Below are 66137 nucleotides of genomic sequence, written 5' to 3'. Positions count from 1 at the left end.
TCCCAGCCATCGTCCATGGTGGTTATTACTGACAAACGTTTTATTCGACCGTATCGGATTAACATGTGATTTCGATAATGAGTTTTGATTGGTCACGCAGTTCCTTGTTAGAGTACAGTTATATAATTAAGGATGATGCAATAATTTCTGAACGCAATGATACAAAACATTTAGAGTAACCTTGATCGAAACTCAACGAGTGCATCTTCCGATATCAGTCTCGGGGGCTGGTATCGGAAGATACACTTGTTCAAGGATACTCTAAATATTACTTAAAGTTGACATGAATTAATAAATATAGTATAATTCTATATGTCCGTCATATTTCTCTGCTAATCCGCCATATTAGTTGGAATTTCTATTGTTATATGTATAGGGGTTCGCATGGTATATAAGGGGACGAGCTTTGCTACGCTTCACTTCACATCAGTGTCTTCGATTTACCTGTGCGGGTAGCTTCGACAGGTAACACGTACATCTCCGATACTAATTTATAGGACATCAAGAAGAAATGAAATCACGTTTTGGAACACCACGCAGTGCTCAAAATTATAATAAACATATCGTACAGTAGTAAATCATTCTAAATATATATATTTGGATAAATATACATAGAATGCCTTTTCTTTACGTGAACGTGCGTACATTTGCAGTACGTAAATATATCAAAACTATACAAAAATGCGGAGAAATATTTCATCTTTTATCTATTGATAAAATGGAATAAGCAAAGAGTATACAATCTGTACCATTCACAATTACTTCAAGTAAAAGGCAAAGACATAAATACTACTGTACTTATAAAAATGGCATGTATGCTCGCCATGAAAACGCATCGAATGCGGACGACTATTTACCTGGGCCTACTCGTAATATCTGTAAAGGACCACAGATGTACGTGTACACTTGTCGAAAATACTCTAAGTAGTAGTAAAACTCCCTTTATTTGCATAATCCATGAAACAAAACGATAAACTCCATTTGCATTCCAACAGTAAACAACATTGTCCATTATACAGACTGCGACACACTTAGCCCGTGCCGATCAGCTATCTTCAATCAGGGGAAGTATCAGAATATAATATTTACCCTGTATTGTGCATGAATCCTTATACCATATGATTTGCTGGTCAGAGTATTGCAGATTTATAAATCAGGAAATCATTTAGGTACATAAATTTGCATATACAACACTGTACGAGTGTATGGGATGAGAGAGAGAGGGGGGGGTAACGAGAGAGATAACAAGAGAGAGAGAGAGAGAGAGAGAGAGAGAGAGAGAGAGAGCCGATGGTCTTGTAATAATCGTGCTCTTATTAAGACAAATGATATCGTTAATTCAATAAAAAGAGAACAGTACTAGTAACTCAATATTGCTCTCATTAATTGATAATACAGATTTATTTGATTCATTTAAAGCACGCATTAATTAAAAATTAAACATATTTTTAGATAATGTTATTTTCAATTACTTCATTTTATGCTAATTTGGCGCTCAATAGATATTATATATCTATGCCATTTTGCGTTATTACATTCTGCGTCGAACTCGACGCAAATTGTACTAATGCAAAATGTAATAATAGAGTTTATCATATTATGCGTCGTTATCAAACGTCAAGGGGAGAGGACAAGAGTGTCTGTCACCCACCTTTAATAAAAATATCCATTTTTTGTTAGTTTGTAATGCAAATAAAAGATACATTGAGTGACAACCCCTCCCCCACTTACCCCAGCTTGAAAGTTCTGATATAATAGTAGAAGACACACACCACCACCAATTAAGAAAATGAAGATATGAGGCACTCATAGTAGAGGACTCTAACCACCCCATCCGACCCCCAACGATTGAAGAAAATGAAGCGTAGGGGGAAATTATTGAGGTAGTCAAAGTAAACGACTCTTTAACTCTTCACCCCACATTAGGACTTTGAACATCGGACAAAACATCTTGGTTTGTTTGGGTGTTTTGTTTTATTTTATTACTGTTTTCGTTCATCTTTTTTAATTATTATTTTGAATGGCAAGAAATTTTGAAGAATTCAATTTTCCATTTTTTCCCCTGTTGTACACCCCCCCTCCCATGAAAAATGACGATACATGTCTGGTTATTACATGTACATTTTGTTTTGCAACACATGCATGTATACTAATTGTATGGTGCATGTAGAATTGCACCCTTTACCAAGTTTTCCTTCATTTACACAGTGTAAGGAATGGTAAACCAAAATCACAAAACAAAATGCATAAAGACCAAGATATTTTCAAGCGTAGGAACTTCATTCATGAATACATAAATACATGAATACATAAATACGTGTTTGCCCAACTATATATTTTGTATTGCTTGTAGGAGTTATGAGATTGATCACTGTTCGTTATCTTCACCTTGTATTCAGAAAAATCGCATGCATGCATTGCAGGACTATAGCATTTGTGTGTTTTAACGTTTCTGTAACATGCCATAATGATTACTTTGAGGCTTGAGTGTAATTTTCATTTCGTAGATCTGGCGCAATGGCCATACCGCTGTACGTAGAAATTTCAAATTCAAATGTATTCGGTAAGATGTTAGTATGCATAAATCAGTAAAATTCGTGTTGAGCTTTTATTTGATATGATACAATGTCAATATACTGTAATGCATTAGTAGGATATGCAGAAGACAACAGTATAAACATTTTCTTTTTTCATTATTAGTATCGATATCTATATGATCACGAAAAAACATTATATAATTTATATCCGGATTCATATACCGATTTAGATATCAATAGAAACAAAGCTGCATAGTTTGGGAGAGGCGTTTCTAATGAGTCTGGTGAAATTAAAAGAAGGAACCCAACATTTGCATTCAAACTAGATATACTTCAACATGAATTCATTTCTGCTCTGACTGAAAGCATGATTCTAAATTCGGGAACGAATCTTGCATACAAAATAATTAATAGGGGAACACATAAATTCGAGCTCCTTTGGAATTTAATGAAATGTAGATATGCACCTTTCTTTCAACACGAATTGATATGTTGTTTCAGGCACGAAAACAGGGGGTTGGGGTGGGCAGGAAGGCTGGTCTGCTTTCCCCACTTTTTTTGACAATTTTTTTTTTTCCCGTTATTCTAACATACAAAGTCAGTATTTTCTACATGCACAGTTCAAACTAATATATATATTTTTTAAATTTGTAATGAATTCAATTATAAGCATCAACTCCTGTAAGTTTCCAATATATTGTCAATCACAAATTTTTAAATAGCTGGAAATTTTTAATGCTTGAAAGCTTACATTTATATAAGTGATCAATTTTCTTTCCTTCTGTGAAATGGTATATTATAAAGCGAAGTAGGACGGTCTCTCTCTCTCTCTCTCTCTCTCTCTCTCTCTCTCTCTCTCTCTCTCAATAAATATGGACATACAGAGACCGTAAATAATTATGTGGTTCCAAAAGAGACAACAAAACTATATTTTCGTTTATAAATTTCCTTTCATATGTGTCTTTGTGTAATGGACTGTTTATTGTGGATTGCAAATATAATACACGCATTTGCACACAGATGTATATTTTCGATCATTATTCCCTTATTTGTATATCCAAGTTTGTATATGATCATCGACAAATTTTGAATTGTGCACGCAATATATCCAACCAGATATTAGATTCCCTATTTCTATAAACTGCAAAACCTCGACCAGACAAGCATTCAATACAGGAAACATTTTCGACTCTGACATCTCCCCTGATTGAAGACACACTGTTTGGCACGGGTGAAGTGTGTCGCAGTCTGTATAATGGAATGAGAACGTGTTGTAAAGTTCTAACGAGATACAAATGGAGTTTATCATTTTGTTTCGTGGATTTATCAGAATAAAGAGAATCTAATATTTTCGGTAAGTGCACATCTCCGATACTTGTTGAATAGACGCCCGTATTTGATACTTTTTTTGGCGATTATACCTTGTGCATAGCATATTATGCATATGGCATGCACCTTTATTTTGCAAGAATTGATATAAATAATATATTTTATGCTCTTTGCCTATTCCATTCTATCAGTATGTAATTGGCAAATGATTTATCCGCATTTATTTTATTAGAAAATGCAAATACTTGCATGCACTTACAAGTATGCAAGAAAAGCTTTTTTTTTTTTTTTTTTGCATTTTTGTCTAACTTATCTAAACTTCCAGAATGTTGCATTAGTATACAATCAATATTTTGTAATTTTGAGGAAAGCATAATGTTTTAAAATGTTATTTTATTTGTTTCTCATTCCCAATATATTACTATCGGAGATGTGCACTGGTCGAGTCCACCTAGAAAAATCACTCAGGTGTGACAATCACATTTGGAGTATATACGGGAAGAGTAAATTAGGCTACCTGAAAGAAATATGGCGGATAAGATGAGAAAGGGGTACCTATTTATTAATTCATGTCAGCTTTAATATCGTTTTTAATCCTTAAAAAAAGTATTTTTATGAGGAGTCTATGAAACAAAGTTGATAATTATGGAGAGAAAACGTATTGTTAAAAATCGTCTCCTATGACCTTTAAGAATTCAGAATGTCAGCTTTAAGTTTCCTTCTATCCTCTTTTCGTTATTTCGGGGCGAAAAGTCGCTATAATTATCGTTATTATCGTCTTTTCGCCTCAAAGTAACAGAAAGACGATAGGTTTTACTTTAATTTATGACACAAATCAGCCACCATATAGAGGCGAAAAGCGGTCACAAATTATGCATGAGAGAGGGGTCTAAATTCTTAGAGTTAAAACTAACAAATTATCAAATAAGATATATAGGTCATCACACTTTTTAAGGTGTGAGACATACATATTCAAAATCATATATCAGAAAATTAAACAGTGTTATCAAAATTTCAAAACAACTTGTTATGACGATATAATAGCATTCATAACAATTTCATGAAACTGTTTCTTCACAAAAATATACAAAATGTCAGTAAGAAATAAAGGAAATATATTGCGTAATAGACTTCATAAAGAAATCAATACAGAGTTATTGCCCTTGGGTTCATTATTTTGAAACGTATCGTTGATTATTCATCTATAACTAAGACTTTTAAAGTAGTTTATTTTTAACAAGATTTTTTACAATGACTATCGGAAAAGTCTCCAACAAAATTTATGTTCCTATCATGCACAAATCTAAATAAATTATTGATTTTGCAAAATCTGATGACATCACAGGAGGGTGGAATTACTTTAAAGGGATAACCACGGAAAAGAAACCGAGGTAAATTGAATTTCCACTCCTTCAGCACAATTTCTGGCTTAAAAGGGTGTTTCTTACGACCCTTACCCTCCACATTCAAATAGTGACCAAAATATAGTTCATGAAAAACCGTTTACGGAACGAGTTAACAATTTCTGTTTTGTCACGGACCAATAATTTTGCACCAATTATTCACGCCGGGGTGCGTTGCTAGTACAAGCGAATGGGTACGATCAATCAATCGTAACAAATCAAGACATGTTGTCCAGTTATAAATCAGAGAAGAGGAGAAGTTAAATTTTGTTCCGAGTAAAACTGGTACGTAAAGTGTATAGCAAATTATCGTCTTCCATTGAAGCATTGAATTGCAACGTCACTTCTGTAAATTTACCTGAATGTAAACAACACTATTTTTTAAAATAGGCACACACGTATATTCGTCATAGCCAAGTATTTCAAATTACTGTTTCGTAATATTTTCGCCTCAAACGAAGGATGATTCGGATGTCGTTTGAGCAAACATATAGTTAAATACAATATTCTCAAACGGAATGAACACGGGGAAACTATTTTTGGAAGGTACGTACAGTAGATCTGGTACTTACTAGTTACTTATTGTATGAACGAAAAGAAATCGGTACAATAATGAAACTTAGCTTTTGATTTAAGGGTGTCATAGGTGCAGCAAATGTGCATGAAATTTTTTAGTATTTAAAAAGTAATAAAATTAAAAATTCAACAATTATAGACATGAACATGATGAAAAAAAAAATATTTTATCCAAATCTAAATCCTCTTTAATATTATGAATTTATAGTTGCTAAATACTTGCGTTTAAGATTGAATCTAATAGTTTTAAGAAACATCATAAGAATTAACAAGATACTTCAAATAAGAATTATCTCAAAGCACGTTAAGTGTTGTATCTGTATAACCATTCACCTAGACATAAGATAATGGTCATCAATTTCACTTATCTAGCTCACTCATGACCACAGTCTGTCACCCAATCACAAATTTGATAGAAAGGGTATCATACCTTTAACACCATGATATATGCTACTGTTTTATACATGTTTATACATATACACTGATTGCCCATTCTATGTTGAAGAGAGAAATATATTTTTTAATGGTATATACAAGCTCAACAAATTTTTTATCTATCTAACAAATAAGGACAAATTTACTTGGTTGATGATTAATGAAGACAAACCAGTAATTGTCAAATTGAGTGAATATTTAGTGCAAACTTTCAGAAAAAAGAAGTAATGCTTTAAAACTGCAAAAATCATTATAGTTTATTATTCATATATTGGTATAATACTGATACTGTCCATCTACTTGTATATATACATGATTAGCAATTCATATATGTATGTACTTGTTTCCCCAACATGCTGCATCCACACGCAGTTTGCAGTCTCTGTAACCTGTAGTTAATGTTGTAAACTTTCTTTCTTTTTTGAATTTCCTTCTTTATAAAATGTCTTACTGTTATGCCCTCTGGGCCCAAAATTGGAATAAACTTATCTTATCTTATCTACATGTCATAAAAAACACCTACTAATTATCATGTTTGAATATATTTTAAAGTTTTGAATAGATAGTAAGGTTAGACCAAAAAATATTTTTGTTTCCTGTTTCCCGACCTACCTGGACTCAAAGATGCCGACCTTAATTTTTTCTAACCAATATCCAGAAAAATAAATATATTTCCAGATTGGAATTTGTTTTTAATTCTGATCCGTGTTAGCTTATAAAGTAAACAAAATGACAGCTCCCAATGGCATGGGAGCTAGCTCTGTGTCTACATATTTCAGAGAATGTAGCCATCACAGTGAGAACTCAGTGATTACATCACTTAGTAACTTAAGGTTGATTGATCCTCATGTGATGTCATAGGTTTTTGCAAAAATCTTAATAAATTAAATTTGTGCATGATAGAAATATATCTTTCTGAGGAATTTTATTCACTGGATATAATAAAAAATCTGGTAAACTATTAATACTGAAAAAGTTTATATTTTCCATAGATGATCAATTATTCATGATTTAAAAAATGTTGTCAAGGGCAATAACTCCTATGCTGGAACTTCCTCAAATGGATGTCTATTATACATTGGTTTTCCTAATATCCACGATTAATCTATACATATTTATAAATTAGCATTTTTTAAAACACTGTTGATACTTAGATTTTGTCATTGCATTAAGTTTTTATATATATTTTTTATTCTGTTTAACGAAAATGTGGATTTTCTGATGTTGATGTATACTTCTGTTTTTGTATGTCTGACATCTTTAAAAAGGTGGCAACATATACATTTTCTTTGGTTATTAATTAAATTAAACTATATTGAGTGGAAATTGATAAAGTTTTTACACTTTTAACCATTAATCACAAGTCACATGAGGATGGAACTACCTTAAGTACTTTCTTAGATATTTATGGTCAACGGGATGAAGCTGTTCTAAGATAATCTGAAAGTCTATAGTGATTCCGACTTCTAAATGCCAAGCATTTGGAGAAGGAGCAATGACTACTTATATATTTGTCTTAGGTTTGATGCGGCCATGGCTTGAGCAGGCCTCCTGCATGGTTACAAAGCAAACACTCTACCACTGCAAGGATACTACACTTGTAGTGTAGGGATTGATTTCTTTACTTTTAGGTTTGACACGATGACATATACTTTATGTGTGATCAACTCTTTTGTTTACATGGGTCCATTTATTGAGGTTGTGTTACAAATCAACACCCTTAAAAGGTAACTCTTAAAAAAGAAAAAAATCTGCCTACCTGCCTGGATTTTTTTGCCTTGGTAACAAGAAACAATTTTTTTTTTTTGGCCTTACTGAGAATTATAGGGTTTGTACACTATATATAACCCTTGTTTTTGTTCATTTGGATCAAGTAGCATAAAAATCTTGTGCTAAATGTTTGAACTAAATTCCCACCAATTTTAAGGTAGCTCACTACTCTAAAGTTATATACTCTGTATGACACCACATCACAAGATGGGGATTTAAATGTTTTGTGAAATTATTTGTATTGGTCGATTTGTTTGTATATCACCGTAGCTCAGTGGTTAAAGCATTGGGCTGGTGAACTGCAGATCTTGAGTTCAAATCCCCCAGTGTCTTTTGTTCATATGTGTTGAAATACTTTTTTTGAAAATCATGTTTTTATCAAAATTTGTATATTTTTTGCCTTTTTGGCATATATACTTATTGTATATCATCATATCTTTTATAATTAAATCAATTCGTACTGATTTGAGAAACTATTTCTGGGTGTCAAGCCACCTCAAAAGAACAAATATGGTTTTTGACATGAGATATATGAATTTATCTTTCTTGGACAAGAAGAATCTCCAACAATAATTTTTAGGTTTTTTGTTTTAAGCTGATTTTTTTTTTACTAGTATTGAGATTGTCATCAGTTGTAGGTAAAGTGCCCTATATTTAGACCTATATACACATGGTATTCTGGACCATTCACATTTAGGGTGTTCTTTAATGTGCCATTAATGCCCATCATGACATTGGGCCCATGTTTTTAAGGTTTCATCTCGAAGACCCATGACTCTCACTTCTAAATTTGGCAAAAGAGTATTTTACCTCCTAGTTTTACATCAAAGGTTTGGTGTGGCCAAGACACATGCAGGGTTCAAACCAACAACCTCCCAGTCACAGACTGCATGTTCAGCAAAGGCTGTAACCATTAAGCCACTGTTACTTGCCATCATTATCCTTGTTGATTCAACAGACATTCTACTTTAACTTTTAGAAAACAGTTTTCTGACAAATGAGGTTTGCTGCAACTTTAGATAATGAAAGTATGATAAGTAAACAGATTTTATTCTGTTTTATTGAGAACAATTTAAGTTTTTAGATCATGTAGAGTAAATAAAAAACCCACTTGTTTGGATGGATTATATTTTTAATGGCTATGATTCAGTTACTGTAGCACTGTTTATTTTCATGGGGTAAAATTTTTGTGGTTTTTAATAAGTATCTTTCTGGGAACTTGGATTTGTTTTCAAAGAATTGTTATTCTTAGTTTGCATGGTCTCTTAATTATTTATGAGGAGTATGTTCATATTGATTATGAAAATAACAAAATTTCATCCAGTCGACATCTCACCTTTGAAAATTATATATGGTTTTTCATTACCGTGCCATGAAATAGTGTGTAGGAGAAACATTTCATGAAATGTGTTAAAAATTCAAAATATATGGAGTACATATGTTATAGGATAACAGCAGAAGCTTGATGTTCACAAGGCTGAAATAGCAATCAAATTGACATCACAGTTTCACACTAGATAATAACCTGTCAATCTAACCAATTACATTGAAGAAAGTACTATGGTTGTTCCATAATTGGCTGTTACAATACATTTATCGACGGACAAGCATGTTCAAGTCTCTAGGAAAAGGAATATAGTACAATGATTGTGGTAAATCCAACTTATTGTAAGCATTGTAAGAAATAATGTTTATTTTGACACCTATTGTGTTGATAATTCACAACAACTCTTTCGAATACACTGATGCACATTATTCAATCGATCTGCACATCATTTAGCACAATTATTATAGATGTAGCTAAAAAAAATATATATATACATACATAGCATTTTGTACTTATTGAAAAATCTTTCTCAATTAAAGTAAGACAAATACTACTAGTACATTACTCTCTACAAATATTATTTTGATGTTGAACAATTCAAAATGTTTATATTGATTAGTTCAAGATGTAGTTCTGTTGTAATTTACAACTTCATACTTGTATAGTTCTATATAATAAGTAGAACTCATGACATCACATATTATATGACAATTACCCCCTTGTTTCTGATTCAGGAGGTGAAAATGATGCAGATTGATATAGTCGGTGTAACACACTCTGTCTCTGCTTCACCATGGAATACATTGAGTGAAATGCGGAACTCAGATTAATCTGTATCAATTGTAAAATTGTTTTTAATTGAAATAAATTCTTATTCAAGAATTAATACGCAAACTGAAAGTTAAAAATATTCATAGTTGGGAATAATTGTAGATTTGCTTTTTGTTGAAAATTTTAATTTATTTTATTGGATTTTTTTGAGTATAGATATTAAAATTTAAAGCTGTATGATCTGATGTTCATGTATTATTTTTGTACAGAATTACTTTAAAACAGATTAATTAGTTTTTAAAGTAATTAATTTTCCCTTAATTACATGCTTGAAAACATGCATGTAAAAGAAAACAGTGAAAAGATTATTTAAAAAGTAAATAGTAGCGGGTATGCATAATTTTGCATCTATAAATAGCCCCATGCGGGTTGGGAATCCCAACATGATGTATAAAAATCAAAGGCAACTGCCTAAGGCTGAAAGAGCGTAAAACAACGAATTACTAAGATGTATTTGATATTTTTATTTGTCATAAACTTGTGGCACGGTACTGTTGTAACCAAATATATATATACACAGCTTTACACAAATAAGATCACCAATGATCTGAAAGGCTTAACTGATCACTTAACTGCATGTGACTTGAAATGGCCATGCAAGTAATATATTTCTTGTAAACACTGATTTAAAATCAAATAATTCTGGTTAAAACAGGTGAAGTAATGTATGACATGTGGTACAGCCTCATAAATATGTATGTGCAATGATTTAACAGTGTTTTTACAAGGCAAATTTTCTTCTTCGAAATTTGGACCATACAACTTTAATACATAGATAAACCATAGCATCTGTGAAGTAACTTTTAAGTACAAATCAAATCACAATACTATGTAACCCCACGCTTTATCTGCCATTTACAATACTACATAACCCCACGTTTTATCTGCCATTTACAATACTACATAACCCCACGTTTGCACGCTTTATCTGCCATTTACATCTATGATCTACTGTAATCTCCAAATATGTATCTAAAGTTATATTTTAGGTACTTGTTTTAAAAAAGCTTTTAGTGGTAATTTGCATTAAAAGAACTTGTGATGGGATCTACTTTAGAAGTGGTGGATTTGAATTAAGTGACTTAAAATTCGGGGTCTTGCTTGGTGCTGAATGCATCCATAAAAACATATATGTATATACAAGGTCTTGCTCATTTGAGGATGATATTGGGTGTGGGTTTTTTTTTTTAATATTAACTTTAAAACAATCCAGATTTTAACAAATTCCCATACAATACCCATGTATGTATATTGTTTGAAACAAAAGATGCTTCTCTTATTCAAACAATTGTAAAACAAGAATAGGACCATCATTTATTAAAACGTAAATATTGAAGCAAGAATTGGTTACAAATATTTATTTCACATATTCATTTATAGCTTTAGATGTATGTATACATATAAAATTTCTGAGAAAAGGACCAGCTATTATTTAATACTCATTTTATTTCAGTAGAAAAATAATTGTAATATTTGTACAGACTCATGTGCTAATTCTGGTCAAACTTTGATAACATTTATTGATAAATTTCATAATTTCTTATATTTAAGCTTATAATTGTTTGAAAATATTAAACAGTATATTTCATTGGTTTGAACTAATTTTTATGCCCCCGAGATCGAAGATCGGGGGGGGGGGGGGGGGGGGGGGGGGGGGGGGGGCATATTGTTTTTGTCCTGTCTGTCATCTGTCATTCTGTCTGAAACTTTAACCTTGCTAATAACTTTTGAACAGTAAGTGATAGAGCTTTGATATTTCACATGAGTATTCCTTGTGACCAGACCTTTTCGTGGGTATCAACATTTTTGACCCCGTGACCTTGACCTTTGAGTTTGACCTACTTTTTGAAAACTTTAACCTTGCTAATAACTTTTGAACAGTAAGTGATAGAGCTTTGATATTTCACATGAGTATTCCTTGTGACCAGACCTTTTCGTGGGTATCAACATTTTTGACCCCGTGACCTTGACCTTTGAGTTTGACCTACTTTTTGAAAACTTTAACCTTGCTAATAACTTTTGAACAGTAAGTGATAGAGCTTTGATATTTCACATGAGTATTCCTTGTTACAAGACCTTTCCGTTGGTATTGAACCTTTTGACCTTGACATTTGACCTACTTTTAATTTTTTTATTACATTGGTCATAACTTCTGAATGGTAAATATTAGAGCTTTAATATTGTACATGAGCATTTCTTTTGACAAGATCTTTCTACTGATACCAAGATATTTGCCCTTGTGATCTTGGCCATCTTCGGAATTGGCCATTATCTGGGGCATTTGTGTTTCACAAACACATCTTGTTTTTTTTTTTTTTTACAATCTTTATCTGTTTATTAGCTCAGAAGAGCTGAAAGCTGAGTACTTTCAAAACACTTTAAAAAGAGACACTACACTCATTTTCTACATTTTAATCAAGTGTTTTTAGCTCACCTGAGTTGAAAGCTCAAGTGAGATTTTCTGATTGCCTGATGTCCATCATCTGTCTGTCCGTCTGTAAACTTTTAACATTTTCGACTTCTCCAGAACCACAGGGCCAATTTCAACCAAACTTGGCAAAAATATCCTTGGGTGAAGGGCTTTCAAGTTTGTACAAATGAAGGACCATGCCCGCTTTAAAGGGGAGATAATCACAGAAATGCAAAAATAGGGTGGGGTCATTTAAAAATCTTCTCAAAAACCACTGGCCCAGAAGAGCTGAAATTTCGATGAATTTAGCTTCCTGACATAGTGCAGATTAAAGTTTGTTAAAACTATGACCTTTTTGTACTTGAAATTTATTTAATTAAACTTGATTTGTGTGTTGGCGTCAGCACAACATAAGCAACACAAATCAATCATTACATAGAATGGGTACATAATCATGTCTTCTAACAATACAGATTTTAGAAAAGTTTTTTACAAGTAATAGGAATAAATACAGACCTTTTTGCACTCCATGATATCAAATTTGAAAGTTTAAAAGGACAGATTAGGAGTAATGTCAATTTCTAAAATTTCACATAATTTTCAAGGCCTAGTCTTAAAATTTTAAAATGGAACTAAAAAAAATGGGGGTTAGAAACCAAATTTTTAAATTATTGGTGAAAATTCCAAATCTACATATAAAATTTCGAGTAAATTAATTTACGCTTTTTTAAGATTCTGTTTTGAAAAATATATCTGACAACCAAATTAATAAATTTCAATATTTGAACTATAGTTCCAAGTCTCAACTACTAGTATGTATATGTTGGTATATAAACTTTTCTGGAGTACCAAGAGATTTGGTGCGGAGCGAAGTGGCGAGAGAAAAGTTTAACAACATACTTACATGTAGTACATGTTTCACATGAGAAATGAAAACTCTTTGTGGTCTCTAATTTATTATAACTCTTCCGTATTTTTATCCTTTAATCAAGATTCAGCATTTATCTTGATTGGTGCAATTTTGTATTGGCTGGTTTGATGATTTGTGCTTTCAAGGGGAGTTTACTTGTATCCAACAGCCAGGTGAGGGTGCACAGTGAGTTACGTTTTCAAGTATTTTAGGTTTTTCGTACACATTCAATATATCCTCATCCATGTTTCAAGAGTGTCTGCCATGTCTTTTCAAATGGATTTAAGCTAAGAACTTACTAAAACTATTGTTTTGGACATTTTTGGGCATGATAGAAAATACTTTCATGTCTTTCGTAGATATTATTTCTGAGAATGATCTTAAAAACACTATATGGGTGACCAACAAAAATATGCTGATAGAGTGGTATAAAACTGTCTCTGTGTCTTTTAAATTTGTTTCAAATGATAGATTGCTGAATGTATCACTTTTTGACTGAAGCCCGAACACGAGATGGTGAGAACACATCCTATACTATTTTCATGAAGTATTAGTAATGGCCATGGGCATAACAGATATCTCAGAGACAGAGAGAGAGAGAGAGAGAGAGAGAGACAGAGAGAGAGATAGTCTGTTCTCGTTTCTCTTGGTCACTCAAGCCACCCAAATTTTGGTGTTTTTGTTTTAATATTCCATGCTCCATACCAAGTCTAGTAACTGACTCGCCGTATTCAGAAAGTGTGACTAACGCCCTTCCTTGATTATTACCAATTATTGGTCTAATAATTAGAGATACAAAGGCACGGGTACCCAGCCATGCATGCATGAAGCTTGGACTTGGGGTGTACCAAGTTATTTGGTACATGCAAAAATCTTTTGTTCGAGGTGTGAAACATGTACTAACATAAATTATAAAACTGAAATACGCGTATAGGAGTATAAAAATAGAAGATATATTGGATGAGAAAGAAACTATAAAATCATGCAGATTTAGAACTTTTTGATTAATAAATCCTTCTTCCACAAAATATGCACCAGTGGGATCAGTGTATTGAACCAGTAAATGCTTAGTTGTAACATCATGCACAGTTGTGTTCAAAAGCTCATGCAGGAGCTAACTTCCTTAATATCACAAAATGACTAGTGAAAATTAAATCATGAGATCATGGTGTTTTTGATCATGAAGAGCTTCTAAAGACTATTTCAGCAATATAATATAGATAAAAGTGAGTCATTTTATGTTGAGAGTGGTCAGCTTCTTTGCTTAATTTAATGATAATAAAATTCTTCACGTATATTTAGGAGTCTACAGTATATCATTTGCAAGGTGTATAAATTGACAATATATGTGATTGATGTCACTGGTTAAAAGGAACACCAACATCTAGCATGATTCACACAAGTTTCTGTGTTTGATCTGTTTGTTAATGGCCATGGTCAAGCTATATATGTGTATTAGAAAATTGTGTATGAGTATAATTTATACTGCAGTTTTTGTAATTATGAGTTCAGGTAACACAGTTAAGATCGACAATGATACTGCATGAAGTTTAAATATTGGTTGTGACACTGGTAATTCCAGTCACAGACCAGAAGACTTGGTATATGCAGTTTGACATGATAAATATTTGGAGGAATGGCTATGATTTAAAGAAGTTGGATGGATTTCAAGTTTAAGGGAATTCTGTTGAGATAACTCATTCAGATCAACACACACTTGCTTGAATTGACACAATGTACTAAATGATCAAAATCTGAATGAGGATTAACCAAACTTATATCATTAAGGAAGTTTAAATTAGCTGCTCATGCAACTTTTGAACTCTTGTACAGGATGCTTTATACTGTGTAAGTACTTGTTCAATACTTATTTTATTGGTCCATGCAAACATATCATACATTTATTCCTTAAACCTACCCAGTTGAAATAATCTTTGTAGATTCAAATTTTAAAAGAGTTTGGGAAGGACTGTAACATTTTATGGCAAAAGGATTTTTTCATCAAAAAGTTCTAACCTGCATCATTTTATCCATTATTAACAATATTTTTACCCCAAAAGTGTATTTCAAATCTGTAAGTTATCATACAAGACATCACAAATTAAGAGAGGATTTGGAAGTAATTCAAATGTTGTGAGTTCATTAATTTGGTTTATAAATATATTTCCAAACAGAACACCGATTCTTTAAAAATGCCTATATTGATTTATCCTTTTAAATTTTGTATTAAATTTTTTTTTTGGTCAATAATAAAAAAAGATTGATCTATAAACCCAATTTTTTTTAAATTTCCATTTTAATTAAGGCGAGACTTAATTTGCAGCACTTGCAATTTGAAAAAATTGATAATATCCTCCTAATATGTTTCATGTTAAAATCAAATATATTTATTGAATAACAATGATATCGATATCTATCCAGTAATAATATTGGTTTCATGATTTTTTTTTCATTTAGTACCAACTTTTATTATTTTTGTGGTTATTCCAGACCATGAAATTAAATGATGTACAATTGTTACAATATTGCTCATACTAAGACTGGGTAAGTTTTTCAACTAAATTACACCTGTACACGGGTATTAACAAAACATGCAATTCTGCACGTAACCAAAGTTATATGAAATTAATTAATGTATCAAATATTTGATTATAACTTAATATACACACTAAGACTGGTACATGTAATATTTGATTATAACTTAATATACACACTAAGACTGGTACCTGTAATCGATACTAAGGGCTGGGTTTCTAGATGTTGTTTGTAAGGCACTTAAAAACTGTAAACCTAGCTGATACTTGTGTCATACGATACTATATACATGAAAATAGAAAGTGCATGGCCTACAAAATGTGTAAGAATGTTCTAATCGTGACAATATTACTTTTCAATCCAAAGAGATGAATTTACCAGAATATGTACATTTCCATCTGTTTTCTGACAGACTGATAATAAAACCCTTTAAAGCTCCAATGTGTTCATTTTCCCATTCACACACAACTGGGTGTAAATTTCTCACTGACATGCAAATGATTGATGTCAGTGGGCGGGGACTTATAATGAAATTTAACTGGAATGCCATGTGTATTTCAAGTTTTATTGGACATTTTTTGATTGATTGATTGTTTTTTTTACATCCAGTTGAGAATTTTTCACTCATTGAGATGTCACCATCTGTAGGTGAAGTGCCACAAATTTAGGCCTATACTAGCACTCAGGGCCGTAGCAGTGAGGGTTCTTTATCATGCTGATGCCTGCAGCGACACAGGACCTCCGTTTTTAAGGTCATATCAGAAAGACCCGTGATTCTCACTTCTAAATGCCGAGTGTTTGGCGAAGGAGCAATCACTACATATTTTAACGTCCTAGGTTTGACGCAGCCATGGCATGAGCGGGGCTTGAACTCACGACCTCCTGGTTATGAAGTGAACGCTCTACCACTACACTACCATGATCGGTATTTATCTTAAAAGGGAACAGGTTGATCAAATCATGGACACTGCTATATAATTAGTGACTTGAGCTGAATGGGGTCTTAATTGAGAAATTGATACTTTTTAGTTTATATAAGTGTTATAGGTAGATACGTTTCAGTGAAATTTAATTTTCAATGTTACTATATGTAGGAAAATTAATAGAGATCACTACTTTATATATGGAACTACCGGGGTATACTTTATATCCAAATAATGTTATAGTTGAAGATTACTCACAGCACATGTGAGTCAGCCTTAGATGGCTTGTTTATAAGGTTTATCATGGGGTTTGTTATTTGTCAACGTTACGGTTAAAGTTAGGAACTTTCAATACACTAAAGCATTGAAAAGATTCAGCAATTTTTCATAGTACACTCATTAAAAAATGGTTTATGATTTACTGATATATATTTACTGTTTATTAACTTCATTAAAACAGTAAAAGGTAGTGAGACATTTATCATCCCCTTGCCAGCAGAGCTGAACTTCCTGAGGACTTAAGTCACTATACTAATTTCATCTCCCTTTGTCTATATGCCACAATCTTAAGTTTTCCTGACTTTTTAGCTCACCTGAGCTAAAAGCGCAAGTGAGCTATTCTGATCACTTATTGTCCGTCATCTGTCTAAACTTTTCACATTTTCATCTTCTTCTCCAGAACCACTGGGCCAATTTCAATCAAATTTGGTACACATCATCCATGGGTGAGGGGATTCAAGTTTGATTGAATGAAGAGTCATACAGCTTTAATTAAAAGGGAAATAATCACAAAAATAAGGTGGTAGTCATTTAAAAATCTTCTCAACAACCACTGGGCCAGAAAAGTTGAAATTTATACATGAACGTTTCCTGACATAGTACAGATTCAATTAAATTTGTTTAAATCATGGCCCCTGGGAGATAGGGTGGGGCCACAATAGGGAATCAAGGCTTTACATGCAAATATATAGGGAAAATCTTCTCAAGAACCACTGGGCTTGAAAAGTTGAAATTTACATGAAAGCTTCCAGGCATAGTGCAGATTAAAGTTTGTTCAAATCATGGTTCCCAGGGGTAGGGTGGGACCACAATAGGGGATCATATTTGTTTTTAAATTTTTAAAAAAAAAATATAAACTAGATTTAAGTACTGAAATATTGTATTGTTGACCATTTCATTACTTTAAACAAAACAGCCAATAACAACATGATTACATGCATGGACAGGTGGTACTAAAATACTGGATGAACTAGTTTGCCACAAACATGCATTCATTGTATGATGAAAGCAATGTAGATTTCAAAGGAAATCTAAGAGAAAAGATTTAGTGAATGTAAATATAGATCGATGCATCACAATTAATGAAAACCAGTGTCTGTCCCTGCAGTGAGAATTTTACAAACAACATGTAAGCATTAAGACTCAGCTAATTAAGTTTGTCCATGGTCCAAAAATATTACTGAAAGAAAGATATAATATGTTGTATGTGATTCTCAGCAGGGTTACCAACACTTTGCATCAAGTCCAAGGTGAATTTGAAAGTGGTTCAAAGAGTGTCTTAAATCGATCATGATATATATCTCTGTATGAGGAAGGTGTCGCTTGCTGGGGAACTCGCGTTATGCCCCGTGGGCCTTATGAACATAAGTGAATTCACTTTATGCAGCATTGTACACTTCACTGAAAAAGATGATGATTTACATAACATTTTTGAATGATACAGGAAGGGTGACCAATGTATGTTTCTGTCAGGAAGAGGTTTACTTGTTTCATAAGTAATTATATTACCAACAGGAAATGTGTATTCTTCTCATATTCCTGTGTCTCATTTAAAGGGGTGCAAATTCTGTACAGATAGTTAAGCAAGATTGAGGTAGGTTTTCTTTCGGGGAAAATATTTTATATAAATTACAACAATTTACCATTGAAATTTTCAAATTAGTTAGTTTTTATTTACAATTAATTTATTATCAAAATAAGCCATGGAAGTTGTGTGGCCCATGTAGGTTTAATACACTAGGGAGCTAAATTTGCTGAATTCCGAGCCAGCAATCTATAAAAACAAGAGTCTAGCTGATCTAGTATAACGAGCCTATGATTTGTTACACTATATGTAGGTTGCTAGCTGTGTTGTGCAACTTGTTAGTTGTATAAGTGTCAGCTAGAGCATGCAGCTTTAAAGCAATACAAGCTGTAACTAACGGTATTTTTTCAACTATCTAATTATTCACCAAATAACACCTACCGGTTTAACTAATATAATCCCCAAGATCTGAAGAAAAATTCTGCAAAATAAACAAAGAAATATTGTTTGAGTGCACGCCTACAATTAGTGTTTCATATAAACCGCCATTGTGTCCTATACACGGACATGGGAACGATGATTGCCGAACATAATCGGGTTGCTGAGACCGAGGCCATATACATAGACGGAAACTGACGCGAGCAACTACGCATGTCGTTTGTTTTAAAATATTACATCGTTTAATGAATGACTAGAAATACTATGCAAGTGTAAAAAGGTAATAATTACGCAAATGTGCCACTCAAATGAAATTTTGATCATGAATTTTCTATAAAATTGGCATGTTTCTGCATGTTTCTGCTGATTTGACGGGTTTATTGCTTCAGATTCACTCTGATTTTATTAAGTTATATATATTCAATCACATATATGTTGACTATTTGTTCTTTTATTTTTTACTTTATTTTCCGTCAGTTACAGCTTGTATTGCTTTAAAGTAGAACCTGATATGTTAAGAATTCAATCAAAATTGTCAGTTGTATCCTTGCATGGGTCATCAGTATCTTGACTGTTACTTTCTCAATCATTAAGGGTGTACATAACAGCTGTAACATTATGACATCTGTTTTCCCCTTTTTTCAATGACTCAGACAAGGTGAAAGATCTCAAACCCACTCTTATCATCAGTTCAATAGACACAGATATGACATTACCAGTTGAATGTATAGTCTCTCATAGTGACTATATATTGGAATTTTGGGGGTAACATGCTCCTGAAAGGTTTCATATCTAGACCATTGCAAAGTAATGATTAATATTCTCTCATTACATGAGTTAAAATTGATTAACCTGTCGAGTGTCATGCTTCATTTGAATTATATTGAGGTATTTCATTGACTAGGAATTCAGGTATGTATTACCAAGTGTTCATTTTTTTTTTTTACCATAGTTCATTCATCTATGACAGAATGTATCTAATGTGTAGAATATTTTTTATGCATTAATTAATTAGCACACAGCTGTATAGAATATTTGATATTTGATTTACAAGGTGGTTTGTATAGTGGCAGTTATATAAGTGCATGCTGAAAATATTTTAAGATCATAGAAGGAATTGTACAAATCTTTCAAAAACTTTTAATTTTGTAACTTCATTCGAATATCTAGCTAGCTATTACGCTAATTAATTTAAACCACACAAATGAATTTTATTTACTGTTTTTTACCAGTATTTACTTTCACTTTAATAAAGTTGATGGGATTTCTTTCCTACCTGGACAGTTTCCAAGTTTGTTAAGTGTAGAGTGAATATAGAAATAATGTGTGTATTTTTTGTTCTTGATTTATTTCTCTTTACCTGTTAATACTTGGAAAAATTTACAAACTAAGATGTAAGTGAAATATAAACTTAGATGTCAGTGAAATATAAACTTAGATGTCGGTGAAATATAAACATGTATGTAGAATTTCATCATACAATCAATGTACATTCTCAAGTGATTGTGCAGCTTTTAATTTGCGAAGTAAAACCATGTTGATTAACAATTGTGTAGAAAATTTAGTCTACAGGATTTACATGTATATATAGAAATTCTTTGTTAAGGTGGTTCTGCATGCATCTTTGTTGTACCATCAGACTATTGGTGTAGATATATACTGTGGCCATGCATGATATATCATTTATATAACCTGAGGTCCAATATGTCCTTTTATAAAGCCAGGTTTTGAATTATTTTTTCCCTTAATATTTCAGCAAGCAGAATGAGACAGTAGAGACACATCATTTGGTATGATGTTAAAGGAAGATTGAGTTTCTTCATGTATAGATACTGATATTCATCTCCATCATTAGCTGGGCAGATTTGCAGTTTTTGTTTGAAGAAGTGGTAAGAAGGCGTTTCACATCCTTTATTTACATTACTTAAATGTTTTCGTCAACCCCCAGAAGTCTTGTTTCATTTGTTGATGTAAAACCACTAGTCATGTGTCAATTTGATTGGTACATCATAATCAAGTAGCAAAATTCAAGGAAATATTAAAGTATGCATCTTTATGAATACGTACGATATGGTGATCCTTAAAAGAAGTGGATTCCTTCAGGGATGTGAGAGAAAATTATTGAATATAACGAGTGTTGTAAAATTAAATTTAAAAAAGGGAATATGGGTCACTATTACAATTAAAGGTCATAGCTAGGAGACACGATTCGGAAGAATTTTGTTATATTCCTGTATAATTACTGTAGATATATATACTCTACTCTATACAGTCAATTGAAAGTTCCCTTATATGATGACTTAACTCCCTTTGTTTATGATGCCATCAATAAAGCCCATTTTGATGAAATGTTGGATTGTTTATTCTAAACAGTAACAATATACAGTGGAACTTCTCCAAACCAGCCCCTCATAATACCGGTTCTCCCTGAATATCGGCCGATTTTCAAAGTCCTGGCAGAAACCTTAACATTTAACCTTACTAAGAAAGTCTTACAAAACCGGACATCGGCCACTTTTTAAAGTACAATTGTTAACAAACATTTGTAATTTACCCTTATCATACTGGCCACTTTTTGAAAACAAGAAAATTTTGGCCAAATTAGGGGATCAAAATCGGCCAGGCGTGCAAGTTGACTGACCAACTGGCCAGGTGGAAAATTATCAACCAGAAATGTGAAAAACACCAGTGCCCTCTATAATTTCTATTGTCTTCCTGTGCTGTCATGGGTGTTAAGTGACACTTGACTAATCCAAGTGATCCTTCCAAATTCTGTACAAAATGTAAAAAAAAAAAAACCCAGTTGGGAACATATTGAATGAATACCGTATCAAACGCCATATTGTTGCACCATACTATCGCATGGATATAAGTGGTAGTTAATAAAGAACAAACCCATGAGTGTTAATGATAATTATTGATAGATAAATTAATTTTCTTGGTTTCCACAGATTTATAATTCCTAAGAAATATTCAAATTACAATTTCATATTTACTTAACTGTACTTTTCAAAAACATCAAAACAAATTTGTTAATGATATAAGAGATGAATGTAAACAGAGTGTTTATAGGTAAGAGGAGTTGCAATAATGGGCTTCTGTGTTTTCTTTAAGTATCCTGTTATTGATTTTCAGATTAAAATTAGATGATTTCAGCGAGAATTTATAATTACCTGTAGGTACAAACAGACTAATTTGATCTCCACCGATAATTGATCATAGATCACCAGAACAAAGTGAACAGTACCTACTTTGTGAATATTGAGATAAAATGTCTCTAAATGCTAAATTCTCGGTAAACCGGCCACTCCTCTAAACCAGCCGTTTTATTCGGTCCAAGAGTCGGCCGGTTTAGAGAAGTTTCACTGTAATTTAATCTATCTGTTTACTGTAAAACATGGATGCTCTAAGGTCAGCACAAAATAGTTTGTTATTTATACTAAACTTTGTCATATCCAATAAAATTTTCGTCATTTTCCTCTCAAAGGGAAACAAATATCTCTTCACAAAAATTGAGTTAAAACATGTTTTACTGTATTATTTATCAAAAAGGTTGTTTGTGGCATGACAACACCGAACAGTGATCAATCTCAACTCCTATAAGCAATACAAAATAGAGAGTTGGGCAAACATGAACCCCTGGATATACCAGGGGTGGGATCAGGTGCCTAGCAGGAGCAAGCACCCCTGCCATGAGCCCTAAATCCCAATCAGGCAAACAAAGTTATCTGTAGTCAAAATAAGTGTGTTAAGAAGGCCTTAACAATCACAGTATGAAACAAGTCAGACAGCATTTGAGCCAAAGATAGGTTGTATTGGAAAACTAGATTGTTATAACGACCATAGAATTTGTGAATTAAATGAGACTGTTGAAACCCCTGCACCATCAACTTGTTTGTCAATAGCCTGCCTCGATTTAAGATCTGATCATACGCAGAACAAGCTCTTGCGTATCGAATCAGTTGAGAGATATAAACACTGTATGCAGGTGATAATGGAATATTGCTACATAAATATGGGAAGTTGACGATGAAGAAGCTGAAATCATACCATTTATCATAAAGTTGAGTTGCTAGTTTGCCGTTAATTTCTATTTTCAATAAAATATCTAAGTATGAAGCAGAAGTGGACGACTCTGTGGTGTTTTTTATTTCGGTTTCACAGGGATATATCGAATCAACATATGAATGAATATTATCATTATTATGTTAGAAGTCAGTGATCACAGTTATGGTGTGCTTAATTAAGGTGGAGATCAAAAGATCAAAGTCGGATGATTAGATGTCTAAATTCAAGTAGAACTTTACTGGAGAGGAGGTAGTTTCCATCTTCCGACATCAATGACACCAGTTTTTGGAATGAATTAACTTTTAGTTGTACATTTATAAACTATATGTACACTTTCATATGTGTAGGAAAGGTAGATAGTGTAGTATTTGATGATTCAACAAAGTTGTGCATGTGAGGTGGAGAGAGAGAGGGGGGGGGGGGGATACTGGAATCGGGTTGTCCTTCTGTCCGTCTGTAGATGCAATGGATTCCGGGATCTAAAGCGTTATCCTTTCCACCTACAATCACCATATCATACATATGAACTACCCATGCCACAACGATGTTCCCTATTGATTTTGAGATCAAAGGTCAAGTGCACTGGACATCGAAATAGCAATATGGTTTTCAGGCTCTAAAGCTTTATCCTTTCCACCTACAGTCACCATATCATACATATGGACTACCCATAGGACGAAGATGTTCCCTATTGATTTTAGGGTCAAAAGGTCCAAGGTCAAGCGCACTGGACATCGAAGTAGCAATATGGTTTCTGGGCTCTAAAGCAATATCCTTTCCACCTACAGTCATCATATCATACATACATGTATGACTACCCATGGGACAAAGATTTTCCTTATTAAATTTGGGGTCAAAAGGTCAAAGGTGAAGGGCACTCCTAGAGAAGAGACTACCCAAGGTTTTGTCTTGCCTTTTCTTTTTTACACTCAGGAAAGAGATAATTTATTTCTATTAACAACACCCTTTGGGAGATTGGGGTAAGTGGAGGGTATTCTTAGTGAGCATTGCTCATATAGTATCTCTTGTTAATTATAATTTTTGGGGGGCGGGAGGGTCCATTGTAAAAATTGTAAAAAATGTCTGATAAACTTAATGAATTAAGTTTATCAGACATTGAATGTTTGATCTTGCCTTTAATTCCCTCCAAACTTCAGGAGATCTATGCTGAGACTATGTCACAGTCGCTGAGTTTCCAAAGCTTAGTGCACCAAGCATTTTACAGCATATCAATTTGATTTTGAAATACATGCATTCCGATTTAACCAGAAAGTGCAGCTGTAGCCTGTAGAAAGCTAGATCTTCAATAAGATGCCATACCAGTTTTATTTGACATACCTACGTATGTCACAAAGACAAAAGAAAAAACCAGAACATTTACAGCTTTCCTGACTTCAAGCAGAGGATGATAGCTGTATTGTAATTTAATGTACTCATTATGAATGGTAGACCATGTTCAATATTTACAAGTCCTTTGTCTAAACATGAAATTCACTGAAGATAAATCTAAAGTACACCCTAGAGTAGTCTTCATCCATTAAAATCGACACCTGCACCCCTGCCACACCCCCGACCCTGCCCCGCTCCTTTTCCCGTAAATGAAATTTTCGAAAAGAATGCCGACAGGAAAGCTGTATTGAACATATGGAAAAATGAAATGAAAAAGGATGAAACATTAAAATTAAAAAAATAAAGAAAAAAAATAGAATTGGCAGAATTTTTTGTCACCAGAAAAAAAATATGGCAGTGGGACAATGACATCTCATGAAAATTGGATGTTATGCATCGATCAGCTCGCACACTCACTACATGCATTATAAATACATGTGAATCTAACATCTTTTGAAAAATTAATTCATTTTCATTTTAGTCCTCAACATTACAAACTCGTGTATTTACAAAAATATAATTGGTACATTGTATGATGATATGTCATTGATCGATATCTGCACTTTTATTGATTCTTAACTTGAAATCAAGATATCAAGAACGATAATCAGTAAATCTTGAAGTAATTTTCTTAGCATGAGTATCTCTTCACTGTTAAACAGTCTGTATTACAAAGTTGATATTAACAGGGGGAAAAACTATTGTGTCAGCTTGGTTCACTTTGCTTTTACTAGGAATTCATGCACTCACAGGGTATAAGCTCTGGGTTTGCTTAAAGGTTGACACATAGCAAACTCAAAAGCAGACCCAGAGTCAGGTTGGGTCTGTTTACACAATATATTTAGAACATTGGGTTTACTCACTGTGACATTCTTGGCATGAAAATGCAGTTTGGAACTTTGAATGAAACAAAATTAATTTTATGTAATGGTATATGGTATATAAAGCTTGAAGAAATATGTAGAATGGGTTATTCAGTACTTCATAGAATAACATATTGTGTGTTAAAGCAAGAACTGTCGGACTTATTACAGTTGAGGTATTTCAAACAACTTATCGTTGTGTGTGATCAAATAGATCCAAGTGTATTCAGGGTCAGGGTTTTTTTTTCTGTAAGACTTTTAAAAATCCACCTCAAAGTGCAGGACCAATGAGTTGTAGACAGATGTTGATTGTATACTTACTGTATAAATGTTGTTGTGAGTCAGAGGAAGTACATATTTGTTAATATTATGTAGATATCTAAGCAACTAGGATGTATAATGTACGTGTTACCATTTCAAAAAAATTTATTTGAGCAATTCTTACACTCTAAGAAATTAATTTGGACATATATACATTTAATCACAAATGAATTGTACAAACTTTTTCAGAAAATGTACCACCTAGATGCACAGAGCCTGGACTACGTCCTCTTTTTCCTGGCCGTGGTCTCCATTATCTTCTTCTTTGTCTTCTGGACTATATCTATTCTGTCATTTATAGGAGCGTAAGTATATCTATACACTAAAAAATGTTATAACTAAATTATAATTAAAGTATAACTTATACCTATAGGCCTTGAGGAACAAAATAGTTATAACTAAAAAGTAACTTTTCTGGATTTAGCCATTTTCATGTATAACTAAAATGTAACTTTTTGAACTTTGTCACACTTCCATTTTCCATAGTAACTAACTGAATGTTAACCGGATTGACTTTTGTAGATTTTTAGCGATCATTCACTTTCAAACATTCAGTGTCAAATTAGTGAACTGTGTCATTTCTTATTTTGCCACAAAAAAGCTAGTCAGAGGGAAATTTCAATGTTGAATTGAAAAAAAAAAATTCTCTTGGGGGGGGGGATTGAGTAATTGATTAGAAATTGCATGGAAAAATTACAAATTCTAGGATCCTTACTTATCAAATAATAAATGCATTTTATGATCAATAAAACATTCTATATATTATATTTTCAATAAACTAATATAAGCTGATATAACCCATGACAATTCAAAACCCTATGTATGATGATTGTTGATCAATTACCACAAGGTACTGTTTATGGAGAATGGCAGAAGGTCAATTAAACAAATGATGAACTGAACACGTGTATGAGATATGTCACAAAATCAAAATAAGGTATATAAAAATGTCTTTTCCAAAAAAGTACACACATAACATGTCATTTCATGGTACACTTGTACAGTGTACCTGTATTAATTCTTAAAATGAAATTAAACCACTCTTCCCTTTATAATTCTTGCAAAAATATATGATACATATATGTGTATATAATTCAAACAAATTTTGCTCAGTTGTTGAAAAAAAGAGAGCAAGGAAATGAACAATTTTTACAAGTTTTGCTTTAGGAAAAGGTCAGTGCAGGCGTTGAATAATGCCATTTTGATACCATATAATATTTACATTTCCAATGTTTCCACAAATTGTAATGATAGCCATTTCCTTATGAATGCGCTGCAGTTGTAAACAATGCTCATATCAATGCAATGTACTTGATGAAATAATAGTACATCAGGGCCCGGTTTTTCGAAAGCTGGTTAACTTTAACACAGTGGTTAAGTTTAACGCAGTGTTAACTCCTAACCAAGTGATTAGCTAACACAATGGTTAAATTCTGTTTTTCGAAAGCAATTTAACACATTGATTAGTTAACACTGTGTTAACCGAGTTAACCACTTGCTAATCATTTGATTACCCATAATGCACATGTACTTCCTATGTAAACAATAAGAATGCAGGAGTAAATAAAAGTCTTGTTTGTGGGAGATAGCTGATGAAATGTTCATGTATTGTTTTGTTTCAAAATACATGACAGTGACTGTGAGCCATGCACTTATACTTGTATAAATGCATTTATTAGTCTATTCAATTTGAATAATCATAGAGGTATTGGATATAATGATATATACTAGGCCTTTAGAAGCCTAGTTGAGAAAAACGGTGCTTATGTTGTAGAAAGCAGGCTCATTGCATAGTTTATCAAAGTGGGGGTTTATAGGGAGTCGAACAAGTTGACTTCACAATTGTCTGAAAATACTTGACAAGCCAAAACAAAATAATTTATACACCCCCCCCCTCCTAAAATGAGTTGTTCTGTACGAGCCGAACCTAAAATCCTAAGTTGCGTGATGGGGGAGGGGGTCGGTTTCATCCTTTATCAGTAAAATATACGGGTTCAGTTCAAGCTTACATTTCAACTACCAATCACTGGTGCTATGATATGAAGAAGCGGGGAAGGGGGGTGTCAGACTTTGCATGTAAAAATAACAGTAAACGTATGTTGTCAGAAATAATGGGGTGAGGTGCTACATGTTTTGGACTAGGAAATAAAACATGGTTTTCTATATTGTTTGATTCATAATTGGACAAAATTTATGGGAGGGGTTTAACGACGATGCTAGCCTATAAAAAATTCAAAATTTCTAAGAATATCTAACTTTTTTTTTTTTTAATACTCTTTAAAGTCTTATTTTCCCCAAAACAGTTAAAGATATTCATGAAGAAAATGATAAATAAATTTACCTTATGATAGTCTGCTCACATACATATTTATAGCATTTTATATCTATGTACTTTTTATGCATTTATTTATTTTAATATTCTTTTTATTTTAAACATAACACTTGATCCACCACTCCATTTCTACTAAGGGAGATAATCTAGAATATCAACAATGAAAAACTCTTCTTCCTAAGTTTGTGTTAACAACTATTCTGTATTAGCCTGAATTGAATACTGTTCTTATTAGACAGCCTTCAAAAAAGAAAATACATGTATGTACGTTTCATGCATGCAAATCTTCATTTGAATCAGTTGTGAATGATACAAGGGATTTTCAAAAGGTCAAGGCCAGTGCAGACGATAGTGTTTTTAAAGTTGGTGTTTCAATGGAGATTATCATCATGAACTAAGGGCCTGCATACACTTTGACATTTGGAAGCCAAAAATTAGGTAAAATTACATCTTAAGCATGGGTCCTGTTGCAGGATTTCATATAAGTGAATATAATACGAGTTTTATTGACACCCCCCCCCCCCTTTTTTGAAAGTTTCTGCCGAAAGTATCTATAGATGCGTGCAAGATATTGCCACTGACAGCAAAGTGTAACACCATCATCCAACTGTACTAGTTTTTTCCATTAGCTGTTCCCCTTAGGTAAATTTCATGAGATTTGACGAAAATATCAATTTATGACAACATAAACAAAACACCGTCATAGTTCAGCATCAATACACACCTCAGAATGTCTAAGCCTTTGAAATTTTCATGATTTTTGGTCCGAGGCGGACAGAAAATGAAGTAGGCGGCCATTTTTAACCACTGTGTTAAGACTTAACACAGGTACTGGAGGTGGATTAAAGTTAACACAACGTTAACACAGTGTTAACGCAAACTCGCATTTTGAAAAACAGTTAATCACATGGTTAACTTTAACACAGAAGTTAACACCGAGTTAACACTGTGTTAAAGTTAACCAGCTTTCGAAAAACCGGGCCCAGATCTATATAACACATCTCTGTTTGTACGATCAGATCTATATAACGCATCACTGTACGATCAGATCTATATAACACATCACTGTTTGTACGATCAGATCTATATAACACATCACTGTACGATCAGATCTATATAACACATCACTGTACAATCAGATCTATATAACACATTACTGTACGATCAGATCTATATAACACATCACTGTATGATCAGATCTATATAACACATTACTGTTTGTACGATCAGATCTATATAACACATTACTGTTTGTACGATCAGATCTATATAACACATTACTGTTTGTACGATCAGATCTATATAACACATTACTGTTTGTACGATCAGATCTATATAACACATTACTGTTTGTACGATCAGATCTATATAACACATTACTGTACGATCAGATCTATATAACACATCACTGTACGATCAGATCTATATAACACATCACTGTATGATCAGATCTATATAACACATCACTGTACGATCAGATCTATATAACACATCACTGTTTGTACAATCAGATCTATTTAACGCATCACTGTGTGTACTCTCATGTATTTTCAAAATTGAAAATTTATTCCTCAATTATATTGTACTTTTTTGCATGAGGCTTATTAAATTGTGCTGTACATTTTTTTTTATTGGAAACCTACTATGTTAGATTTTTAAATTGAATATTTTGTAGTACAATGCACCGGTTTCAACTCTTTAAATACCTTGAGAGTATTAGATTTCTATCATCACCTTGATATTTTTGGACGAATAATCAATAATAATCACAACTACTTCTTTATTAAACATGATATAGTTTCCAGTTGCTGAATATGATTTTGTTATACATGATATTCAGGAAAAAGTTTCAAAATAACTACACAAATCTACAATTAACAAAGAATTTCATGTAATATTTTGAAAATTCATTTGAAACAAGTGAAATACATGCAGTATAACCATTGGTTTGTTGTTTTTCAGTCATCTTGCATAATATGTACGTTCTTCCAGTGCTGCAAGATAATGATTAAGATAAATGATCTTTAGTGAGGCTCGATCATAGAAGTCTATACAAGACTAAAATTCATTTACCATACAGATTTATTGTTTATCCTTCAGATTACCATATAGACTTCTTTTGACTTCATTGTATTATTTTTCTTCCAGGAAATGTGTTCTGTACCGAAAGTCGGACCTGATCTCATTTGATGAAGATTTGTCGGGGGTGTCTGTCATTAAGCCATTAATGGGAGTGGACCCACTGCTGGAAGAAAATCTCGAGAGCCATTTTACTATGAAATTCCCCAATGTAAGCTTCTAATTTCAATATTTTGATTAGTTTGAGATCCATGTTTTATTAGATTTTGAGAAACAATGCAATTATCTTCCAACATCAGAGTTCTGAAAACATTCAGGTTCATGTATTAGCAGATGTTTGCTTACTTGATCTTACCTTAAACTTGTACATCATGTAATGGGACTTTCCAGTAGTCCTTTGTAAATGCAGTTTGTAGAGTGAAACATATTATAAGACATTTCAAATTTAATTCATAATCATCTCAGAAAAGTAAAAATTACTTTTCTATCTCTATAAGACAAATTTGTGAAAGTTCAAAAACTTTTCTCTATGCAGTTGACAAATGCCATTTAATTGCTTTCAGTTTAAAGTTGAATATTGACAATGTGTTCAAATATACCACAGTTGGAAAATTGTGGTTTGAGACGTGAAAGTATGAGAATTATAGCACTTGATCAACATGAAAGTAAACTGACCGATAGCCTAGAACTAAACTGGAGAAAAATTCAGTCTTGTGCTTGTTACTGGATATGGTGTTATTTTCCCTGTTTAAATACTAGCCTGCTTATATACACAAAATAATTATTTGAAAAACAAACATGATTTAAACATGCTTGAACTCTGATTGGGATCATTAATGGTTCAGTGATTATCAAAGGTTGAGCATTTTGAAATATCTTCATATTTTTTTTTTAATGCAAACTATTTGTCATGTGATATTTGTTTTGAAGATGGTTTTTGTACCTTTGGTATGCTTTGTTACTAGTAATGAATTTCAACAGCATTAAGTTATTCCCTTCAAACCAAATAATCATCACAGAAGCTACATAATGTAGCTGTAAACAGTAAACTAAAACGAAGGGGGAAAAAATGACATGTAAAGCATTCTTTTCAATTGATGACTGCAGTCATCTAATTTGTAACTGTACAGATCTGCAGAGCATGTTTAGATATTGTAGCTAAATGCTATAAGTCAAAGCATTGAAAGAAATTAAGATGTCATTAGGCAGGTCTCAGTAGTACAAATGTGTAAATCTATTGTGCAATTATATAGTGGAGGAATTATGTCAAGTACGTGTCTGAAAAATTCATAACATCCTTTGTGTGTTTTGTCTTTAAACTGCTTTTACTTTCACATACACGCACGTCCACACACACACGCATGCATGTGCACGCGCACACACACACACACACACACACACACACACACACACACAACTGCCCTAAGTGAAGAAATTTTGAATATTATATAAATATTAAAGTATTGAGAAATTCACTGTAAATGGATACCGGCCCTCTTCTGAGAGAAAAAATCTGGGGTTGAATTCAGGCCATGAATAATCACACAATAGATATACACATAAATTGTGACCATATTGTGCTACACTATGCACAGGCCAATGTGCCTCATGTGAATTGCGCTTCACATAAACCTTTCACATGAATCTCACATGATCAGCAATTCACATGAAATTTTTTTGTGTGAATTCACATTTGATGCTCTTTTCACGTGAAATTTATGTTTAACATTTTCCTGTGAAATTCATGTGAGGCACATTTGCTTGTGTAGGAAATTGCGATGATAGTGAATCATTTAAAATTGTCTCTGAAATTGTCTAGTAGAATACACTTATCAACACTTCGCGAAAGTTACGTCCCTTGTCCGCCATCTCCAGGATAAAAATCGTATTTTCCTACGACTTGGCTTTTGTAATTTTCCTATCTGTACCTTTGACATCTGTTATTTTTCCATCAATTGCAGTCAACTACAATAATGCCCCAGACTGGGGCAACCCATTAACTTAGTATGAAAATTTGGTAATTGGCAAAAATTCAAAGTAATAACATCTTACATATGGTAAGGTAAAGAAGGAAAACTTGGTTTTTTCACCGATTGACCTTTGGCTGACCCCGCAAAGGGATGTATAACTCGCAGTGAAGTGTTGATACGTGTATTGCACATGTATAAAAAACAGAGAAAAAACTACTATTAGCTACTATGCTGCTGTAAATTTTATGTACCATATGTGACCTTTTTGTACATTGCATTGCTATATTATTGTACAAATCTTGAACACCCCCCCCCCTCTCTCTCTCTTTATATATATATATATATACATGCACACTTAGCTTTTGTGCTGACATACATTGTAGGTCTGTTATCTTTTTCTTGGCAGTTTGAACTCCTGTTTTGCGTGCCAGATGATCAGGATCCTGCCATTAATCTTGTTCAAAGGCTGCAGGAAAAATACCCTAATGTAGATACTCGACTCTTTATTGGTAAGTTCTGATGGGAATTATATATTGCTTATAGCATGATAATAGACTTAACCGTGAAATTGGATGTATTTCAGATGTACATGTATCTACATGTATTTATGTATTTCATATATATATATTTTAAGTTAATGATAAGAAGTTAATAGTGTAAGTATTTACAATATAGTAATCACTGTGTTCGTCCATCTGTCAGCACTTCCTATGGCACGTGATAATTTTTAAAAGTTTCCTCTGGAACTGTGACATTTTATGCTGACAATGTACTTTTTATGAAGAGCAAACACGCTCATAAAGTATGTCAACGTGAAGCATCACAATTCATACCCTCATGCATTTTCAAAAAATGTAATTTATTTCTGAAAAGAATTTATTTCTTTGGAAGATATATTGTTAACTGATCTTGTGTGCATGTACATTACAATGTAACTTACTGTTCATAGTACATATAATTACATCCAGTATATGCAACACTTATTTAATATATCTATATATCAAATCTCCAAGTTTAAAGATTTTCTAATGATGAATTCGAATTACTGGTACTTTGTGTATCTTGAAGCAGTTGTAATTTTATGCTCTGTGAAATATGGTATAAAGGTTAGCAATGGCGTATTCGTCAGGCACAAGTCTACTTATGTCTGAAAAGTCATTTATTCTAAATTACTAACCATGATGTCAGTGACCAACAAGAGAATGACTGCTCAGGTGAGCTGTTTACTTGTAAGGATTGTCAATATTTTCCATGGATTCATAACTACCACTCCAATTCTTTTCAAATTTGGTATGAAGCATCTTTGGGACAAGGGGGACATAAATTGTAAATTTCAGAACTCCTGCACCCCTGGGACCCTAGGGGCGGAGCAAAAACTTCTCAAAATTAACCAATTTTCAAAAATCTTCTTTTCTAGAACCGCACATGTGTAAGAAAAACTAAATGCATAGTGATGTAGAGCAGGAAGGTCTCTACCAAAATTGTAAATTTCATGATCCCCAGGGTAGGGTTCTGACCCCAGGGTAAGACCAAACTTAGTATGTAATGTTTATGTGTAAAATACTTAAATAACATCTTCTTTAGTGCTGATTGATACTAAATTGAAACTAAATAGATATTTAGAAAGGGCAGGTAGTCCTTTACCAAAATTGTAAATTTGATGATCCTAGGGGTAGGGGTTTTGGTATCGGGGTGGGGCCAGAATGGTAAATTATTGTGTCCGAACAATAGATATTTTTAACTTCTTCTTGATAACTACCTTACCAATTCTTTTCAAATTTGATATGAAGCATCTTTGGAAGAAAGGGGACATAATTTGTAAATTTCAGGATTCCTGCACCCCTGGAGCCTTAGGAGCAGGGCAAAAACTGCCCAAAATTTACCAATTTTCAAAAGTCTTCTTCTCTAGAACCATGCACACATGTTTAAGAAAAACTAAATGCATAGTGATGTAGAGCAGGAAGGCCTCTACCAAAAATGTCAATTTTAGGATCCCTGGGGTAGGGTCAGACAAACTTGGTATATTTATATATAGTGTTTATGTGCAAGTTTGCTGATACAGTATAAAATCTAAATGCATACTTATTGTTTTCATAATACAAGGTGGAAAAGAAGGCATTATAAATCCTATGGTTTTTAACATGGCTCCTGCATACGAAAATGCAAAATATCCCAACATCTGGATTAGCACAAGTCGTATCAAAGGTAAGAGTAATGATATTCTTGATCTATAATTTGCATATATTCACAAGTATATTGCATTTGTGAAGAAGTAATGACTATTTGGGTTTAATTGAAATCTTTCAAAATACAATACATAGATATCTGCAGTCATGTTTTTGGTCCTCTTAGATTTTGCTACACGTGTAGAGCTAGTTAGTTCAGTGCTGCTGCACTTAGACCATGAGTTTAAGTCCCCCAAGGGTTTTCATTTTTCCTGGTGAGTGTGACTATTGACTGAAACTTGTGACATTTCACTATATGGGGTAATTATTTATGTCTCCCCTCTTTCAGGGGGAGACATATTGTTTTTGTACTTTCCGTCCGTCCATCCGTCTGTCTGTCACAAAATCTTGCGAACGCTTCTCATCCTATATGGCTTATCTGATAGATTTGAAACTTTGTACAATATGCTTCATTGCCATTTGTAGATGTGCATATTAGTGCGACAGGAGGATCCAATTATTTTCGTAAAAGTTATAGTGGATCTAAGAGGGATGGAGGAGTAAAATAGCTTGCGAACGCTTTTCCCCCTGTATGGCTTATCTGATAGACTTGAAATTTTGTACAATACTTAAATGCCATTTGCAAATGTGCATATTGTAGGGACAGGAGGATCCAATTGTTTTCCTTAAAGTTATAGTGGATCTAAGGGTGGAGGGTGTAAAATAATTTGTTGTTTTGGGTTTTTTTTCTCTAATTTCTGCAGCTATTGAATTGAAAATTTATACTTGACATATCAATGGATTACAGAACAAGTTTGCAGGCTTTGTGGCCAGGCTATTTTTGGAAGAGTTATGGATCTTTAACCTAGCAAATAATAAATGGCATAAAGTGGTGTCCTTGGTCCTCTTGCTATGCTTGTAGCAACACAATGATAGGTGCTGAAACATTTTTTGAATATATGATAAAAAAAATACAATGAAACTCCTCAATCACACAAACACACATCGAAAATCAGTCCTCCCATGAAATCGACCAATTTCGAAAGTATGGGCAAAAGTCCATGTATTCCGTACACAGAAATTCTCATTCAGTAATACATGTTCGGGGAATTTATTAGGGTCTGCAGGGGTCTGAAATAAGGCTCCATTCCCAATGCTAAAAACTGGTATTTTCCCCAATTTTTGCTTTTAAATTCCCAAACGATGAAAACAAATCAAAGCAGGGTACCCTTAATGTTCATAAATCATGAAAGCGGCCCACAGATTACAATTTGTGCTTCGAAATTGTTTAGTAAACCTATTTTTTTGGCCTCTGCTGATCTGCTTATTTAAATGAGGTAAGATTTGACCAAAATATAAGTCAGAAGGAGTCCAATTATTCCTGATATATGATGCAATGGTTTGGTTTTCTCCCTACTTCTTTTATCCAGAGAACATTTTTCCTAATTTCATGCAAATGTCACTATTTTTGCCAAATGGAAAGGCCCAGGCCCTTGAAACCAAGACCTTTAAAAAAAAACCTGCATGTACTGGCCAACCTTGAAACTTTGTACAGTTGTTATGGACACATTGAAGATGTGCATATGTTTTTTGACAGTGATCAGACATTTTTTCCAAAAAAATATGTGTAGTTGAACCTTGTCATTTTAAAAGCATTTCTTGAATAGAATTCGTCACTTTTTGGCAGTTTTCAAAACTCTTCTCTACAACTGCACATGTGTAAGAAAAACTAATTGCATAGTGATGAAGAGCAGGAAGGCTTCTACTACCATGTAGGCATCTACTTAAGTTAAAAAATGTCATAATATACTCTAAGAAAGTAAATCTTCACTGTGTTCTAGGTCAGGGCCTATGTCAAACTCTGAGTTACCACCATTTAGCTAGGGCAACACATGATGAACTGTAACTGTTTATTTATATTCACAAAAGTACCATGCATTCTATTTTCAAATCAATGCAATTTCTTATTTATATACTGTAGATAAAGATAAATGAATGTAATCTTCTTTTCACAGCATCATCAGAAATAATCCTAGATCTTGCATGTAAACTGAATAAACCTAATGTAGGTATAGTTCATCAAATGCCATTTGTAACTGACCAGAAAGGATTTGCAGCTAGTTTAGAAAAGGTAAGTAGAAAGACAAATATAGGGTTAGAGAATATACAAAATAGAAATCTCTCCCTCCTGATATCAAAACAGTGAATTTATGTATGTGTGTTTGCTATAATCTCATTATTCTCTTCATATTGTTAAAAAGGTTATTGGTCTGTATCTGTCATGTGTTAACAATTGAACATTAAATTTATAACATCTTGATAACTACCTTCCATTTCTGTTCAAATATGGTATGAGGCATCTTTGGGACAAGGAGGACATAAATTGTAAATTTCAGAACTCCTGCACCCCAAAGGCCTTAGGGGCGGGGCATAAACTGAAAATAATGATCTATAAAAAAATTCTTCTTCGCTACAATCACACATGTATTGAAAGAAAAATTAATTGCATAGTCATGTAGAGTAGGAAGGCCTCTACCAACACTGTAAATTTCATGATCCATAGGGTAGAAGTTCTAATTGATACTGAATTGAAACTAAATGGATATCTAGAATGAGCAAGTAGCTCTTTACCAAAATTGTAAACATTTTAATTTTAACTTCTTCTTGATAACTACCATTCCAATTCTTTTCAAATTTGGTATGCAGGATCTTTAGGACAAGAGGGATATAAATTGTAATTTTCAGGACTCCTACACCCCCGGGGCCTTAGGGGCTGTGCAAAAGCTGCCATATATTTGTACTTATTACAACACCCCCCACCCCCACCCACCCCAATATTTATCAGCCTATTTTTTTTTTTTGTATGAAGTGTCCATAGTGTCCTTATTTGATTAATCCACCTTGAACCAAAATGTTCATTTCATCTATTAAAAGAATACATACATGTATAAACAGCGCTTTAATTACAACTGTTAGAAATTAATTTGAAATGCAAATCACAAACTTCACCTGCTGCAATATGAATTGTTTAAAGCAATACGAGCTGTAACTGACAGTATTTTTTCACCTATCCATTTATACACTAAATAATACCTATTGGAATAACTAATATAATCCCCAAGATCTGAAGAAAAATTCAGCAAAATAAACAAGGGAATATTGTTTGTGAGTATAAATCGCCATTGCATTGTTCACAAGGACATGGGAATGATGATTGCCAAATATAATCGTGTTGCTGAGGCCGAGGTCATATACAGAGATGGAAAGTGATGTGGGTATAACTACACGTCGTTTGTTTTAAAATATTACATCGTTTTATGAATGACAAAAAGTACTATTTTTAAAAGTGTAAGAAAGTAATAATTACGCAAATGTGCCACTAAAATGAAATTTTGGTAGTGAATTTTCTATAAAATTGACATGTTAAATTGTTTACAAATCTGACACGTGCTCAGTGCCTGTCCTTCACTTTTTTCCAAACTGGTGACCAACGAGGTCAATGCACATCGGAGATTACGAGCAGGAATTACTGACAAGATGACAATGATTCATGAATCGACATTTTCTGCTGATTTGACGAGTTTATCTCTTCAGATTAACTCTGATTCTATGAAGTTATATACATGTATATTCAATCACAAATATGTTAAATATTTGTTCTTTTATTTTTCAATTTATTTGCCATCAGTTACAGCTTGTATTGCTTTAAGTTGAATTGAAATTTCTTCTTCTCTGGCTAATCTATTCATGGAGACTTGAGCATGATGAAGACATTTGAATGATTGGTTTTACAGATATATTTTGGTTGTGCCTTATCCCGATGTTACATAGCCCTGAACCAGTTAAATCAAGCTTGTTGTACAGGAATGTCTTACATGTTCAAGAAGTCAGTTATGGATGATGTCAATGGATTGATTTATTATGGGAAATACCTAGCAGAAGATTTCTTCCTAACACAAGCAATTCATGAAAAGTAAGACTTTGTTTTTAGGGTTCTGCCGGCTGGTGCCCTACAGTAATCGCTGTCTGTCCGTCCATCTATTCGTCCAATAGTACTTTCTATGGCATGTGATAACTTTCCTTTGGAGTATTTTTATAAATTTTATACATAACACTTGAATTTGGCAGAGGAAGACCCCTTCTGATTTTCAGATTCATCATATGGTGCCCTTTGTGACTTGTCCAAAAGCAAAGCAAAACGGACTTTAAACTCCAAAAGCAAAACAAACTTTTGTAAGAAAGAATGAATATCCTTTCTTTAGATTAGAAAACTAGTAGACTTTCTGACATAAAATGTTATATTGTAGGGGATACAGGCTTGTTTTATCAGCATTTCCTGCTCAACAGAATGTAGCAGCTCCAACCGTAAGAGCATTCAAAGATCGCATGGTCAGGTCAGTATTCAAACATTGCGCTGTCTCAGTACGTATAAATATGTAATATATATCAAATTAGGCTAGCTGGACTCCTTAATGGCAATTCATTGCTGGTGTTGAAATGATACCAAATAAAATGTATATCTAAAACAAAGAAATCCCATGTTGCTTACACGTCAAGTGTTAAGTCTGTTTTGACCTGAAACTCCTCATAACCATAATGAAGAAAAGGATCAAACTCTGACCTATACATAAATCACTATACCCATTTGCATCAAATACCTAAAAAATAATCATACTACAACTCGCTGTGCAGAAAGTAATGTTTTAACTTTATGCATTCCAAAATTTAAGTTACATGATCTTAAAAATGCAGAAATATACGTCATCATTTTCATGATTTCACATGTTTATTTTAATTCACTTGTCTAGACATTTACCAGTCCAGGTCACCTGATGGATTTTCCCCTATGACAGCAGTGAAATTCAGATTAAGTGGGATACATTTGCATCTGTTGTACGGAATTTCACATCAAACCTATGCTACTTGCTTACTCATATTTCAATAATTAAGTTCTCTATGTATGCTATATCTGGGTCCTTTATTCTGCAACAACATCAACTGCTAACGAAACCCATTTTGACAATACCAAAGTTCACAAGAGAGACAGAATCTGATTGGATACATATAGTTTAAGTAATAGTTATGCAACACACCCAAACTGTTGATTAGTTTTTTGAAACTTAAAGGGTGCTGAATGATAGACCAATGAATTTCACAGTTTAGTTCTACAGTGTCTGCATTATACAGTGAATACCTAAAGGTTATTGGAGGTTTATTATAATGGCTACACAAATATCCACCACAGATACTTTTGGGGTTATGTTTTGTACTGTTCTTTTTCTCTTCAGAGAATGAATATTATCATAGACTCTCTGTATTTTACCAAATTACTATCATGATAAACTATACTGTTTTTAAAATACATTGATATACGTACATAAATCATATTGAAGATAATTGCAAACATGCATGTATTATTATATTTTAAGGACACAATTGTCGTTTAGGTAAATGAAGTAAAATTTTCTTGTTTTCAATTTTGAAACTGTTGTCTGTCATCTGTCCGTCTGTCTGTCTGTAAACATTTCACATTTTCAACTTCTTCAGAACCATTGTACCAATTTCAAACCATACTTGGCCAAACGCATCCTTGGGTGAAGGGCTTTCAAGTTTGTTTAAATGAAGGGCCATGCTTCCTTCAAAGGGGAGATAATCACAAAAATGCAAAAAATAGGGTGAGGTAATTTAAAACTCTTCTTTTCAAGAACCATTGGACCAGGAAAGTTAAATTTATCTGGTAAAATATATAGGTAAAATCTTTGAAAATCTCAAGAACCACTGGGCTAGGAAAGTACAAGTTTACTTGAAAGCTTCCTGACATAGTGCAGATAAAAGTTTGTTAAAAGCATGGCCCCCTGGTGTAGGATGGGACCACAATAGGGGATCAAAGTTTTACATACAAATATATAGGGAAAATCTTTGAAAATCTTCTTCTCAAGAACCAGGGGGCCAGAAAAGTTTACATTTACATGAAACTTCCTGACATAGTGCAGATTCAAGTTTGTTAAAATTATAGCTCCTGGTGGTAGGTTGGAGCCACAATAGTTATTAAAGTTTTACATGCAAATATAAAGGGAAAAACTTTAAATAAGGGCCAAGGTGACTCAGGTGAGCGATGTGGCCCATGGGCCTCTTATTATACCCACCGAACGAAGTTCTGGGGGGTATATAGGAATCTGTCTGTCTGTCTGTGCAGATTCGTGTCCGGGCCATAACTTCTTTGTTCTTTGACTTAGGCATACCATATTTGGCACACAGGTAGATCACCATGAGACGATGTGTCAAGTACCTTCATGACCTCTATATGACCTTGACCCTTGACCTCAAGGTCAAAATTAAAGGTTTTTTACAATGGATTCGTGTCCGGGCCATAACTTCTTTGTTCTTTGACATAGGCATACCATATTTGACACATGAGTGTATCACCATGAGACGATGTGTCATGTACCTTCATGACCTCCATATGACCTTGACCCTTGACATCAAGGTCAAAAGTAAAGGTTTTTTACAATGGATTCGTGTCCGGGCCATAACTTCTTTGTTCTTTGACATAGGCATACCATATTTGACACATGAATGTATCACCATGAGACGATGTGTCATGTACCTTCATGACCTCCATGTGACCATGACCTCAAGGTCAAAATTAAAGGTTTTATAATGGATTCGTGTCCGGGCCATAACTTCTTTGTTCTTTGACATAGGCATACCATATTTGACACATGAGTGTATCACCATGAGACGATGTGTCATGTACCTTCATGACCTCCATATGACCTTGACATCAAGGTCAAAATTAAAGGTTTCATAATGGATTCGTGTCCGGGCCATAACTTCTTTGTTCTTTGACATAGGCATACCATATTTGACACATGAGTGTATCACCATGAGACGATGTGTCATGTACCTTCATGACCTCCATATGACCGTGACCTCAAGGTCAAAAGTAAAGGTTTTTACAATGGATTCGTGTCCGGGCCATAACTTCTTTGTTCTTTGACATAGGCATACCATATTTGACACATGAGTGTATCACCATGAGACGATGTGCCAAGTACCTTCATGACCTCTATATGACCTTGATCCTTGACCTCAAGGTCAAAATTAAAGGTTTTTTTTTTACAATGGATTCGTGTCCAGGCCATAACTTCTTTGTTCTTTGACATAGGCATACCATATTTGACACATGAGTGTATCACCATGAGGCAATGTGTCATGTACATTCATGACCTCTTTATGACCTTGACCTTTGATTTCAAGGTCAAAATTATAGGTTTATGCCATGGATTTGTGTTCGGACTATATCTTCCATTTTCTTCTACAAATGCATACCATATTTTTACACTCAGGAAAGAGGTAATTTATACCTATTAACAACACCCTTTGGGAGATTGGGGTAAGCGGGGGGTATTCTTAGTGAGCATTGCTCACAGTACATCTTGTTAACAGTCGCTCTTCTTTTATCTAAGTGTAATCGATGTCAGAGGACAGGAACTTATATGGGGGATTTTACCCCTCCCCCTAACTGTTTGAATTTAGATTTTAATCCAACATCGATCTCGCCCTTAGTTAAAGGACTTTGCTAGGTTCATTATTCAAAACTTACCAGTAAGACTGTGTTAAGTTCTTTCTTTGTTATATTTTCAGGTGGATCAGGCTTCGTATTAATATGATGCCATTTGTGAGCGGTGTTCTGGAACCTCTCCATGATGTCCTGGTTCTCTCATTACATTCATCCTGGGCATTTTATCACTTTTTTGGCATTAATCCATATTATTTCTTCACATGCCATGTAATACTGATCTGTATGTTGGATTACATCCATCTACGAAATATACAGGTACGGATTTTCTCATTTTCAATGTGTTATTTAAGAGAAGCGAACCTTTCATATGTGTGCACATACTGTAGAAGTGGAAAGTCTGAGGAGGAGGAAACTCGGATGAAGTTGATGAATATATATTCAATTTGAAGTTTTCTCATGGGATACCTGTTAAAACACGACTAGTGTTGAAGTTCCATGATACAGTAGTGCATTTCAATCATGATGAGGATCATGGGTGTAAAATTCTTTAGTATTCCTTTGTAAATAGATGCATTTAATTGATATAAGTACCAAGTAGGTTTATGGGTTGATCTTTTATCCTATTAGACGCAAGTACTACCAAGCCAGTTTGATTGGCAGGTCACGTACATGCAGCCTCCGGCAATTTTACCATATTTATGCATAGATTTAAAACAAACAGTACCTTTACATTTAAACAATTCAATTATTTTGAAAGGGACAATTTAAATTGAGAAGACAGTTCTTGCAAGCCAACTCGTTCACTTTTTCTGCAAATATACAACAGACGTGCATAACTTCAAAGAAATTTTGGGGTGGGTTATTAGAGGTATCTTTCCTTGAACTATTCAAGACTAAATACATTTACAAACAAAACAAATCATCTGATAAAATAATTGTTTATAGATAACAAAGAATGCATGCAAATGAGCTGATATATATTTCTATTTATCATATACTTGGCAATGATTATGCCGATTCAGCAAACATGATACAAATGACATCACAATTAATAGCCGGAAATTTTTCATGGGGTGACACTTGTCAGTTTTTCCTCTGTAAATTCAGGGAAGAAGTCCCCAGCCATATTTTCTGCAAATGTACAATATTTTAAGCTTCCACAGACATCTATTTATGTTCCTTAGTTAATATGACTTGCCAAGTAGCCTTTGCTTGTTACTTGATAAAGGCAGTGAAAACAGGACAGTGATGTGAATTAAAAAAATGTCATTCATTTTGAAAATTACGAAGTTATATAACAGAATAACTAGTGATCAGGGTCAGAATGAGTCGAAAACAAAAATACAAGAACATATGTATCGCATAGGTATGATTATGCAATCTGACCCCCTACAACACATAATGAAATATCGAAATAGAGCTGCCTGCAATCAAATAAGGTGGGTTTTACAAATAAAACAGGCCACAATCCAATTGCATACAGGTAAACTTCAATTGTCTCAGATGTTCATATTAAAGGTTGTTTATATATTTACTTAGGCTTTTGGTATGTGTATTCTTTGTGTCATATCCTTTTGATTTATATCAAAGTGAGCCAAGTACCCCTCAAAAAATGTCTAATTAGGGAACCACAGTTTTTATGCTCCCTGACAAATTTTGGGGGAGCATTTAGTCACAGTCATGTTGTCCATCTGAGCTCAGATCTCCTACACCTTTCATCAGAAATTGATATTATTGATCACAAGTGTTTCTTGACACAAGGCCCTGTGGACCAAAGTATCTCAAGGTCATTTTTGTAAGGTCAAGGTCACTCAGATCATATAAAAGTTCAACAGTTTTCCCATCTTCTGAACCTTTCATCAGAAATTGATCATAATTTATCACAAATATTCCTTGGGACAGGGGACTTTTGGACTAAGGTCATTTTGGAAAGGTCAAAGTCAATCAGGACATATTCTTTATATGAGGAGAAAGTCCCTTATTTCAACAGTTTTAGAACAGGTATTGATCATATATTGCACAAATATATAGACCTAATAGACCGACAAAAATCACTCAGTCATTTTGTAAAGGTCAACGTCATTCAACATATACCTTATATATATATATATATATATATATATATATATATATATATATATATATATACATGTATATATATAAAACTTCGTTTCAACAGTATTTCAGCAGTGCAAGGCCATCATTATGCAAGTCATTTGTCATATGAAGTTGTTCATTGCATGGTTAGATGCAGTTTGGGGAGCATCTATCAGTTTTACTGATATTCTTATTTTACTTGTAATAATTTATTTGAAACATAAACTATGATCAAAGTAGAAAATGGTGTGTTTTATTCTAATTCAACTGTTATATATAATTATATATTTATCATATGACTGAACAATTCTGAGCTTTCTTATATTGGCTGAGATCCAACAAAAATTATTTTAAAATGTCAGTGATCTTAATTCACCTGCACGTGCCTTTTGATTTTACCAACATTTGATTTACTAACATTGGACCAAAATTAAACTGGGAATTTCCAAATTTATTTATTATCAGTGTTTGATCACTCAATGAAAGCACACGTTTCTACTGATTTTTGACTAGGTCTTGCATTTTATTGTAAAGAAAGGGTCACTCCTATCACAGACAGGAGTGACAATGTTTGAATTATAGTAACATTGAATCCCAGTATAAAGATAACTGATTAAGTATTGTTTGGTAAGTTCTAGTAGCTTCGATGTTTAAATTATTTAGTCATATAATAAATAAATACTCATGTCTCTAATCACTCTCATTCTCAATTACGAAATGGTTGACCAGGTGTCATTTGGTAGATTCTGGTCTATAGTTTTCATATTTTGAATTATTCAATCATATGATAAAACAATTACTGAATGTTCATTGACATTTTCTCTCTCAATGTGATGTTGTCTGCCTGAGAAGTGTAACATTAACTGAACTTTTAGTGAATATTGTACTTCTCAGTTATAGCTAAAGCATTTTATTGACCTCGAAAAGTGAATGCATATTTTTAAAATCTTTGTATTTGTAAAGTATTTCCTTTAAATTTATTCCGTATGTTTCTTTTGAACTTGTATGTCTTTTCACAGGGTGGACCATTGCTGTTTTCAAAATTCCAGTTCATTTATGCATGGGTAATCCGCGAACTTTTATCCACATGGACCTTTTTAGAGGCATATGTGAAACCCAGAACTATATCATGGGGTGCACGTACTTATCAAGTCAAGCTCGGAGGACATACCACTCTAATGAGAGACGATATGAAAAAGTGTAAATCTTAGCTGTTTGTGCCTTTGTTGACTGCCCTATCACTAACTTGTGTAAATCTTATGCATGTACATGTAGAGAAAGTGAAGAGACATGTTCTTGATGTCGGTAGATGAGTGACATATCATTTAGAATCATTCATTGACATATATCACTGTGTAGATTGTGAGCCTTGGCATAGAATATTATCACATCAACCTCGTCCCACTTGTCAACTCAGTTCATCAGCAGATTCAGAACCAATACTGCAGCAAACGGATCTGGTTAACCCATTCATCAGCAACATCTTGTTATAAACTCCATTTGTTATTTATTTTTTCTGTTCATTGATCTTACATGCAGATTTTCAAATATACATAATATGTATATTTGAGATGGATATTGAATAGAAACAAAAGTATTTAATTTCTTATTTCAGCATTATTTGATGGTAGCTAGCTTACTTATTTCTTATTAAAGATGATCTGTTTAGAATTTTTGTTTTATAAGAATGATATTTATTGAAAGGTTTTTTTTATACGAATGTTGCATATTCATTACCATATACTTGATATTTTTAGAGCTAGTTACATGACTGAAATACATCTATTACACTGCAGTGTACGATACCCTATTAGTATTAGATAATTAGTACCTTGCATTTCATCTACTTAATATATTCAGTATTTCAAAATCTTTTTGCCATCATTACCTTGTAAATCATTAAATGTACTTCATTTTGGTAGGCAGATTCAATAGCATGTTTCAAACTTTTTTGTGCAAGATTATAGATAGACAAAATTATGGTTTCCCTGATATATGAATATCATTTTCTATATTGTTGAAAATTTATTGACAAGAATTTTGATTGTCTAATCTATCATTGCATACTGTAATCTAATATTGCATACCATTTCTACAAAGAATGTGCTACATGTACTTTCATGTTATTCAGAATTCTATGTTTGTTGGGTATTTCCTTCCTGTGTCTTTACTCGTACATGTAGCTTTATATAAACTTTATTCTTGTCAGGACATACATGGAATTTATATAATTATACATTATCCTGTTGAAAATATTTTCATATTCAAATTTTTGTTGTTGTTGCATTTTATGGATTTAAAATTTTTGGTGGTTTGCAGACAGATCTATTTTTACTTGTACATTAAATCAAGTTACTCATTTGAATTTGATGATGTACATGTAAATTAATTATTTATGTTCCCCAGATAAAATTTGGGAACATATTGTTTTTACTCGGTTTCTTCTGATTATCCTTATTTGTCTTTGTCACTTTTTTTGTCTGGGATGGTTCTCAAAAACTACACGTTCAGGCATTAAGATGAAACCATTTTAGGATGATAGTACATGTACATTGTATATCATTTGTAGATGTGCAGGACGAATGTCGTTTTGTCTGAACAAGCATTTGATTTTTGGTATACATGTACTAACTTTGGAATCAGTCGAACTTTTTGGTTTTACCATGAAGTTGTTTGAAATCTATGCTACATGTATTATCTTGAGACTGTAAACTTATTAATTGGCATATGGTCAAAATCACCAACATACACATGCATGCATATGTGTTTTGTTTTAATTGGATTTAGATTTTTAAAAAGCATAGATGACACATGTCAAATATCTATGGATTGGTATACATGTACTAAGAAATGCATGTTGCTGCATCATATGTTGAAGGTGTCATCTTTTGAAGGACCATCACCTTTTTGTTTTTCTTCACAATCGTTTGAACTTTGTGTTGTAGACGTGTTGTGGTACTCCTTACCGTCTGCTGTGGTCAAAATTTACTTGCGATCACGTGCATGCACACATGCTTAATTCTGATTGGATGGTTTTTGATTTATCATACTTTTCTAATAATTGAAGGAAACAGTATGGAATTTATGCTGTAGGTACATGATAGGAATGCCTTTTGAGACATATTCATATGCACATTCATTAAATAGTTTTCATTCAATTTTGGGGAACTAAAATGGCCATAACCTATTGATAAAAACACTCATTTCACTACAGGTTTTTGATATCAATTGCTTGATGAATGGTGTAAACAAAAATTGTTAAATCAATTTGCATGTGAGTGAATGTGTGTGCATTGTAAAAAATTTTAGCATTTAAAATCAAGTATTAATAGATCTATAGCATTTTTAGATTTCAATGAAATTTTTTGAATTAAAGATATATACTTGGACTCTCTACTGAGTAGTGTAGTCATAATCACTTACACACACATGCAAGCACAAGCATTCAGTTTTCAGTGGCTAATAAAAACCTGTAACATACTGTCTTATGAATGAGAAAAATAGAATGATATTGACATAGGTATACTATATACTACAAAAATGTAAGATGGTTAGGTGTATGCAGTTGCACCTCCTATTTAGACTCGCTCTTATTTCCTCACTTTTCATTGAAATCTCTTGAAATTCATGTTGAATTTATATTTTAAGACTTAATTGTAACATATTGCTAGGATCAATTTTTTTTTTTACAAGCAGGTGCATGCACGTGCACTGAATTTTGATTGGATGATACCTTTACTTCTATTACAAATTGTTTCTTAATAAAATGATATAAGTATATATTGAAACGCTTCACTTAGTGGCGTTGTTAAAATCAAAGGTATCGTGTATGCATATGCTTAATTTTTGATTGGTTAATACAATGTAGGTCAAACTTATTTAACTTTCTTGGTTTTTCAATAAATTGCTTTGAAAATTATGCTGTATATACTGAGACACTTGACGGATTGGTGTAGGGAAAGTTACTGACCTCCTAGGAAGTGCATGCTCATTGGATCGATTTTGATAGGATAATGCCTTAATTTGTATAGCTCTTCAATAGATGAAGGAAATAAGGTGAAAATTTCACTGTATATAATGTGAATTGAACGATTCAATGGAACTTACTAAAACAAATGGCACCACTTTTAAATGGGGGAATATTTGGGAAACATCAATAACGATCGATCCCCATTACAATAAGCATTCCTTGTTGTGTACTTGGTATCAAGCATATTAATTGTACAAGTTGTGGTAGTAATTGCGTAAAAAATAGATATTGCTCACACCAAAGAATCTCTGCATCTTGTAGATAAGTATGTTAATATATGGAGTATATAAAGGCATTTGTACATATCATACACTGAAGTACATGGTGAAGGTTAGCCCAGCTGACATTTATAGGTGTTTAAAAGAAAGTGCATAAAGCCAAAAGTGTATAAAGAAATTTTCTATGCATCTTTTTTGTACTGCATTATGATTTCAACCTTTGAGAAATCCAGGATATACTGGTGTAGATCAGTTTGTAGCTAGCTTTGCATAATATTTCATATAATCATACAGAGGAATGTAACTCAGTATAGTATTCACATTGTGCCAAGGATTATAACACAGTAATCCTCACGTTACATTGAGGAATATAACACTCAAAATTCTTTGATATAGATATGACGATCTGTTTCTTTTACTGGTTTTAGTGTGATATAGCATTTAGAGCCATCATTTATTAGATGTCCATGTAGAAGTTGCATTAGTGCATTTGTCATAAGCAGTATGATTTAATGGTATAAGATATATTGGTGATATATTTTAGTTGCAGGAGGGATGTAATTATTTGATATTGAGAAATTTTATTTTAAACATGCATGAAAGTTCAAGACATATTCCAATATTTTTTTTATCTATTACAAGCCTTACAAATGGATGTTTGTAAAATTTACAACGTACAGTGAGAGTGAGGAGACATATAGTTACATGTATAAGTATCAATAAAGTTGTATGTTCATATATACCACATATCAGTTCAATGATAATAGTAAAAATTGTTTTTGATTTTCTTACATTTTGTAGGACAGTGAAGTTGTTTTCTTAAGAAGAAGAAAAAAGCATCTTTATAAATGTATTTCATCACAAAAATATATTTTACTGAAAAAAATTTCTCTGGAACAGCAAAAACATGACATGTATAATAAATGTGGTACAGCAATCCCATCTGTATCAGAATGAAATCAGTTTATAACTATTGATGCCACTGATGAATGAGTGGCATTAACTTGCAGACGGACATTAAAAATGTTTGAAATTTTGACCACCATTATCGATGATATTATGTTGTACCCTTTGAACCATTAGATAAAAGTTGTCTGTACACGTATTTTACATGTTATTGATTAAACATACATGTATTCTGTTATCAAAATATGGAAAAAGACGTTTCGAGGACCACTGTTTTTGGAAGTCTCCTCCAAAAGAAAGTGTTTAATCATTGTCGTATCTATCAAGTGAATACCATAACAAATCCTGCACTGAGCCTCTTATTGATGTCTTTATATTGTTAGCCGAGTTGCAACGAAGTTGAACTAGGCTATATTGGTTTGGTGATGTGGGCGGGCGGTTGGGTGTCAACAATTGGTTTCCGGATGATAACTCGAAAAGTTTACAATCTAATCAAATGAAACTTTGATATATTGTTGGGTACCAGGTAAGGAAGACCCCTATTGATTTTGGAGAAAAATGATCAAAGGTCAAGGTCACAGTGACCGAAAATAGAATGAAAATTTCAGGAAAATTTGGTTTCCGGATGAAAACTCCGAAAGTTTAAATCCAAATCAAATGAAACTTTGATATATTGTTGGGTAACAGGTAAAGAAGACCCCTATTGATTTTGGAGAACAAAGGTCAAGGTCACAGTGACCGAATATAAAATGAAAATTTCAGAAATATTTGGTTTCTGGATGATAACTCAGAAAGTTTAAATCCGAATCAAATGATACTTAAAGATATTGTTATGTACCAGGTAAGGAAGACCCCTATTGATTTTGGAGAAAATGGGTCAAAGGTCAAGGTTACAGTGACCGAAAATAGATTTAAAATTCCAGAAGGATTTTGGTTTCCGGAGGATAACTTGAAATTTTTTAATTTGAATCAAATGAAACTTGGATATATTGTTGGATACCAGCAAAGCAAGGCCCCTATTTGGAGAACAAAGGTCAAGGTAACAGTGACCGAATATAGATTGAAAACTTCAGACAAATATGGTTTCTGGACATGAGTAACTCGAAAAGTTTAAAACTGAAATTAGTTCTTCACAATTATAAATATACCACGTCATTCCTGGCTTTACAATGTATCCCATGCAACTCGGCTCATGCACCCCTGGGTGCATATACTGATTTTTATGGGTCAGAATTACTCTTGATTATTGCTTACTTATGCCTGTGGTACATAGGCCACCAACAACACTCCTCCATCTGGTTCTGTTTTGTGCTAGTCTGACCAGGTCTTAACACCTATATCCCTCAGACTCCATTTCTGCATGGACATTTTGTCTCCAGGTGTTTCTTGGCCTTCCTAATTTCCTTTTTCCCTGAGGGTTCCACTGTAACGCTTTCCTGGTGATAGAGTTAGCTGGCTTTCGTAAAGTGTGGCCTATCTAGCTCCATTTCCGTTTTTTTTTTTAGCTCCGACTCTATGGGCTGCTGTTTGGTCTTCTCCCATAGATCCACGTTGGTTATCTTTTCAGGCCATCTAATCTTCATTATTTGTCTAAGACATTTGTTGATAAAGACTTGTAGCTTGTTAATGAGGTGTTTGATGGTTTTCCAAATCTCGCATCCGTACAGTAGGATCGTCTTGACATTGGAGTTGAATAACCTGATTTTGGTGTTCAAAGTAATATTGCCTGCTCTCCAGATAGTTATCATCATTCTGAAGGCTGTTCTTGCTTTTCCTATTCGGCTTTTGATGTCTTGTTCCGAGCCTCCCTGACCGTCCATGATACTGCCAAGATATGTGAAGGAGTCGACTTCTTCCAGAGGAGTTGATTTTACTTTGAGACCGGCCTGGCTGTTTGTATTTGCCTTGACTACTTTGGTCTTTCTGGTACTGATGATAAGGCCAGTCTCAGCTGCTCGTTCTTCTAACCGGGATAGTTTGTCTTCCATCTGTTGGTGGTTATGAGACAGAAGGGCCATGTCATCAGCAAAATCTAAGTTGTCAAGTTGTGACATTAGTGTCCACTGGATGCCATTTCTTTTGCTGTTAGTAGTTTGTCTCATTATCCAGTCTACCGCTGAGAGGAACAGGAAAGGTGACAGCAAGCATCCCTGACGTACCCCTGTCATGATGTCAAAGGGGTCTGTGAGCTGACCTTCATACAATATTCTGCTCTTCATATCTGTATATGTGTTCTTGATGATGGTGATGAACTTTTCAGGTATTCCATAGTGTCTCATGAGTTTCCAAAGTACATTTCTATCAAGGCTGTCGAAGGCTTTCTGGAAGTCTACAAACACTATATATAATGCCGAGTTAAATTCAAGTGATTGCTCGATAATTATACGCAGTGTGGCTATTTGATCCGCACACGATCTATTTTGACGGAATCCTGCCTGGTTGTCTCGCAGTATTTGGTCAACAGCTTTCTTCATTCTTTCCAACATGATTCTAAATAACACCTTTCCCGGTACTGACAGAAGCATTATTCCCCTGTAGTTATCACAAATGGTGAAATCACCATTCTTTGGTAGTTTTACTAGGTGTCCTTCTTTCCATTCCTGTGGTACATCTTCTTCCCAGATAAGCATTTGTGTTGATGTTTCGATATCAGCTTTTAATACTTTTGTAGGAATGTTATCGGGACGCGGAGACTTGTGGTTCTTTAAGGTGTTAATGGCTTTGCTGATTTCTGTTTTTGATGGTCTGTTACAGTTGATTGGTAGTAGAGCTATTGCAGGTTGTATATCTGCATCTAGTGTTGGTGGTTGTTGGTTCAACACTTCTTTGAAATGTTCAACCCATCTCTTCATTTGCTCTTCTTTTGTTTTTAGCTCACCTGAACCGAAGGTTCAAGTGAGCTTTTCTGATCGCTTTTTGTCCGTCGTCTGTCTGTTAAACTTTTCACATTTTCGACTTCTTCTCCAGAACCACTGGGCCAATTTCAACCAAACATGGCCAAAAGCATCCTTGGGTGAAGGCTTTCAAGTTTGTTCAAATGAAGGGCCATGTCCTTTTCAAAGGGGAGATAATCACAAAAATGCAAAAATAGGGTGGGGTCATTTAAAAATCTTCTTCTCAAGAACCACTGGGCCAGAAGAGCTGAAAGCTTCCTGACATATTGCAGATTCAAGCTTGTTCAAATCATGGCCCCCGGTGGTAGGATGGGGCCACAAGGGGGGATCAAAGTTTTACATACAAATATATAGGGGAAAACTTTAAAAATCTTCTTCTCAAGAACCACTAAGCCAGAAAAGCTGAGATTTACATGAAAGCTTCCTGACATAATGCAGATTCAAGTTTGTTCAAATCATGGGCCCCTGGGGTTGGATGGGGCCACAATAGGGGATCAAAGTTTTACATACAAATATAGGAAAAATCTTTTAAAATCTTCTTCTCAAGAACCACTGAGCCAGAAAAGCTGATTTTTACATGAAAACTTTCTGACATAGTGCAGATTCAAGTTTGTTCAAATCATGCCCCCCGGGGATAAGATGGGGCCACAAGGGGGGGATCAAAGTTTTACACACAAATATATAGGGAAAAACTTTAAAAATCTTCTCAAGAACCGCTAAACCAGAAAAGCTGAGATTTACTTGAAAGCTTCCTGACATAATGCAGATTCAAGTTTGTTCAAATCATGGGCTCCGGGGGTTGGATGGGGCCACAATAGGGGATCGAAGTTTTACATACAGATATATAGGAAAAATCTTCTCAAGAACCACTGAGTCAGAAAAGCTGATTTTTACATGAAAACTTTCTGACATAGTGCAGATTCAAGTTTGTTCAAATCATGGCCCCCGGGGGTAGGATGGGGCCACAAGGGGGGATCAAAGTTTTACATACAAATATAGGAAAAAGCTTTAAAAATCTTCTTCTCAAGAACAATTGGGCCAAAGAAGTTGACATTTACATGAAAGCTTTCTGACATAGTGTAGATTCAAGTTTGCAAAGGGTAGTTTGGGCCATAATAGGGACTAAGGTTTTACATGCAAATATATATGGAAAGTCTTCAGATATGGGCCAAGGTGACTCAGGTGAGCGATGTGGCCCATGGGCCTCTTGTTAAGGTGTTCCCATATTTGTCCTTAACTGGTCTACTGCTCTTTTTGAACTTGTTTGTCAGCATCCTGATGTTATCGTACAGGGCTTTGATGTTCTTCTGCCTGGCTGCTCTCTCTGCCTCTGATGTCATTTTGGAGATAAATTTTCTCTTGTCCCTCCTAGCTCTATTTTTTACTTCTTTATCTGCCTTTGAGTACTGCTGTTGTGCTCTTTGCTTTGATGCTCTTGTCTTGCTGTTGTTAAGACTTTCTTTCAGATGTTTCCGCTGATCAATTTTTATGAGCGTGTCAGGCGATATCCATTCTTGGTGTTTTCTGTTTCGAATCCCAACCACTGCATCACATGATGTTGTTAGAACTTGTTTCACCTCTTTCCAATACTCCTCAGTTGACATTTGATCTTGGTCCAGGTTTTTCAAAGTGCTGAACCGATTTCGTACTTCAATTTTGAATTCTTCCTGTTTGTCTTTGTTTTTCAGTTTTTTAACATCATATCGTTTTGTAGTTTGTCTTATGTTTTGATGTTTCTTAAGTTTCAATTTGATGTTGGCAACAAGTAAATGATGGTCCGACGATACGTCTGCACCTCTTTTAACTCTTACATATTGCAGGCTTCTCCTGAACTTCCTGGAGATACATACATGTATATGATCTATTTGATTTTCTGTTCTCATGTCCGGTGAGACCCATGTAGCAAGATGGCAATGCTTGTGTGGAAATATGGTTCCCCCAATGACAAGGTTGTATGTAGCACAAAAAACTTGCAAACAGTTATCCATTCTCATTCATAGAGCCTATGCCTTATGTTCCCATTACTTCTTCAAAGCCGGTGTCATCTCTTCCTACTTTAGCATTTATATCTCCCATGATGATCGTAATGTCTTTTGTGCTCAATTTTCTAATAGTTTCTTAAAGTAATTGATAGATTTCTTCTTTTGTTTCATCGTCTGCATCATTTGTTGGAGCATAACATTGAATAATGTTGAGGGATATGCGCTTGTTGGTGGTCTTAAATTTTGCTGTTATAATTCTTGGGTTCACTGGTTCCCATCCTATAAGCGTTTTATGTGTTTCCTTAGATATCATAATAGCTACCCTTTCTGAATGAATTGCTTGTTCCTCCACATATCCTGAGTATAGGACAGTCTCTCCTGATGTTAAGCGTAATTGTTCTGTATCTTTCCATCTTGCTTCAGCTATTCCCAATATTTCGACTCCATATCTTTTCATCTCCCTAGCAATAGTTCTAGATTTGTCGGTTATGTTAATTGATCGCACATTCCAAGTGGCGATCTTGGTGACAGATTTAGGACTAAAAGGCTTCCGCCCGATGGTTTCCTATCGGCTTTCGCCACCTGACATCATACTCCTTCCATTTGAAGGGCCTTTTCTTCCTACCTCTGATGTTTTTGTGTTGTTGTGTGTTTCTGTAATCATTTATTTACCCTTGAACGGGTGATTGGCCCATCCAAAGGCTCCAGTACTTTGTGAAGACTTCTGGATGCGGTATCCCCCATATGGGCCACTGGCCGGTGGAGTTTTATACTCTCATACGCCCTTTGCCGTTGTCACATTGATTATACAGCAGCAGAGTTTACTAACAAAGGCAATCAAACAATGATATTTATTAACAATTCGTAATTGAAAGAAAATTGTAACAATAACAAAATACTAACTTACAGTAGTTGACATTCAATCTGATCAGAATATACACACACAAAAATAGTAATTCCCAAATCCCAGTTCCCTATATAATGAAAATCCAAAATGCATGGAAAGCGTCTAATTAGAGTTTTTTTAATCAGTGTTTTCCAGTGTATTTATAATAAGACTGAATTTTCTAGTACAATCTTGAAAGACATTGATGCAACCATTACGTCATCTTTCTACTTAAGAAAGTAAACATGCTCCAGAACAATCTAGGTCACAGGTGAGTGCAAGCAGTACACAACACCCCCCCCCCCCCTGAAAAAGTTTGAATGACAATGAGAACTTAAATATACAATGTACATCAATCAAAGCAAAAAGAAAATAACAAAACATTCCTGACACTCTTGATAAGGCATCTGCTATAACATTGTCTTCACTTTTGATATGTTAGATATCAATATCACACTCTTGTAATAATAAACTCCATCTTGTGGGTCTTGGATTCTTGTTTGACATTTTATGCAAAAAAGTTCGAGGGATGTGATCCATAAAAACAAGAATTGGATGTACAGTAACATTTAAATAAACATCAAAATGTTGCAAAGCTAACAACAAAGCAAGACACTCTTTTTCAATGGTTGAATAATTCTGCTGACATTTTGTAAGTTTCTTTGAAAAATAAGAAACAACTCTATCTACATTGTCACTTTGTTCTTGAAACAAAGCAGCACCGATTCCTACATCACTAGCATCTACAGTAACCATAAACTGCTTAGAAAAATCAGGAGCTGCAAGAACTGGACTACTCATGAGAACAGATTGAATTTTACAAAATGATTTGTCGCAGTCCTTCGTCCATACAAATTTAGTCCTTTTTGCAATAAGTTGGTAAGTGGATTAACTGTTGAAGAAAAATTTGGACAACATTTTCTGTAAAAGCCTGTCATGCCCAAAATTCTCATTATCTCTTTCTTGTTTGTAGGAATTGGGAACTTTGTAATAGTCTCCGCTTTATCCATAATAGGTGTAGCATAACCCTGACTTACTTTATGACCTAAATCCTCAACAGTGGCATGACAAAAGTCACTCTTTGCAAGGTTCACTGTTAAATTTGCTTTTGTCAGAATGTCGTATGATTTAGAGATGTTCTTCCCATGTGTCGCTGTAGATGATAGTATCATCCATGTAGGTCATGAAGAAGGGGATGAATCATCCGCTGAAAGGTTGCTGGAGCATTTTTCATCCCAAACGGCATCACTTTGTATTGCAAGAGGCCATCGGGAGTCACAAATGCAGAGATTTCTTTGGCTCTTTCAGCCAATGGCTCTTGCCAGTAACCCTCCAACAGGTCAAATTTACTGACGAATTTGGCATTTTGTCAATGCAGACGTCATATAATTCTAGGAATCGGGGTAAGGGTATGTTTTCGTGACGTAATTCACTTTTCGAAGTCAGTACATAATCGGTAAGTACCATTAGGTTTCGGTACTAGAATGCAATATTTTTTGTGAGCTTCAGTCACTTTTACTTGGGATGCTGCTTGATGGGCAAAGCGTCACCAACTATAACATCATGACAAGCAGCATTGGTTTTTTTTTTTTAGAAACATCCTAAAATATTGTAGGATAATTAGCCATAACACGTTGAATTTGCTCTTTCTGGTGAATTTTCGAATGTCCAAGTTTGGTACCCAGATTGGCAAGAATTTCGGAGTTCTTTAAACGGACATTCTGGTTGAAGTCTGTTTCACAAGTTTCTACTCCAATTTCATTCTCAGTACAATTTTGTAATGTCTGAACATTGGCTAAAGTGGAAACTGATTTTACAGAATTTCGCTCACATTTATCAAAATACTCTTTCAACATTTCAATATGATAAACTCATTTTTCTTTACGCCGGCGATTGTCCATCGTCGGAAACCCACCGTTTCCGACGATGGCCAGTGTCTTAACTACATAGTTCACATCACTAAACTTACTTTCAATCTCATAAGGACCATAATACCTGGCCTTCAAAGGATGACCAGGAAAAGGCAAAAAAAAAAAAAAAAAAAAAAAAAAAAACCCCCAAAAAACCCAATAACCTTATCACCTGGTTTAAAAACTGTTCCTAGCATCTTTGTCATACCAAACTTTAATTTTGGCTAGAGGACTCTTGAGGTTTCCTTGTGCTGATTTACAAGTATTATGAAGTCTCTCTTTGAAATTATATACATAGTCTAAAAGATTGAGAGCACCAGTTTCAGATAGCCATTTTTCTTTATGTAATTTCAAAGGACCTCTAACTGTATGGCCAAACACTAATTCAAAGGGACTGAATCCCAGAAACTCTTGAACTACTTCTCTTGCAGCAAATAAAACAAGGTGAACCCCTTCATCCCAATCTTTAAAAAAAAAAGAGGGTGTTGCTGCTGTTGCACAGAAGCTGTAATATTCCCTAATCGGAGCTTTGTGTCTGGTATTTGAACACCAGTGACGTAGAACTTACCTTCATTCCTTTGCCATTTACATACCTGTGGGATTCCCCAGCATTAAGGGCAATTCTAAAATATTTTATGTGTCCGTACATAGTCTAAATATAATTTTTGAAATCGCGAACATTTTAATTTTTCTGAGTATTACACACAATGTATAGGGTTACGAGTGTATTAAATATTCTATAATACTACAGTCTAAAAGCTCTTATACTCGTATGCATTATTTTCTACAACCATCTGTACACAATACTGACCACAAAACAAGATATGGGAAGTTTAATACGCATTAATAACGTTCAACAAAATTCTAAGTACATGCACCTGAAAACATTGGTTACCATAGCAATTTTCTACTGGAATACATATTGTCTTATCCATTCAAATTGTTTAACAGTTATTTACCTTGTTTGACTTTTTTCTTTCAAAGCTTTAAAACCTAAGAATTTTCGTTAACAGCCTTGCACAGGTATCACATGCTGTGTTCGGCGTGTTCGTAGCGACTCCCATTCACAAACTAAACAGTGCCTAGGTTGGGATTTTATTTCAAACTCAGAACATTGTAAGTGTGTTTCAATTAAGAACAAAATCTAGATGGAACATGGAATATTGAGGGAAAAAATTCTTGTGTCCGTAAAAAAGATTATTTCTTTACACTTTAAATTCTACGACCTTATCCACTGAACCAAGCAGTGGAACTTATGTAGCAATGGACAGGTGAAGTTGAAAATAGTATCGGTGAAATCGTTTTGATTTTTTAAAATTTACCCCCCAAAAATGCTCTCGTGAAACAAAATATCAAAGCGACAGTTTTTTAGTGGAAAACTCGAAGAACATGTTCATGCTAAATTTATTTTATTTCACGGAGGCAGTTTTTCCTGAAATTCTGAGATACTCCTCTATTTTAACGCTAAAAATCATATAAATCGCTTATTGCTTCATTTAAACTCACATTATTTTGACTAATTCTTGTTAATACACGTCTTTTAAACTTATTTTCAAAAATGTTTGAATCAAGACATACATGTACGTTCCAATTAATTTAATCATATTTTTGAATATCTTTATTTTATCGACATCTCACGCAACACCTTTAGGGAAATTAACTTGAGACGTGCGACACCTTCTTTTTAATAGCTTTTTAAAACATCAATAAACATACAAAACAACTTTCATTCTTGCATCACACACGATTTAATTGTTGTTATTTCAAAATGCCACTCATGTTATTATTGGGAAGAATAATAACATGAGTAGCATTTTGAAATAACAACTAAAATCATTTGAAAAATTAAGTTATTCAAAAAGACATCTCCATTTTGACCACCTTTTCATAAAGACATTTGTATTGAAAAGACTATTTTTCATGTGAATAGTATAATTGTAAATATGCTAAGATATAAATAAACGTGAAAGGTAAACCTTCCCTAGAGAACGGAAATATACATCTCTTGACCAACATAGTAAAATTTATAAGATTAATAATATTGTCATGTTCAGTCAAATAGCCCAAATATTATTGTTTGTGAATCAAATTGCACACGATATCAAAAAACAAAATCCATGGGCCACATGGTGCACCTGAACAACAATTCTAGATCCATGACAAGAGTTTTGTTCTCAGAAATTTTTTGTGAGCAAATACAGTGAGGTTTTTCATCAAATGTCAAGGAAGAAGACACACATCGCTCATCTGATCAACATTTGATTTTCAGATCTTATCTTATATAATAATACACTGTAATTAAATCAAAGCGTCAGACGGGCGACCCCTCGTTGATTGCTACAGAATCGCGTCTAATTAATACAAGTCATCGTCGTACAATCCCCTTAGCATAAAAACACAATATGTTGTTATATGAAAAACAATTGTTATATGAAAAACAATATAGACACTGAATGTAAATATTGCGATATCGCTAATGAATACATTTTATGAAACTCAAAGACATATTGCATATAACAATGGTGAAAAAGATTTGTTTGACACCTACTGGAACCGCTGGAATCAATTATTTCATTGAGTGTTTTTTTTTTTTTTTTGGTTTAAAAAATAAATAAATTTCAATATATATGTACCTTTAATATATTAGATAATGACTGAATGCATCTCTCTCTCTCTCAGAAAAGAATATATACATATACCTTTGATAGCTTCTTATAAACATTTTGTATAAGTTTCTTTGCAGTATATATATATATATACTGTATGTATGTTTAAAAAAAAATATTTAAAAAAACCAAACAAAATAACACAGTTCCCTTGTCAAATGTTTAATGAAAACACGAAGAAAACTGTTTGCAGTATAATTCCATATCTCGAGGAACTATATATTCTTTAAAATGATAATCAACGAATGAACTATTATATTTTTAAAGAAACATTATGATACAATAATTATGATATTTACAAGTCTGAATAGTAAATCATTTTCAACTTTTCTCCAAGAAATTTCATTAAGAATTGCATTGGGATGCTTACTCCTTCTAGGCACCTGATCCCACCTCTGGTGTGTCCAGGAGTCCGTGTTTGCCCAACTATCTGTTTTGTATTATTTATAGGAGTTAAGAGATTGATCACTGTTCGTTATCTTCACCTTTCATTGGGTATATTAAGGAGGGTCACATAAAATGTCTGTCACTATATTTTAAAAATCATGCGTGGTGTATAAAAAGGAAATTGTGTTCTATTGTTTTTCATACAGCAACCTATTGTGTTTTTGATGCAAAGGGAATTGTACGAAAGCCTACTAGTATCACATAAAATAAAAGACACACCTGCACCATATCTCGTAATTAGGAGATAATTATATCTCGTAATTACGAGAAAAGATCTCATATTTACAAGAAAAGATTTCGTAATTACGAGATAATTATCTCGAAACTACGAGATAATTATCTCGTAAATACGAGAAAATATATTAATATTTGTTACATGATATATTTCTATATATGAACTCTTCTCTCCTCATTCCGTCATGGTGTTTTGGATCTGTTTGAAATATAAGAAATAATTTTCCAATCAAAGTATGCCAAGTAGACTATTAGAATAGTTAGAAAGTTTATTCATGCATTTGAAATACATGTACAAAGAAAAGAAAAAAAAATGACTTGTTATTGCAGGCTTAGAACTAACATAAATTAATTAAATTCTACAAGTTTTACGATAATATAAGCCAATAATAAAGTTAAACTGTCATAATGCTTAGTGTAACTATGTATAAAAGTTCGAGATTCTTGTAATTCCACCGTTAAGTACACACTATGGTGGTACATTTGTCGTTTGGAACATATCATCCTCGGCGACGATATGCACGTACCCTCACGGTACATATTGTCCGTTGGTACACATACTACATATATGTGCCCACACAGAGACAAGGCTTATTTTTTGCATCACGGTACATACTGTCGTCGGAGACAATAGATATACCGTTGTTGGAATATATTGTCGCCGGCCGCGATAGGTGAAAGGAGGTAAGGTATCTCTGTAGTGGAGCTGTGGTTAGAAGTTGAATTGTTTAACGCGAATAAATATTTAGAATTCTTGAGCGATTCCAATACTATTTTTGACACGGCGGTCGCCTTTTTTGTCAATCTCATTAAATGATTACGTTTGACTTGTGTCATTTTATATATTGATAAATTTCAATTTAACATATATATGTTTAATATGAAAATATCATTATTTTAAATCTCGTGGGGATCCGGGTTAGAATAGGTCCTCAGTACCCCTTGCTTGTCGTAAGAGGCGACTAAATGGGGCGGTCCTTCGGATGAGACCGCAAAAACTGAGGTCCCATGTCACAGCAGATGTGCCACGATAAAGATCTCTCCCTGCTCAAAGGCCGTAAGCGCCGAGCATAGGCCTAGATTTTGCAGCCCTTCACCGGCAATGGTGACGTCTCTATATGAGTGAAATATTCTCGAGATGGACCTTAAACAATATTCAATCAATCATTATTTTTAACAAATTACGATTTAGTGTTTTAAGTGTATGTATCTTTTGTTTTTACTTTCTTAGTAGCATGCATGTATAGGATTAGTACCATCTCTCTCTGTCTGTCCGTCTATCTGTCTGTCTCTGTCTTTCTCACGCGTACTCAATATCTTTTTAAAAAAGTACCCAGTGCGAAATGTTTTGATCATTAAAGATATATGATGGCATTAATCAATAATAAAAAATAATGATATTACATACATTTGTGTATGTAGTCTGGATTTATAAAAAAGAAAATTCCAAACTTATTTCAATAAGTCTCATTCCTACTCGAGATATATGGATCAGTACCTGATGCTTCATGTACATTTGATAATGGTGAGGATCTATGTCGGTGCATGCTATAGAAGGAGTCATAGAACAACTCCATCTACATACATTTGTATATACAGGTTTCACACCTCCAGTTTACAATCCTTTACATTGGAGATCAAAACTCCGTAATAAAACAAGAATAAATACCTGTTGATCTGACAGTTTTTGGTTTTTGAAAACACAAAAATAGACGTAGAAATAACCCGGCTCTATTAATATTAGTGTTCATTTATTGCATAACCCGATGAAAGAAACAAAACCCATAAGCTATGTGTGTAAACATATGTATTTTATGTTTCTAAATGTGTGTTCCCGGAACCAAAATTATGGCCAGAACTAAATTTATAAATTTATTCTTATTATTATTTATAAATTTAAATTATAACCCGGAACGAAAATTATAGGTATTTAGCGTTCCCGTGGGAACGCTAAAATATCCGTAACAAAATCACGTGACACTGGACGACAATATGTACCGTCACACACGCTTTGAATAAGATCATTTCGATTTTCTAACCAAGCAACATAGAGGGGATTAGTGACTTGTTGATTATCTTTTTATTTCCAACAATTGGGCATGAAAATATTATCCAAAAATGGCAAAATAACATTTCGATAAAAAAGAGATAGAGAGATGCATACAGTCATTATCTAATATATCAAATGTACATGTATATTGAAAACAAAAAGTAAAAAAAAAAAAAACCACTCAATGAAATAATCCGACTTAACTCACTATGAGTTAAGTCCTGTTATTGAAATGAACAGAACAAGTATTTGTTGAAAATCCAAACCCTCCCTCCACTCTCCCTTTCTTCTAAGCATATATGCATCCATCCTTGCTGCGTTTTTGCTGTCTCTCTTTGTGTATTTTCAGATCCATTTTGTCAACGTGACTCGACTCTTCGCCTTCACGATGCGTCATGGCTCTACGAATTTACGAGACTCTCCACCTTCACGATGCGTCATGGCTCTACGAATTTACGAGTTGTCAGTGGTCAATAATAGACAATCGCCGAATTTTGCTAAGCCTACCACAGATTTTGTTTCAGTCCAGGTCCGTGGCCAATAATTGGGCTTATTGACATTGAATGATTGATTGATATATTGATTGATTGACACATTGGTGGATTGAAATATTGATTGATTGAAAATATTGATTGATTGACACATTGGTGGATTGAAATATTGATTGATTGATTGAAAATATTGAATGAATTATTGATTGATTGACACATTGGTAGATTGAAATATTGATTGATTGAAAATATTGAGTGAATTATTGATTGATTGACTCAAACATGCATGGACTATTGATGCTACAACATTACTATCCAAAAGTCGTTGTAGATCATGCATTTCATTACAGAGTGTGTATGATATACATACTGATGGTTTGTATTGATATGAACATTGCCGTTGAATTGGAAATATGTTTTTATTAAGTAAAGCCATGACAAAGACTGCCAATACGTGTTATCGTTCTGTTCTATTGAAATAATTGATTCCAGCGGTTCCAGCAGGTGTCAAACATATCTTTTTCACCATTTTCATATGCAATATGTTTCTGAGTTTCATAAAATGTATTCATTAGCGATATCGCAGCATTTACACTCAGTGTCTTCCCTTTACATCTCATAGTGTAGATATAATATTTCAGCCAAAGAACAAGGTTATTTTGTATAATTTTCTTTTCATCCAAAAATTTAAAAATAAAATTATTCTTTGTTATTGATATTTGAAGATTGGTTTTATGTTCAAAACAACCTTCACATTCTCTTAAGAAATGCTGAACACTATCATACTCCCAAAAACAAATGTTGTATTATTTCTTCTATCTGGTAGAATGTACAAGTCTTATTATCTCTAATTTTAATTTTGAGTAAGTATCATGTATGAATATGAAACTATTAATAGGTAATCTGAAAATTATTTTCCATTCTGTGTCGTTTATTTCAAATATCTTATTCCACTTTCTTTTACCAGTAGGTTCTGTGCAGTTGTGATTGAGAAGAGGATAGAATTGTCTTGATTTTTACATCGTAGAAGAGTATATATATTCGATATAATCAAAGGGTTTGGTAATTTAGTTAAATTTTTTTTTATCAAATTTGAGTTTTTTTCATCCATGCATGCCTTAATAGCATTCATAACACTAATATATTCTTAAAAGAAAATAATTTTCACTTTTGAATAAATGTTACAGAAAGATTCATTAGGAACAAACCCTCAAAAATGTTTTTAATGTTTGCATCAATTTCATAGTTCATCTTTACCAAGCATGCACATACAACATTCTCTCTAATATATATACAATTAGCAGTAAATGTCGGTCTTGGCATGGAGCTGTCCGGGGAGACGGATGGTTAATATACTATTTCCTGTTTACGTGGAAATTTGCTCAACAACCATGATAGTCAATCCCGTAAGTAGTGGAAGTTGTGAATTTTAAAGTTGTAAATTGAAAAACACTAGATTCATGCATTCTCTTTTATCTATATAATATCCATACATTATGTTGAAAACAAAAACATAGCTCGCGGATTTTACAGACATTTTTGTTTTCACTCGAAAACCTCACCTGAAATTTTGATAGCCGTATCTTGACAATGTATATACTACTGTGTGAAATTTGATTTTATTGAACAGCACAGTTTGTTTTCAGTAATCACATCAACAACTTGGGGTCAATTTGGAGTCAATATAGATAACCTGCTTTGTATTCTGTGTGACGCACTCAGCACCCCTATATCTACTGTAACAGGTACTGATGAGTCACGTGATGCTATTCCAATTCCAGCATTGACACAACACCGGGCATAGAAAATCGACAAACCAATTTGTCGAAAAGTTTCTAACTTACATAAAATTCACACAGTTGACATTCCAAAACAACAAGTCTGGAACTGTCTCAATGAGTACTTTGAACTGTAGATCCACTAGAAATAAATCGCTGTCCATCACCGATTATATACAGTCAAATAAAATTGATCTCATGGTAGTAAAACTGAAACATGGTTAGGATACATCGATGGGTTAGGATCTGATATACAGATAATTCCATTTTGTCTGAGCTTACACCAGATGGATATGATGTCATTCACAAACCAAGACTGAAACGTAGGGGCGGAGGTCTGGCAATTGTTCGGGTGTGACCTGTCGACAGGAGATGTTTACTACTCCTAGGCATCTGCTCCCACCTCTGGTATATTCAGGGGTCCGTGTTTGTCCAACTCTACATGTTGTATTGCTTATGGGAGTTATGAGTTTGACCACTATTTGATCACCTTCCACACGAAACAGATTAGTGTGAGACCTGTGCACAAAGATGCCAAGTTCACACATTTTACACATCTAGTGTTCAGTTGATGTAAAAAAAAAAAAAAAAAAAAAAAACAACAACAAAAAAAACAAAAAAAAAAACAACCCAACCCAACGTTTGTTCGTCTTTGTATCATATATCGCCCACCGCCATCGAGATCGAACAATCTCCGGAATTCAGTTTTCTCTGAAGAATGCACTAAATATCTAGACAGTCTCGTGTTAATGATGAGTTACTAACCACAAGTGATCTCAATTTCCATCTTGAGGATCCCAGTGACAGAGATGCCAGAACATTTACAGAGATTTTAAAGGAACGGGGGTTATTGCAGAATATTTCTAATGCAACACATCTTCATGGACATACTGTAGATGATAGCCTAACTTTGCATGGAGTGCCGTTAGTGACAGATCCTGGTATATGTCAAATCAATGGCAACATTACAGGGGACCATCTTACAATTCATTCTTTGCTGCGTCTCACCAAACCTCCAAGGGAGAGGAAAACCGTGATTTTCCGGAAACTATGTGACTATTTAAAGATTTTCCCTATATATTAGCATGTAAAACTTTTATCCCTATTGTGACCCCAAACTGGGGGCCATGATGTTTTCAAAATTGAATCTGGACTAGGTCAGGAAGTTTTCATGTGAATGTAAACTTTTCTGGCCAAGTGGTTTTTCAGAAGATTTTTAATGATTTTCCCTATATATTTGTATGTAAAAATTGATCCCCTAATGTCGCCTAATCTTACCCCCCGGGGGCATGATTTTAACAAACTTCAATCTGCACTATGTTAGGAAGCTTTCATGTAAATTTCAACTTTCCTGGTCCGGTAGTTTTTGAGAAGATTTTAAAAGATTTTCCCTACATATTTGTATGTCAGGATTGATTGAATATTGTTTTACGTCCCTCTCGAGGATATTTCACATATATGGAGACGTCACCACTGCCGGTGAAGGGCTGCAAAATTTAGGCCTATGCTCGGCCCTTATGGCCATTGAGCAGGGAGGATCTTTATCGTGCCACACCTGCTGTGATACGGGACCTCGGTTTTTGCGGTTTCATCCGAAGGACCGCCACA

At 33.8% G+C, this 66137-nt stretch overlaps 1 protein-coding gene across 5 annotated transcripts; it reads left to right on the top strand.

Annotated features, from left to right (window-relative positions):
• Nucleotides 1–5413: 5413 nt before the first annotated feature.
• On the top strand, nucleotides 5414–49429 carry LOC125650172 (ceramide glucosyltransferase-like). Of its 5 annotated transcripts, none has more exons than XM_048878202.2 (11): nucleotides 5414–5554; nucleotides 20985–21117; nucleotides 26059–26174; nucleotides 30350–30491; nucleotides 32657–32759; nucleotides 34354–34455; nucleotides 36431–36546; nucleotides 38210–38388; nucleotides 38723–38809; nucleotides 42063–42255; nucleotides 49087–49429. In XM_048878202.2, the coding sequence occupies exons 3-11, from the start codon at nucleotides 26062–26064 to the stop codon at nucleotides 49240–49242; spliced, it is 1191 nt and encodes a 396-aa protein (XP_048734159.2). In that variant the 5' UTR covers nucleotides 5414–5554; nucleotides 20985–21117; nucleotides 26059–26061; the 3' UTR covers nucleotides 49243–49429. The 5 variants fall into 5 exon arrangements, with proteins under 5 accessions (XP_048734159.2, XP_048734156.2, XP_048734157.2 ...); XM_048878199.2 differs by having other exon boundaries at nucleotides 45057–49429; XM_048878200.2 differs by lacking the exon at nucleotides 5414–5554 and adding an exon at nucleotides 5617–5815 and having other exon boundaries at nucleotides 45057–49429.
• Nucleotides 49430–66137: the final 16708 nt, after the last annotated feature.

This window comes from Ostrea edulis, chromosome 5, assembly GCF_947568905.1.
Source record: "Ostrea edulis chromosome 5, xbOstEdul1.1, whole genome shotgun sequence".
Taxonomy (NCBI): Eukaryota; Metazoa; Mollusca; class Bivalvia; order Ostreida; family Ostreidae; genus Ostrea; species Ostrea edulis.
This window is presented reverse-complemented; position numbering and strand designations above follow the sequence as displayed.

Excerpts from the sequence above, each read along its gene's own strand:
- LOC125650172 (XM_048878199.2), top strand. The coding sequence starts at position 26,062 with ATGTACCACCTAGATGCACAGAGCCTGGACTACGTCCTCTTTTTCCTG. Across the intron at positions 26,175-30,349 it reads ATTCTGTCATTTATAGGAGC|GAAATGTGTTCTGTACCGAA; the intron begins GTAAGTATATCT and ends TTTTTCTTCCAG. Across the intron at positions 36,547-38,209 it reads TTGCAGCTAGTTTAGAAAAG|ATATATTTTGGTTGTGCCTT; the intron begins GTAAGTAGAAAG and ends TTGGTTTTACAG.